At 37.9% G+C, this 72,089-nt stretch overlaps 4 protein-coding genes across 4 annotated transcripts; all 4 read right to left on the bottom strand.

Moving 5' to 3' along the window:
* Window positions 1–8,896: 8,896 nt before the first annotated feature.
* Window positions 8,897–9,835, bottom strand: LOC100622582 (olfactory receptor 8S1-like). Its single transcript, XM_003355649.2, has one exon. The coding sequence runs from the start codon at window positions 9,833–9,835 to the stop codon at window positions 8,897–8,899; it is 939 nt and encodes a 312-aa protein (XP_003355697.2).
* Window positions 9,836–20,596: 10,761 nt separating this feature from the next.
* On the bottom strand, window positions 20,597–28,134 carry LOC100622479 (olfactory receptor 8S1-like). Its single transcript, XM_085024890.1, has 2 exons — window positions 27,202–28,134; window positions 20,597–20,692 (listed from the first exon to the last, which is right to left on the bottom strand). The coding sequence occupies exons 1-2, from the start codon at window positions 28,132–28,134 to the stop codon at window positions 20,597–20,599; spliced, it is 1,029 nt and encodes a 342-aa protein (XP_084881016.1).
* A 23,520-nt stretch (window positions 28,135–51,654) lies between these two features.
* On the bottom strand, window positions 51,655–52,590 carry LOC100622380 (olfactory receptor 8S1-like). Its single transcript, XM_003355647.2, has one exon. The coding sequence runs from the start codon at window positions 52,588–52,590 to the stop codon at window positions 51,655–51,657; it is 936 nt and encodes a 311-aa protein (XP_003355695.2).
* Window positions 52,591–68,673: 16,083 nt separating this feature from the next.
* Window positions 68,674–69,597, bottom strand: LOC100737069 (olfactory receptor 8S1-like). Its single transcript, XM_013997989.2, has one exon. The coding sequence runs from the start codon at window positions 69,595–69,597 to the stop codon at window positions 68,674–68,676; it is 924 nt and encodes a 307-aa protein (XP_013853443.2).
* Between the last annotated feature and the right edge of the window lie 2,492 nt (window positions 69,598–72,089).

Here is a 72,089-nt window from a genome sequence, read left to right as displayed (position 1 = left end):
TATGCTAGTGAATAACTTAGCAGTGGTATTTGTTTGTGTGTGTGTGTGTGTGTGTGTGTGTGTGTGTGTTTTCTTTTTTTGTAGGACAGTACCTGTGGCATATGGAAGTTCCAAGGCTAGCGGTTGAATCAGAGCTGTATCTGCCTGCCACAGCCGCAGCCACAGCAACACAGAATCCTAGGCTCCTCTGTGACCTCCACCACAGCTCATGGCAGTGACTGATCCTTAACTCACAGAGTGAGGCCAGAGATTGAACCCACATCCTTATGGATACTAGTTGGGTTTGTTACCACTGAGCCATGACGAGAACTCCAACTTAGCAGTGATTTTGCTAGAGAGTTGGGTAGTTTTCTTCTCTGGTTGCAGAAGGTTTTCTTGCTTGTACTTCAAGCTCTAACCAATCCACATCTGAATTGCCTCTGTTGGTCTGGGGCTCTAATCATCAAACATTTGCCTATCAGTGGACATCTTGGTGAAGTTCTTTATTGGAAAACCCTGCTGCCAGGTCAGCCCACTTTCTAGACACTGATGTTGGTGGGAGAGGTGAGGAAGGAAGAGGGAGGGGAAAAAAGAAGCTGAGGAAACTCTGGCCAGGAGTGTGGAATATTGAAAATCAGAGGGGGTTGTCCACAATAAATATTTAATACATGTTTCCTTAGGAACTTATATAATAATATTTTAGAGAATTTTGCCAGGTGAAGGATATCAGGGTCATGGTATATATCTGTAGGTATAGTTAGATCAAGTACCTCTGCACTGTAGTGGTTGCACCAGCTTTCACTGTAATCCTCGTGGATATCTCTATCACTAAATATTTGTCAACTAATACTTGGTGGTCCATCAGGTGTGAAGTGCCATCTCTTTGCTATTTGAACTTACATTTGTTTAATTGCTAAAGAGTTGGAACATCTCTCCATACATTCTTTAGTCTTATGAGTTTGTCTTATGGAAGGAATATACTGCTTCATATCCTTTGGTGTCACACTTAGAACAGCAGTGTGTATGTTGGGATTCTGCACATTTGTACTAAAAGGGCTTCATTTTGTACATCACCTATTTAATCCATCTGGATTTCTTTCAAATAATAAAATTCTATTTCAAATATAAACAAAGATAAAATGAACATACCTGCCCTGCTGCTGCCACTGAAAAACACTCTGGGCACTGCCTACACATTCCTGATCACTGTCACTTCCCAGTACCCTGCAAGTAGGAGAAGCATGTGCAGCACCTTCTGCATGGGCTAAGTGGTATAGGGTACTTTTTGCATGGTCTACAAGTGGTGGGGGCAAACCTTCTCACACTGAGGAAAGAGAAAGCAAATATCCAACCTCTCATGCCATAAATAAATAATAAGCCCCCCCCCCAAAAAAAATACAAAGGGGCACTGTTTCATAGAAATATCCCTCTAAGACTATAGTAGTTCATTTCCCTAAACTCACAGAATAAGAAAAATACAATCAAAATGAAAAAGCTCAGGAACCATTCCCAGTTAAAATAACAGGAGATTTCACACTGAGCCGCAAACTAAGAAATATACCCCTCCATTCTAATAGACACTGAGTTCAAGAGGGAGATAGTGGAAAAACTGAAGGAAATAATGGTGCATATGAAGGAATTAAGAGCAGATATAAACAGTAATGCAGATTACTTTAGAAAGGAACTAAAAAATATAAGGAGGAACCAAGAAAAATTAGAAAATTCATTTGCAGAGACATAATCTGAGTTAAAGGCACTAAAGAGCAGAATGAATAATGCAGAGGAACAAATTATTAACTTGGAAGATAGAATAATGGAAATCACCCAGTCAGGACAGCAGACAGAAAACCAAATGAAAAAATATGAAAGCAATATAAGAGATCTGTGGGAAATAAAGCAGGCCAATTTACACATAATAGGGATTCCAGAAGGAGAAGAAAAAGAAAATGGGATTGAAACTATATTTGAAGAAATTATGGCTGAAAACTTTGCAAATCTAAAGGAAACAGATATCAAGATAAAGTAGGCACAGAGGGGCCCAAACAAGTTGAACCCAAACAGGCCCACACCAAGACATATTATAATAAAAGTGACAAAAGTTAAAGAGAGGATTCTAAAGGCAGTAAGAGAAAAACAAAGAGTTAATTGTAAGAGAACCCCCATAAAGCTATCAGCTGATTTCTCTACAGAAACACTACAGGCCAGAGTAGAGTGGCAAGTTATAGCCAAAGTTCTAAAAGGGAAAAATTTTCAGCCTAGAATACTCTACCTAGCAAGAATATCATTTAAAATAGAAGGAGAAATACTTTGTCCAGCAAACAAAAGGTGAAAGAGTACAGCAATACTAAACCCATTCTAAAAGAAATACTGAAAGAGCTTCTTTAAATAAAAAAGAAGGAAGAAATAGGATGGAGGAAATTGGAAAGCAATCACTTAAATAAGCCAGTAGACAGATCTACAAGGAAAAAAAAAACCTATTGTAAAAGTGATGGTAAACACAAGGAACAGCAAAAGGACAAAAATGAAGATGTTAAAAAAGGACTTCAAAATCATAGAATGCGGGGAAGGAAAGTAAGAAAATCTAGACTCTCTCTCTCTTTTTTAAAACGTGTTTTAGCCTAAAAAGGATGGGTTAACATACTTGAAAGGAAGCAGATACAGGAAGGGGTTAACAAACTTGAAAAATAGGGCAAACACAAATAAAAAACAAACATTACTTTCACAAAAACTGAAAAAAGGGACTCAAGCATAAAATGAAAGGAAATCATCCAACCAAAAAATAAAGGAACAGAGGAGAAACATAGTATCAACTGGAAAATAAGATTTAAGATGGCAATAAACACATATTTTTCCACCTTAAATGTTAGTGGAATGAATGCTCCAATCAAAGGACATAGAGTGGCAGATGGGATAAAAAAGCAAGAGCCTACAATATGCTCTCTACAAGAGACTCATCTTAGGGCAAAAAAAAAAAAAAAAAAAAAGGACACATATAGTTTGAAAGTGAGGGGATGGAAAATGAGAGAAAACATATTTCATGCGAATGGAAAAGATAGGAAAGTAGGAGTTACATACTCATATCAGAGAAAAGAGACTTTAAAATGAAGGCCATAAAAAAGACAAAGAAGGGCACCACTTAATGATAAAAGAATACATTCGAGAAGAGGATATTATAATCATCAATATATATGCCCCTAATATAGGAGCACCCAAATACATACAATAAGTACTAACAGACATAAAAGGAGAAATTGATGGGAATGCAGTAATAGTAGGAGGCTAACATCACACTCACATCAATGGACAGATCCTCTAGACAGAAAATCAATAAGGCAGCAGAGATCCTAAATGACACAATAGAAAAGTTAGTCTTCATTGACATTTTCAGGACATTACATTGAAAACAATCAGAATATACATTTTTTTCAAGTACACATGGAATAGTCTCAAGGATCAATCACATACTGGGGCACAAAACTAACATTAACCAATTTAAGAGTACAGAAATTATTTCGAGTATCTTCTCTGACCACAATGGCATGAAACTAGAAATCAACACCAGGAAAAGAACTGAGAAAAAATTGAGTACATGGAGACGAAACAACATGCTACTAAAAAACCCATGGGTCAATGAGTAAATCAAAAGGGAAATTAAAAAATACCTCAAGACAAATTATAATGAAAACAAAACCATTCAAAATATATGGGATGCTGCAAAAGCAGTACTTCAAGGGAAGATCACAGTGATACATGCATTCCTCGGAAAAGAAGAAAAATCTCAAATCACCAACTTAACCTACTACCCAAGAGAACTAGAAAAAAAGAACAAACAAACCCAAAGTCAGCAGAAGGAAGGAAATCATAACGATCAGAGAGGAAACCAATAAAATAGAGATTCAAAGAGCAGTAGGAAAAAATCAATAAAACCAAGAGTTGGTTCTTTGAAAGGGTAAATAAAATTGACAAACCTCTGGCTAGACTCACCAAGAAGAGGAGAGAAAGAACTGAAATAAAATAAGCAATGAATAAGGAGAAATCTCAGTGGATACTGTAGAAATAAAAAAAAAATAAGAGAATACTATGAACAATTACATGCCAACAAATTTGACAACCTGGTAGAAATGGACAACTTTCTAGAGACATACAGCCCCCCAAAACTGAATCAAGAAGAAATAAATCAACTGAACAGACTGATCACTAGAAATGAAGTTGAATATGTCATAAAAATACTTCCTACAAACAAAAGTCCAGGAGCAGGTGGCTTCACAGGTGAATTCTACCAAATACTCAAAGAACTTACACCCATCCTTCTTAAAGTTTTCCAAAAGGTTGAAGAAGAAGTAACACTCCCAAAGATATCCTATGAAGCCACGGTCATGCTAATACCAAAACCAGACAAAGGTACTACCAAAAAAGAAAACTGTAGACTAATATCTTTGATGAATATAGACACATAAATTCTTAACAAAAGTTTAGCCAACTGAATCCAACAACATATAAAAAAGATCATTCACCACATCAAGTGGGATTCATCCCAGTTTCACAAGGATGGTTCAACATATGCAAATCCATCAATGTCATACACCATATTAACAAAAGAAAAGTCAAAAACCACATTATCATCTCAATATATGCAGAAAAAGCATTTGACAAAGTCCAACATCCATTCATGATCAAAACTTTTACCAAAGTGGATGTAGAGGGAACATACCTTAATATAATAAAAGCCATTTATGACAAACTGAAAGCAAATATAATACTCAATGGGGAAAAGCTGAAAGCCTTTGCACTAAAATCTGGAACAAGACAGGGATTTCCACTCTCACCACTTTTATTCACCATAGTACTGGAATTCCTAGCCACAGCAATCAGACAAACACAAGAAATAAAAGGTATCTAAATTGGAAGAAAAGAGGTAAAACTGTCACTCTATATAAGAAAACCCTATGAATTCAACCCCAAAACTACTCAAACTGATCAACAAATTCAGGGAAGTAGCAGGATATAAGATTAATATTCAGAAATCAGTCACATTTCTGTATACTAATAATGAAATATTAGAAAAGGCATACAAAAATACAATACCTTTTAAAATAATACCCAACACTGTGGGATGGAAATCCTGTGAAATCAGATTGTTCTGATCATTATACAACTACAGATGTGATAAATTCATTTGAGTAATAAAAAAAATGAATAAAAGTAATACCCAACAAAATTAAATACCTAGGAATAAACCTGACCCGGGAGGTTTAAAGACTTACATGCTGAGAACTATAAAACATTAATCAAGGAAATTAAAGAAGATTCCAAGAAATGGAAAGATATTCCATGCTCCTGGATTGGAAGCATTAATATCACAAAAATGGCCATACTACCCAAAGCAATCTATAGATTCAATGCAATCCATATCAAATTACCCATGATATTTTTCACAGAACTAGAACAAACAATCCAAAAATTTATGTGGAACCATAAAAGACCCAGAACTGCTAAAGCAATTCTGAGGAACAAAAACCAAGCAGGAGGCATAACTCTCCCAGACGTCAGACAATATTACAAATCTACGGCAATCAAGACAGTGTGGTTACTGATTACAGACATACAGACTAATGTATTAAGATAGACATCCCAGAAAAGAACCCAGATACCTACGGTCAATTAATCTTCAACAAAGGAGGCAAGAATATAAAATGGGAAAAAGACAGTCTTTTCAGCAAGTATTGCTGGAAATCTGGACAGCTGCATGTAAATCAATGAAACTGGAGCACACCCTCATACCATGCACAAAAATAAACTCAGAATGGCTTAAAGACTGAAACATAAGACAAGACACCATCAAACTCCTAGAAGAGGACTTAGGCAAGACATTTTCTGATATCAACCTTACAAATGTTTTTTCAGGTCAGTCTCAGGAAATAAATAAAAGCAAAAATAAACCAATGGGACCCAATTAAACTGACAAGCTTTTGCACAGCAAAGGAAACCATAAATGACAACAAAAGGACAACCTATGGAATGGGAGAAAATAATTTCAAATGATGAAACCGCAAAGGGCTTGATCTCTAAAATATACAAACTGCTTATACAACTCAATAGCAAAAAAATAAAAAACCCAATTGAAAAATGGGCAAAAGACATTTCTCCAAAGAAGATATACAGACAGCGAACAAGCACATGAAAAAATGCTCAACATTGCTAATTATTAGAGAAGTGCAAATCAAAACTACTATGAGTAGTCAGAAAGGCCATCATTAATAAGTCCACAAATAAGAAATGCTGGAGAGGGTGTGGAGAAAAGGGAACGCTCCTACAGTGTTGGTGGAAATGAAAATTGTTATAACCACTATGGAAAACAATATGGAGGTGCCTCAGAAAACTAAATGTAGAACTACCTTATTACCCAGCAATCCCACTCTTGGGCATATATCCGGACAAAACTTTCCTTTAAAAAGACACATGCACCCATGTGTTCATTGCAGTACTATGAAAAATAGCCAAGACATGGAAACAACTCAAATGTCCATCAAGAGATGACTGGATTAAGATGATGTGGTATATATACACAATGGAATACTACTCAGCCATAAAAAGAAGAAAATAATGCCATTTGCAGCAACATGGATGGAACTAGAGACTCTCATACTAAGTGAAGTTAAGTCAGAAAGAGAAAGACAAAACCATATGATATCACTTATATCTGGAATCTAATATATGGCCCAAATGAACATTTCCACAGAAAAAAACTCATGGACTTGGAGAATAGACTTGTGGTTGCTGAGGGGAAGAGGGAAGGAGTGGGATGGACTGGTAGTCTGGGGTTAATAGAAGCAAACTTTTGCATTTTGAGTGGATAAGCAATGAGATCGTACTGTATAGCACAGGGAACTATGTCTAGTCACTCGTGATGGAACATGATGGAGGATAATGTGAGAAAAAGTGTATGTATATATATGTGTGTGTGTATATATGTATGTATGTGTGTGTGTATGTGTATATATATATATGACTGTGTCACTTTTCTGCATAGTAGAAATTGATAGAACACTCTAAATCAACCATAATGGAAAAAACAAAAATCTTAAAAAAAAAACCAAAATCATTCATTTAGCTATTGAGTTATAGGAATTTATTTTGTATTTCATGTATTAACCCCTTATCAGCCTAATGATTTGCAAATATTTTCTCTCACTCTGTAGGTTGCCTTTTCACTTTGTTGATTGTATCCCTGATTTTCAGAAGCGTTTTAGTTTGATGCAAGCCCATTTATTTCTGTTTCTGCTTTTATTGCCTGTGCTTTTGGTGTCATAGAAAAAAATAATTGCCCAGGTCAAAGTCAAGAATTGTATTCCCTGTGCTTTCTTCTAGTCATTTTATGGCTCCAGGCATTACATTTAAGTATTTACTCTTTAAAAGTTTTAAACTTTTTCAACCTTGATTGAGATATAATTGACCTATACCATGAAGTTAAGTAATTTACCACAGTCATAAAGGCTATGCATATAGACAAGTGGGTTCTTCAGACTGCATCTAAGCATTATGCTGTACTGTGGAAAGGGAAATAAAAAATAGATGTAAAAAGTAGAGTAGAAATAAAAAATATATATAAAAATAAAAAATAGATGTGCTATGAAAGGTGTACCAATGAATATTAAATAAATTTAAATTAGAATGAGCCCAAAAAACTACAGAAATTATGATTAAAATCCATAATATAATTGATTAAAATGTCACATAATGTAAAGAGGATAATTTGTAGATGATATCCAGTAAGAAACATTGCAGAATATAGGGGGAAAAAGGAGGAAGGGAGTCAAATGAAATGGCAGAGAAATGAGGGAGAGTGTAAAGCAAAATAAATCATAATCTTTCATAGGAGATGCCAACATATTTTGTTCTATGGTTTACACTCATAAATATATATTTAAGACCCTGTTTAAAATTATAAAGAAGAAATAAAAGAGTTAAATACCACAGAGAAGAGCAAATTGCATAAAATCTTTAACAAAGTCAATCAATATACAAAAAATAATGAGAAGTAAGATAGGTAAATGATTAAACCAGGGGAGATACAACATCTACTTTAGAATTCTAGACAGAAAGTGGTGCTGGTTGTGTGAGAGAGTAGAAGGAAAGATGGTCCATAGGTCTACAGATATAAACTAGACATTTTTTTTTGCATTTTATTTTTCTTTTTTCATATTTTAACTATACTTTTATTTTTTAAATATTTTTAAATTTTTATATATAATGATTATTTTTTTTTCCATTATAGCTGGTTTGCAGTGTTCTGTCAATTTTCTGCTGTACAGCATGGTGACCCAGTTACACATACATGTATACATTCTTTTTTCTCACATTATCATGCTCCATCATAAGTGACCAGATATAGTTCCCAGTGCTACACAGCAGGATCTCATTGCTAATCAAATAGTCTGCATCTATTAACCCCAAGCTCCCAATCCACCCCACTCCCTGCTCCTCTCTGCAACCATTCACAATAGCCAAGACATGGAAACAACCCAAATGTCCATCAACTGATGATTGGATTAGGAAGATGTGGTATATATACACAATGGAATACTACTCAGCCATGAAAAAGAACAAAATAATGCTGTTTGTAGCGACATGGAGGGAACTAGAGACTCTCATACTGAGTGAAGTAAGTCAGAAAGAGAAAAACAAATACCATATGATATCACTTATATCTGGAATATAATATATGGCACAAATGAATCTTTCCACAGAAAAGAAAATCATGGACTTGGAGAATAGGCTTGTGCATTTTATTTTTCATTTTCAATATAGCCAGAGAGAAGATATTATAGAGTTCCCTTAAAGTTAGTGGCCTGGATATCTGCCTTAAGTTCAAGCACTTGGCAACACAAACTCATTTCCTTTTATTCTGCGTTCTTGTTCACAACCTAAAATATTGCAGATATTTCTCCCATGTCCTTTTCACAGCTGCCTTCACCTCCATGTTCTTTAGGCTATAGATGAGGGGATTCAGCATGGGTGTGACTGCACTGTACTGCAAGGAGGAGAGCAAATCTAGGGGGGAACCTGAGGTGGGCATAAGATAGCGAACCAAACCTGAGCCAAAGAACAAGATCACTGCAATGAGGTGGGAGGAGCAGGTGGAAAAGGCCTTGCTTCTACCTGTGGTGGAGCTGATGCTCAGAATGGTGGAGACAATGCGGACATAAGAGAAGAAGACTGGGAGGAAGGTTCCAAGACCATGCAGTAAGATTAAGCAGATCAAGATGTCAATATTGATGGAGATATCGGAGCAAGACAGAGGGAAAAGGGAGGGCAGCTCACAGGTGTAGTGGTGTATAGTTTGGGCATCACAGAAATCTAAGTTAATAGCCAAGAGCACAATGACAGATGCATTGACAGATGCCAGGCCCCACGAAATCAACACCAGCCTCACACAGAGCTGGTTGCTCATCACCTGGCCATAGAGCAGTGGGTGACAGATGGCTGCATAGCGGTCATAGGCCATCACTGAGAGAAGAAAGGCTTCAGTCCCTGCGGTGATAAACACAAAGAAGACCTGTGTCAGGCAGCCCTCAACAGAGATGGTTTTCTCCTCTGATAGGAGGTCTTCCAGTAGTTTGGGCACAGTGACAGAAGAGAAGCAGAGGTCTAGGAATGATAGATTACTCAAGAAGAAGTACATGGGCGTGTGGAGGCTGGAGTCAGCTCGGATCACCAGCAGCATTGTCAGGTTCCCTATGATGGTCAGGAGGTAAATCCCCAAGAAAATCACGAAGAGCAGAGTCTCAACGTGGGGGTCGTCAGACAGCCCAATGAGAATAAACTCGGTGATGGAGCTGTGGTTCCTCAAGGCCATTGTAGAGGGTATTTCCTTGGAATAAAATAGAAAGTGGAATGAGATCTCCTATCTCTTTCAGAGCATCACCCCTCTTATACATTCCTCTCTGCTCTACTCAGACATCACAAAGCTGCCCTACCTGTATCTCAGTAATTGTTTTTATTCTATTTTGTTATCACTGATCTTGAGCCCCCATCAGAGAATCCTGTTATTTTTCCAGAGGGATTTACTGGAAACATGAATCTCTCTGGCTCACCTATCCATTCATAGTATTTGGATTCTGCTCCATCCTTCTTATAGTTTAGAAATCTTAAAATTATACCGCATATCTGCAGTGGTTTCTAAATCTTCTGTTTTCAGTTTCTTTCAATCACAATTTTTTTTGTTCAAAATATTAATAGGATTTACATCCATTAGGCGTAGTGAGTATCATGCCTAGGGCCATTTTTGTGGCTAATGAAGATGCTTTTTTCTTGTTAAATCAGAAGAAGAAGTTAAATGTAATGCAGACTGGATTATATTTGTCTTTATAACTATAATCATAAAGTATAAATTTTAATATTTTTTAATCAAAGAGTGGACCACAGTGGCAAAAAGCCTGGGGCAAATGAAAGTCATAATGTGTCCCTGCTCTTTACTTCATAAATAGTGCATTTAACTTTAATGGACTTTGTTAAATACAGAGAACTTTATTATGCTCTGTCTTAACTGTTTCAAGGCAATTCTGTGAGATTTAACAGGAAATTATTATTCTTGGGATAAGGAATTTTATTCCCATTTTTGCCTGTGGGAAGTCTGATATTAAGGGATCTTTTACAGGGAGAAATCAGGAATAAATCAAATTATTCTTTCTGATTATTAGCTCAATGTCTAGGCTTAGTCTACGGGAATAAGGAACATTTTTTCTACTTTGATCTTCAGAGTTTTTCATCTGCTCTTAACCTTTCTGCCATTTTGGCTGCTTTCAATACAGAAATGTCTATTTATTTCATGTCTTTGCTCACATTCTTCCTCTTTTCAAATGTCCCAACTCCACTGATGCAAATTTGAGTGGGCCTTCCAGTATACCTTTCAAACCTGCTTGTTTCCTTACAGCCTGTCTTGACTGCTCTCTCCTTTAGTCCACAGCTCTCTGTTCAAATCACTGGGCTCCTTGCTCCCAGTGATGTTATAGTCTGAATTCTGTTTCTTTTTTCATATTAAACATGTATCTCAGTTTTTCCTCCTTGATAATGTGGGCTATAACATAACAAGTCACAACAGAGCATTTGTCTGGCTTGGTCCTCACTCATTCTGTCCCCACCCATTAGCTTTTGATTGCTTCTCAAATTCTTCTCAGATTATAGTGGAAGCTTCTACATGCCATCTCATTTCTGCGCCGGACAAGGCCCCTTGACGACTCTCAGCACAGCCTCATCCTTTCACTCCAGTGATCCCAGTTGCACTCATGCCAGATATTGTTGTCCATCAATGGTACCGTGCTGCCTGTTTGTGTTGCACAGGAGCTAGCGCTGTTGAATTTCAAGGATGCTATTATCTACACTCTGTGCAGTCAAGTCACTGCAACATCCTTTGATGTTCTCTCTGTTTTGTATAATACACAAGCACTTTTGCCATAACAAGCCATTTCAGGGAGCTCTTGCATTCATGTTGTGGAAACATTATTCTTATATTTTCCAAGGAGGGTCAAAGTGAAAAGAGTCACGTAATTTTCTTTTAACCTTTTCTTGCACCTTCTTTTTTAATTTAAAGCTTTTTAAATTAAATTTATTTTTATTTTTATTTTTTGCTTTTTAAGGATACACCCGTGGCATATGGAAGTTCCCAGGCTAGGGGTCAAATTGAACGTACAGCTGCCAGCCTACACCACAGCCACAGCAATGCCAGATCTGAGCTGTGTCTGTGACCTACACCGCAGCTCTGTGCAATGCCAGTTCCTTGACCCAGTGAGTGAGTCCAGGGATCAAGCCTGCATCCTCATGGATACTAGTCAGGTTTGCTTACGCTGAGCCACAATGGGAACTACATAAGGAATAAACCATTTTATTATTTATTTATTTATTTTTGGCCACCCTGTAGCATATGGAGCTTCCGGGCCAGGGATCAGATCCGAGTCAAGCTGTGAACTAAGGCATAGCTGCGGCCAGATCCTTAACCCACTGTGGTGGGCTGGGAATTGAATCTGTGTCATCTGTGTCCAAGAGGACCAGATGGTTAGTGGTTTATATTAATGATGATACTAAGAATCATTCTGAACCCTAATTTCTGGGATTAGGTGCTATGTCACTGTCTTATGTGAAGAATCTAGCCTCACTTGGACATTTTGAGGCTAATTTACCAGTATTCTATTTTTTTTCTTGCTATTTTTTAAGGGCTGGCCCTGTGGCCCTAAACCATATGGAGGCTCCCAGGCTAAGGGTACAATCGGAGCTATAGATGCTGGCCTACACCACAGCAACGTCAAATCCCAGCTGTGCCTGTGACCTACACCACAGTTCACAGCGATGCCAGATCCTTCACCCACTGTGTCCTCATAGATGGTAGTCAGATGTGTTTCCACTTAGTTACAACAGGAACCCCCAGTATTCTATTTTTGTCTGTGATTCCATAGTCTGATCCCACAGTAGGCTTCTATGCTCACAAAAATAAATAACCTTGCTCATTCAGAGAGTCCTGTTTCTTACCCTTCCAGCTTGCTAGCAATCTATCACCAGGTGTTAACTTCTATCAGAGAACCTTAACTCTCTTTTCACTAACAAATCCATAAGCCCAAACTGAAGTCCATCTTAAACTCAAGTCTAGGTTACCTGTGTGCCAGGTCAAACAGGATAAGTTTCACCTTTGTGTGTCTTCAGGATGTTAGCTTAGACCCAGTGATGAAGCATAACCAGCTGGAGAAATTACTTTTGAGGATCCTGCATAGATAAAATTGTAAATACTACTGAAAGCACTATCTTGAATCTCTACAAGCAAATTAAAATGAGGAATAGAAGCCAGTCTTTCTAAGAATTTAGATATTTTAAAGTACTCACTGATATGGCTATCTTGAAAATTGATTCCATTCTTCCATTTTCATTCACAAAGGGGGACCTGGCCACTGTGTCCACAGGGACTTGAAGCTCCCAGTGAATCTTTTTCTGTCCTGCCCTTACATCCACATTTTGTATTAAGGAAGGTGACAGCTACTTCTCTCATCTGATTGTCAAGTTATCACTAAGAAAGGAATCTCCCTCTCCCTCACCATCCCTAAATAGCACCTCAAACTTATATCTGAGATTTCTTTAATGACCAGGGTCAACTCTTTTCATTTAAACTCTATAATTAAGCATAAAATAAATAAAACGTGCAGTCATTCTTAGGGAAGATATTGGCTTCATTGAATCCTGTCGTATAAAGGACCGATGGCAGATTTAGAATATTTTGAGCGAGAGCAGGAAAAGACTAAAGAGAAAGTCAGGGAGGTTGGTCTTGGAGAAGTACAGATGTAAAAAGAGGATTTCAGAAGTGTCTTAGATAAGTACCTGAGTCACCATTTTGCCAACACAGACATTTCCTATCCATGACACACTTGGCCATTTGATCAGTTTTTCTGAGAAAGAGATGATGATATGTTTATGATTTTATGGTTCTAGAAGGTTCACTAAAACAAATATCTTCCCTACTTCAGCTGTTAATAGAGAAAATCACAGATTTATTTTACCAATTTAGGGTTAAGCCCAAAGGAGGAACAACTCTGATGGAGATATTATCTTAGTTACCCGATCTTGCCCAAGGATCAGCTATTTGACAGCAGGTTTCTATAAAATGAGAGATTTTCTAGGTGTCTGGCAAAGAGCCTTGCTTGCACTGCCTGCTTAAAGATGTTTCTGAAATGAAGAAATGAGTGAAGGGTGTGTGTGTGTAAGGTCAGGATGGACAAGGTGATTTGAGGGATCCAGTGGGCTGAAGGGAAACATGCAGACCCTAGGTGCCTGGGGGAGGAATCTGAATTGGGGAGAATATCAACCCTAGAAGCAGGGAGGACCAAAGTCAAGCTTCATCCATTTGAAATAATTGTCACAGCTGTCCTCTCCTGTGCTCTGTCATGCTATTCACAGTGTCTCTGTGGTGACTAGATATGAAGGTGACAATGGAGAAAAAAATGACTGCAGCTCTCCTAACTGGAGTACTGAGCAAGTAGATAAGTAAGCCCCTTACAACAGTGCAATATTTACCTCTGATATCCTCATTTCATTCCAAGCTTCAGCTTTCTGCCATCTTTTAGGATCCTGAGGCAGGAGAAGATTTATGCTTATGCTTTAAATTGTCCCTGTCCTCAGTGTTAAGCCGAGAGGGAAGAAGGACCTTTCTGAGGAGGTGTCCAAGGCAGCTGTACAAATGCAGCATTTGTACAGATATCAGAGTCCCAACCAGGGGAGACAATGTGCCCAGGGGTGGGATATTTCCACCTCTATCTTGGGGATGAGGAATGGGTGGAGCCTCTGGCTTTAGGACTAACAGAATAGATCATGAACTGGTAAGAGGTGGAGGTAAGGGAGAGGATGTCAAACATGCACAGAATTTTACAGAAAAATAGGGGGGACACCAGAAAATCAGCGAATATATTACCTTTCTCTTGGATCTTCTTGGAGGAGGCAGCTCCACATAGTCTGTCTTTTCCATCATGGGTAAACAAGGCACAGGTCAAGTCTCGCTCCAAGAGAATCTCTGTTACAAGCGTCTGTTTCTTACACAGCAGATAGCATTTTCTCTTTGCCATCAGCTAGTGAAGGAAAATACCAAAGTTCATGCTCTGGAAGCACTGGGTCTGCCAGAAAATCAGGATTATTCTGATGAATAACTTAAGCTAGAGTGCTATGGTTCTGCAATGCAGGACACAGTGTAGTTAGATAAGGACTCGTAAGTCAATTATAATCCATTTTTTAAAAAGATAAGGACAATTTTTTAACAACAGGTATATATTTCATTAAAACCTTATCACCTGATCTCAGGCGCAGCAATGTGCCTTTTCTTCATTAATTTCCTCTGTGACTCTAAATACTCTTTGAAGAGCATCACTTAAAGAAAGCACTCTGTAACAGAACCAATCAGAAGGCCATGTGTGCTTTTGTGGCCAAGGGCTGGGTTTGGCACCCAGCAGAAGCTAGGCCACTGCCCTGTATTCCCTGAAGTCTCAGCCTGAAGCCAAGATCTGGACTCACTCACTGTACAGTTTCAAGTTAACTAGAAAGTTAAACTTAGTACGAGGCATAGGGAATTCTCTCCAGGACAGTATTTGGAGTTTCTGAATTAAGGCAATTAGTTAAAACCTAGAAGAGAACTCTTATTAGGCTCAGGGGGTGAGGCTAAAAAGAGGGAAAGGGAGAATAATAAAGAGATTTAAAGAAATATTTATCTGCTGAAAAGTTGACATTTTATCCTTAGGCTGAGAATGCACTTTAGGAATTGTCGAGAGGGCCAAGCTATGGCACAGTACTGATCCCAGGTCATTTTTAAGTGTACATTTGAGTTTTCCTTATTTTCACAACAGGATTATCTATTATAATAATTAAATGAGAAGAAGTAACTCCACCCTGAGAAAACTAAGGATTAAGTTTCTATTCTTTGCATGTAATGAATTTTTAAGAGTTTGTTAAAGAGAAATAATTTAAGTATAAAATGAACTATTTTTGGTAAATCATACTATGGGTTTATAAAATGTCTAGAGTCAAAATTTTATTTCTTTTATTTCTTGTTTCTTTTTTAGGGCCACACTCATGACATATGGAAGTTCCCAGGCTAGAGGATGAATGGGAGCTGGAGTTGCAAACTTAAGTCATAGCCACAGTAACACCAGATCTGGGCTGCTAAATTTCCCTGTGCTGTACAGCAGGTCCCCATTGACCATCTGTTCCATGTACAAAAGGGTGCCTTGGCCGTTCCCAGGTCCTTCTATCTTGATCGTCAGTAATTGATGCAGTTTGACAGCATCGATGATCCTTTACTTTTTCTCTTTCTCCAGTAACTCTGGTTTTGGATCCTCTGAATGTCACGCCTGAATCTAAAGACAACTCTACCTCAGTCCATTTGCAGTTTTCACTTCCTTTCTATCCTATAAATGATGCTGCCCCACAGTTCTGTCCCTGGAAAACTCTTTCCAAACACAGTCTTTCCTGGCATTATTCACCATTGTGATTTCAATGACCACTCATGTGGTTATGACTCTCTGGTCTATATCATTAGTCCAAACTAACCTCCTGACCATAGTCCCACCACCTGTTAAACACACATCTCAAATGCAACATATACAAAAAAAGGGTATATTTTCATACCTTTACAAAACAAATATTATTAAACACCTACTATGAACCAAGCATCCCATAAAATCTATTCTCCATTATATAATTCATTACGTATTTTTCTCATTAATAACTGTGAAACTCTCATCGTTCTGTTTGTGGCACCTGACTGGTGGCATAAACTAAATTATAGCACTAAAATTTACTGCATGAAAACCATGCTTTGCCTCATCTTGTACAAGTCACTTTTATTTTCTCATTTAAAGAGCTAAACCAGATCAAATGTTTTCAAACATATTTCAGTCCTGACTGCATTATTTTTTTAATCTTACACAAAAACACAAGCATATAAAATTGATTAAAGTAGAACTTCTCAGGATTAACTGGTGGCTTGAGAAGATCTAGCCTCACTCACTTATGCTCTTCTTTTCCCTGTCTCACAATAAGGCTACACAAAATCGCTACTGCTCAACCTGCAAGATGGGTCCTATCTCTCACTCACTCTGGTCAAGCCCTAAACTGCCAGAAATTTCAAGGGCCCTTACCTTATTGACACTCATATTTCCAGATGCAATGTCAGTCACGGATCAACATTTTACAAAAACCACAAAAATCATACTAAGTTGGTCTTTATTACAATGGGTGACGTTGCTTTCTAGAATTGAAATATTTACTTTTTGACATGCCATCAGCTGTTAAGCAGTCAGTTAAGTTTGGATTTACCTCTCTCAAAGGATGACTTTTAAAGATAATGCCCATTTCCACCTAGGAGGGCTTAAGAGAATGAGCATGAGCACATCTTATTCATTCTGGGATCTCGCAGTGCCTGGCACTCACTTTGTACTGAAGAAATGGTGAATGAATAAATGTTTTATTGGTATTTGCATAACTTGGGTTAATTTGGGTTTTTTTCTTTTGCTTTGTTTTTTTTTTTTGTCTTTTTACCATTTCTAGGGCCACTCCCTAGATGATAAGCTTCATGGTGTACCAACAGATTTTAAAAAAATGATTTCATCTATACATAGAACTTCCATATGACCCCACAATCCCACTCTTGGGCATCCATCCGGACAAAACTCTGCTTAAAAGAGACACATGCACCCTCATGTTCATTGCAGCACTATTCACAATAGCCAAGACATGGAAACAACCCAGATGTCCATCGACAGATGATTGGATTCGGAAGAGGTGGTATATATACACAATGGAATACTACTCAGCCATAAAAAAGAATGACATAATGCCATTTGCAGCAACATGGATGGAACTAGAGAATCTCATACTGAGTGAAATGAGCCAGAAAGACAAAGACAAATACTACCTGATATCACTTATAACTGGAATCTAATATCCAGCACAAATGAACATCTCCACAGAAAAGAAAATCATGGACTTGGAGAAGAGACTGTGGCTGCCTGATGGGAGGGGGAGGGAGTGGGAGGGATCGGGAGCTTGGGCTTATCAGACACAACTTAGAATAGATTTACAAGGAGATCCTGCTGAGTAGCATTGAGAACTATGTCTAGATACTCGTACTGCAACAGAACAAAGGGTGGGGGAAAAATGTATACATGTAAGGATAACTTGATCCCCTTGCTGTACAGTGGGAAAAAATAAATTAAAAAAATGATTTCAGTGACAAAAATCAAGGCTAAGAACTTATTTAGCTGATTCACCTCAAGGAGCATCTGGAGACCATGGGTCTTTCTGGCTTAAGTGGAATCAGGGTTCTGCTCTAGTGTAAGGGAAAGTTGAATACATGACTTTGTGATTTGGGATTAGGCAGCAGTTTTACACTTTAACAAAAACTCATGATTCTCCATGTCCTTTACTGTAGTATTTTTACTTGAATGATTCTGAGAAAGTTGCTAGACTTTTCTATGCCTTGTTTCCTCAACTATAAAATAGGATTGCTAATACTCCCTAACTTATAGGGTTGTTGTATGAATTAAATAATACCCTTATCTATTAAAAAGTTGACTGTTTAATATGTATTAATTGTTAATAACTATTGGCTGTCTTTTTAAACTTTTTTCCAGATGTATTGAGGTATAAGTGACAAATAATTATGTATCTCTTAAATGTAATAGGAGTTCCTGCTGTGGCTCAGCGGGTTAAAAACTTGACAGAGTATCCATGAGGATACGGTTCAATCCCTGGCCTCACTCAGTGGGTTAAGGATCTGGTGTTGCTGCCAGCATTCCATTCCACTCTATCCCCTGTGAAAGCTTCATTTTATTGCTTTTTGTTTTGAACCCATGCTACATCATTTTAGCAACCATCAGGTCTGTGCCTTCAATGTCTTTGCCCACTTGACTTTTGCTGCATTCACAAGCCACACCTACTTTTTCCATTTCTATATCTAGGACAATAACCTCCATGGAATTTTGTTTATACTTCAAACATACCTTGACCTTCAAAAATTTTTTTTCTTTCTTTTTTTGACTGCCCCGTAGCCTATGGAAGTTCCAGCCAGGAATTAGATCTGAGCTGCAGTTGCAACCGACATTGCAGCTGCAGCAATAATGGATCCTTAACACATGGTTCTGGGCCAGGGAGATCCTCAAAATTAATCACCCCTTTCCTTCTTTAACCTAACACGAGATTGCAATAGATGATCTTCCTTTACACTTAACAATCACTTAATCATTTCACCACGCTTAAAATTCTATTCATATCTGCTCATAACTTGGACACTTCTTTCAATGCTAGTGAAAATAATCTGTAACCATAATTTCTAATGTATGTGAGCATGTTTTTGGATTGTGTGAAATTTTTACCACCTTCTCCTGGACCTTGCTTCATCATTGTTTACCATTTTATCCTACATTTTTAATTTCCTAGGCTCTATACATATAAAGATTTTTCCGTAGGTAGTAACATGCTATTTTATCCCATCTTTAAAAATAGAATAAACAACTATCCTTTCTCACCTCTCTTGCCCTCAGCCTTATCTCTCTCCTATCTTTAAAGCTACCCATTCATAAGATAAAGATTCACCAACTAGGACTGTCAAGGTACACAGGAGAATAAAGATACAGTTTCTGCCTGCGGGTGGACTACCTAGTGAGAATAACAGATATGTAAACAAGTAACTATATCAGGATCATGTGATTTTTATTTCAGACAGTGTAAAAGTACTCCTAGAGCTCAGAAGATGGATACTTAACACAACTGGAGTGTGGAAGAGCATCAAAGATTTGCATAAAACAATGGACTTACTGCTAAGGAATAATCCATGAAGTGGTATCTCTGGGTCCTTCAGGGGCTTTTATTGAATTTTATTAAAGTACAGTTGAGGAAGTTCCTATTGTGGCTCATTGGTAATGAGACAGACTATTTAGTATCCATGAGGATGCAGGTTCAATCCCTGGCCTCGCTCAGTGGGTTAAGGATCCAGCATTGCTGTGAGCTGTGGTGTAAGTTGCAGATGCAGTTGGGATCCTCCATATGCCGTGGATGTGGCCCTAAAAAGCAAAAAATAAAAAAATAAAGTACACTTGATTTACAATCTTGTGTTAATTTCTGCTGTGCAGAAAAGTGATTCAGCCATACATATACACATATCCATTCCCATGTATGTTATCACAGAACACTGAGTAAATTTCTCAATGCTACTCAGCAGGATCTCCTTGTAAATCTATTCTAAGTTGTGTCTGATAAGCCCAAGCTCCCGATCCCTCCCACTCCCTCCCCCTCCCATCAGGCAGCCACAGTCTCTTCTCCAAGTCCATGATTTTCTTTTCTGTGGAGATGTTCATTTGTGCTGGATATTAGATTCCAGTTATAAGTGATATCAGGTAGTATTTGTCTTTGTCTTTCTGGCTCATTTCACTCAGTATGAGATTCTCTAGTTCCATCCATGTTGCTGCAAATGGCATTATGTCATTCTTTTTTATGGCTGAGTAGTATTCCATTGTGTATATATACCACCTCTTCCGAATCCAATCATCTGTCGATGGACATCTGGGTTGTTTCCATGTCTTGGCTATTGTGAATAGTGCTGCAATGAACATGAGGGTGCATGTGTCTCTTTTAAGCAGAGTTTTGTCCGGATGGATGCCCAAGAGTGGGATTGTGGGGTCATATGGAAGTTCTATGTATAGATGAAATCATTTTTTTAAAATCTGTTGGTATACCATTAAGCTTATCATCTTTGTCTCTTGGCCATAAATGCAGGATACCCCAGCATAATATTACTATCTTACCTTTGTTTGATAGGTTGTGTGTATTAATTAGTTTTGAATCTACTATCTCAGGACTGTCAAATCATAACTTAATTTTTTTATGGCTGATAATTTCTTTCAAGCTGCCATTTAAGTCTGATCCAGAAACTTATTCTAGTCACTTAATTATGAACTCAATGATGTTCAAGAATTTCTCAGTCATACCGAGTTTAAAACCCATTCACATTCATGCTTTTCATCTTCATATTATCTTTCATCATGTTCTACCTTAGGAGATTGGGTCTAGTTCTCTGTGCTACATACAGAGTAGGACCTCACTGCTTATGCATTATCAATGTAATAGTTTGCCTGGGATGGACTGGGAGTTTGGGGTTACTAGATAAATTATTTCTTATATCTTTGTTTCTCCTCTCCTTTAATTTTTTCATTTCTCAACACTTTTCTGCTTTCTCCACATTATACATTGTTCATGACTTTAATATTTACCCTCAGTTTTATACCTATAATTGTGCATGTTTATGGATTGATTGTGGAAAACTGAAAATCAAAAGCAATGGAATAACTTATGAAATGTTATTCCCTAAAAAAATGGTAGTGTGATTTAATCTGTGATTGGCACTATATTTGTGCTGCTTATGGGGCAATAGTCTAAACATCACATTTAGGAGTTCCCGTTTTGGTGCAGCAGAAACGAATCTGATTAGGAACGATGAGATTGCAGGTTCGATTCCTGGCCTCAATCAGTGGGTTAAAGATCCAGCCTTGCTGTGAGCTCTGGTGTAGGTCGCAAAAGCGGCTCAGTTGCTGTGGCTCTGGTGCAGGCTGGTGGCTACAGCTCCGATTAGTCCCCTAGCCTGGGAACCTCTGTATACCGTGGGTGCAGCTCTTAAAAGACAAAAGACAAAAATAAAATAAAATAAACATCACATTTAAATTTAAAAAAATTAAAAAAAACCTTTTCATTCTACCAATTTCTCATGATCATGCTACATTTAATGTGCTTCATAGATTTATTTTTTCTTGCTTAGATTCATTTTTCCCAATGCATTCTAATTATTTTTTAAATTGTTGATAGAGGAAACCCATGCCTTCCTACATTTATACACTTTCTTCATCATATTAATTGTTGAATATGAATATCGGACCTAATCCTCTCTGGAACTCCCATTAGTTTATTATACAGATTTCTTTACACCGTGTTGATTACTATCCATATGCCCTCACCATTACCACTTCAATGCATACTGGCCCAGCTTCCAAATGTTAGTCTTGAAATTTTTTTTCCCCTGAAGCCTTTCTGTTGCTATTGCATCCCCCCATTGCTGTTAGCATCACAACTACTTGTATCTTAGTTGTGGTGGGTTGGGAAGGGAAATAAGTTGAAGAGAATGCATTGGCATATGCAATATCTTTAGCCATTGAGAGATATGAACACAATGTCAGGAAAAGTGTGCAGTTTGTTTGTTGTTGTGGAATGTAATCGGTGTACCAAAGAAATAAAAGGACAGGCTTGGTTTAGCCACACATCAATCTAAGGCCAAATATCAGAGCCAGGAGACTTTTATGCCATTGTTCAATGACACACTTTAATAAGTAAACTCTGCTGAAACCCTGCTGAGAACCATGCCTGGAATCTGAGTATGAGAGCAGCTGAATTACCAAGAAGGCTGAATTTACACTTAACAAATCTCTTAGGTTAAATTCACGTTCCTAATAGGGAAGAACTAGGACTCATGAGACTGGGGAAGGTGACCTCTGGACAGAAATGCTTGTGAACCTGACTACCTGATGGGTCAGAATTGGTCTACTAACCCTTGCTAGATAATAACCGTTTCTCTTTGCTTGCAGTCTGTGATGGTTAATTTTATGTGTCAGCTTAGCTAGGCTATGGAACCCATTATTTAATCAAATATCAGTCTGGGTATTGCTGTCAAAGTGTTTTTTAGATGTAACATTTAAACTTGCTGATTTTGAGTAAAGCAGATTACCCTCCATAATGTGGGCAGACCTCATTCAGTCAATTAAAGTCTATAAGAGCAAAGACTGAGGTTCCCTAAAGAGGAAGGAATTCTCCTCAAGACTGCAACATTAGAGATCTGGTGTGAAATGCCAGTTTTCTGGCCTACCCTGTGGATCCTGGACTCAAGGCTACAGCACAAAATCTTAAATCTGAATCCAGCATGCCAGCCTCCTCTACAAATTTCAGACTCCTCAGCCCACATGAATGTGAGTCAGTTCCTTAAAATTCACCATGTCTATGTCTCTCTCTATTTATATCCTACTGGTTTTGTTTCTTTGGAGAACCACTAGTGTACAGAGACCAAGCAAAGCTTTCTCTGGGGTAAATGCCTTGTAAGATGTTACTTGCCCTCTGCTATCTCCCCCATGGCTTTAAGCCAGTAGCTGGGGTCAATTCCCAGCATGGTCTGAGTTGGAGAAACACTGCCTTGATAAGAGAGGAAGGGATTATTTACTAAAGCATCTGTCAGACATGAATACTATGTACCTGAAAGAAGTGCGAGAACATTCATGAAATAGATTTTTTTAGTTGTTTAGTTTTCCTTTTTATTGACGTTTAAAATGTACAACTAAAGTGAATAAGTGTAGCTATCTTAAAGAGACAGTTTTGTGAATTTTGATATATATATACACTTTATAACCACTACAGAGACCAAGTCCAAAACTTTTCATTAGCTTAGACAGTTTCTTCTTCACACTTCCTAGTCAACCCATTCTCCACAGGTAATTGCTGTTCTGACTTCACGCAATGATTATTACTTTTCCTGTGTATTTTAATTTTAAAATGTAGGTTTTATTATTAGGTATGATGAAACCAACAGGTCAGGAGACAGTTTTATTGAAAAGATTATTTGTTACTTATGGATCACATGGGGAAGCATTTGGTTGGTCAGGAGGCAGGGAGAGAGGGGTGGGAGAGAGGAAAATGTAGGCAAGAGGCTTTATTGTGGTTTTTGCAGGAAGAGCTGAGTGAGCAGTGTAAGCAGATTTAAGATCCCTGGGGTGATTAGAGCAGGGGGATAACAGCTTAGAATATGACTGCTAAGTAAAGGAGGCAGTTGAGATGGTGGGTTCTTGATTAATTAGTTTGCATCTGAAAAATGTGTAATAAGGTGAGCTGTTAGCTATCTCTAGGAATTGGCTAGCCATGGAGAGGCAGTCTCTCCAGGGTCAGCAAGTTCTGAAGATGTCAAAGCATCAAGAAATATGAAAAATAACTTTTTTTACTTATTTATTTAATTTATTTTTTTGGCCACAATGTACAATGGCTTGATGTGGGATCTCAGTTCCTAGACCAGGGATTGAATCTGGGCAGTAGTGGTGTAAGGGCTGAGTCCTAGCCACCAGACCATCAGGGAACTCCGCCAATAATTTCCAGTTACAGGATGAATAAGTTTTGGGAATCTAATATACAGTATGGTGATTATAGTTATTAATAGCGTATTTTACACTTGGTTTCTAAGAAAGTATATCTTAAATGTTCTGACCACACACACAAAAAATGGTAATGATGTGACGTGATGGAGATGGCAATCATTTTAGGTGTATCAAATTAACACATTGTATGCTTTAAATTTACACAACGTTCTTTTTTAAATTTTTTAATTTTACTTTATTTTTAAATCTTTTTGCCTTTTCTAGGGCCGCACCTGTGGCATATGGAGATTCCCAGGCTAGGGGTGAAACTACAGCTGCTGGCCTAGCCACAGCAGCAGCAACATCCAATTCAAGCCGCATCTGCAACCTACACCATAGCTCATGGAAACACTGGATCCTTAACCCACTGAGCAAGGCCAGGGATCGAACCCACAACCTCATGGTTCCTACTTGGATTTGTTTCCACTGTGCCACAACAGGAACTCCAAGAATTTCTTTAACTGTGGCCTACAGTTTGCCCTTTGATCTAAGAGGCTTGCCTCTGGTCTTAGGTGGTGTCTCTCTCTCTCTCTCTCTTTTTTTTTTTTAGGGCCACACCAGCAGCATATGGAAGTTCCCAGGTTAGGGGTCGAATTGGAGCTACAGCTGCTGGCCTACACCACAGCCACAGCAATGCCAGATCTGAGCTGTCTCTGTGAACTATACCACAGCTCATGGCAATGCCAGATCCTTAACCCACTGAGCGAGGCCAGGGATTGAACCCTCAGCCTCATGGTCCCTAGTTGGATTTGTTTCCCCTGAGCCACGATGGGAACTCCGACACAATGTTCTTTTTTTAAAAAAAAAATTTATTGGAGGATAGTTGATTTACAATGTTGTATTTGTTTTAGGTGTTTAGCAAAATGAATTGGTTATATATCTATCAGTCAATCAACATCTATCTCCATTCTTTTCCTCATATAGATTACTACTGTTGAGTAGATTTTCCTGAGCTTTACAGTAGATTCTTGTTAATCATCTATTTTATACAGTAGTGAAACATACACAATGTTCTATGTCAATTATATCTCAGTAAAGCTGAGAAAAAGAAATTTACAGTAGAAACATGATTAATATATTGTCTTTAACCTCATATAAATAAAATCATAAGTACCCATTGTTTTATAATTTCTATTATACAATATCTATGAGATTTATCCATATGTTGTCTGCAGTTTTAGGTAAGTTGCTACATATTTCATTATAAATACACTACATATATGAATTTACTTATCCATTCTCCAGGCAATGGACATTTGGGTTTATTATAGTTTTGATTGCAATAATAAAACTGTCATTAACATTGTGTAATGTCTTTGCTGGGTAAGTTGACTCATTTTTCTTCATGTATACCTAGGAATGTAATTATTGAGACTTATAATAGATACATTGTGTGCATTTAGTAGATACTGCCTAATACTTTCTGAAGTGGTTGAAGCAGTTTACAATCTGACTACCATTGTATGTGAGTCTAATGCTCCACTGCCTCATCAAAACTTGAATATATGCTGCACTTTTAATTTAGCATTAGGATGATTCCATTTGTATAAACTAATAGTTCTACATAAAAAAAGTTTGCTTATGGAGTTCCCGTCGTGGCTCAGTGGTTAATGAATCCGACTAGGAACCATGAGGTTGCGGTTTCGATCCCTGGCTTTGCTCAGTGGGTTAAAGATCCGCCTTTGCCGTGAGCTGTGGTGTAGGTTGCAGACGTGGCTCGGATCTGGTGTTGCTGTGGCCCTGGTGTAGGCCAGCAGCTACAGCTCCAATTAGACCCCTAGCCTGGGAACCTTCACATGCCATGGGAGCAGCCCTCGAAATGGCAAAAAGACAAAAAAAAAAAAAAAAAAGATTGCTTATGTATCATAAAGACCATAATGCCTGGAGTCACAGCAGCAGGGACAAACCTGAGGATTAAACCCAATATATGAGGGTGGCATATTAGATAGATGTGAAAAGCCCAAATGACTGTGATTATTGAATCAAATCTAGGACCATCAATCTCTAGATCACTTGAAAATTCAATGATACTCTTATGGGTTATATAGTGTTGATCATTGTTTCTAATACTGGAAGATGAGAGCATGTCTAAAAATATATCCTATATATTTTTTTTGCCTTTTTTGCTATTTCTTGGGCCACTCCCGTGGCATATGGAGGTTCCCAGGCTAGGGGTCGAATCGGAGCTGTAGCCGCCAGCCTACGCCAGAGCCACAGCAACTCGGGATCCGAGCTGCGTCTGCAACCTACACCACAGCTCACGGCAACGCCGGATCCTTAACCCTCTGAGCAAGGCCAGGGACCGAACCCGCAACCTCATGGTTCCTAGTAGGATTCGTTAACCACGGAGCCACAACGGGAACTCCTATATCCTATATTAATGTGAATGTAGTTTATATCTTTTAGTTAAGTTTGTTTCTTTGTTCATGTCAGCTCTAAGCATTCATTAATTTAATCCTGAGAACCTTTTCTTTTCTCTTCTCTTCTCTTCTTTCTTTCTTTCTTTTTTTGTCTTTTCTTTTTCTTTCCTTTCCTTTCTCTTCTTTTCTTTTCTTTCCTTTTATCTCTCTCTCTTTCTTCCTCCCTCCCTTCCATTGTGTCTATGGCATGTGGAAGTTCCTGGGGCCAGGAATTTAACCCACACCACAGCCCCAACCCAAGCCACTGCAGTGATAATGTTGGATTCCTTAACCTACTTTACTGCAAGGGAACTCTGGAAGGATGCTTTCTACATGATATGTGTTTTTGGTTTGCTTAACAGTTGTTAGCATATATTAGTAGTACAATCTACTGATTGTAGTATTGTTAGTAGTACAATCTACTGATTGTAATATTATCAATTTTTTTAACCTATTAAATTATTTTGGAGTGCCAATAATTTTTTATTTCTAACAGAATTTTCTTTGATATTTCATATAATCATATCATCTTCAAATACTCATAGATTTTTTCTTCTTCCTACCAAAATTTAAATATCAAATATTATCTTCATATAACTGCATTGGGGATAAATTACATAATTCAGTTAAGCAATATGAGCAATATTAACTCTTCTTTTCTGATTATTTTTTTCATCTGTAGTTCTTCTAATCTGATAATCTATTTTGAAGGAGGAATCATTTGAATCTTTTATTATGAAACACTTCAGGTAGAAATTGTTGAGAATTTTATTTTATACCTTTTGAGAAATCAAATAATTTCTATTTTATTTTTCACCCAGCTTATTTTATTGTCTTATTGATGTACTTTGTGTATGTTTTCACATTTTTTTTTCCCAATCAATAGAGCATGGGATTTCCAAAGGGGGTTCAAGATCAAGGGCTCCTTTGTAATCATTACCTGGAATGTTTAGGGAGGCTCTGGGATCTCTCCTGAGTCCTACTAAAATCTGTGTAGTAGGAGGGGTTGGGAACAAACTAAGAGGCAATGTTAGAGGAAATTTAATTTTTGCAATTACATTGAATAAATATGACTTAGTTCACACCATGAAATATTGTCGATATTTCCTCAGTGTCCTTTTCACAGCTGTCTTTACTTCATTGTTTTTGAGGCTGTAGATGAGAGGATTCAGCATGGGTGTAATCACACTATATTGGATAGAGAAGAGTAAACCAAGGGAGGAACCAGAGGGAGGCATGAGATAACGAAGCATACCTGAGCCAAAGAACAGGATCACAGCAATGAGGTGGGAGGAGCAGGTGGAGAAGGCCTTGCTTCTGCCTATGGTGGAGCTGATGCCCAGGATGGTAGAGACAATGCGGGTGTAGGAGGAGAAGATTGGGAGGAAGGTTCCAAGACCATGTAGTAAAATTGAGCAGATCAAGATATCAATATAGATGGAGACGTCAGAGCAAGAGAGAGGGAGGAGGGAGGGCAGCTCACAGGTATAGTGGTATATGGTTTGGGCCTCACAAAAGCCTAGATTGATAGCCAAAAGCACAATGATGACCGCATCAAGAGAGGCCAGGCCCCACGAGATCAACACCAGCCTCACACAGAGCTGGTTGCTCATCACCTGGCCATAGAGCAGCAGACGGCAGATGGCGGCATAGTGATCATAGGCCATTACTGAGAGCAAACAGGCTTCAGTCCCTGGAGCTATAAACACAAAGAAGACCTGGGCCAGACAACCCTCTACTGAGATGGTTTTTTCCTCAGACAGGAGGTCCTCCAGTAGTTTGGGCAGAGTGACACAAGAGAAGTAGAGGTCCACAAATGATAGATTCTTCAAGAAGAAGTACATGGGTGTGTGGAGGTGGGAGTCAGCCCTGATAATCAGCAGTATCATCAGGTTCTCTATCATGGTCAGGAGGTAAATCCCCAGGAAGAGCACAAAGAGTAGAGCCTTGATGTGGGGGTCGTCAGACAGCCCAATGAGAATAAACTCAGTGATGGTGCTGTGGTTCCTCAAAGCCATTTGTGGAGGGTATTTCCTTGGAGTAAAATGGAAAGAAGAATGAGATCACCTAGATAATTGTTCTTATCTCCTTCAGTTCATTGTCACTTCTTCTTCTTTTTTTTTTTTTTTTTTTGGTCTTTTTTTTGCTATTTCTAGTGCCGCTCCCATGGCATATGGAGGTTCCCAAGCCAGGGGTCCATTCGGAGCTGTAGGTGCCAGCCTATACCAGAGCCATTGCAATGCGGGATCTGAGCCACGTCTGTGTCCTACACCAGAGCTCATGGCAATGCCGGATCTTTAACCCACTGAGCAAGGCCAGGGATCGAACCCGCAACCTCATGGTTCCTAGTCGGATTCATTAACCACTGAGCCACTACGGGAACTCCTCATTGTCACTTATCATCCCTCTCTACTTTTCCTGGTTGCTGTGTTGTAACATTTCAAATTTGTCCTCACTGTGTGTCAGTAAGAATGTTTATCCCATTTTTGTTGTTGTTATTGATCTTCAGAGAATCCTATTCCTCTTCCCTAGGGAGTTAACTGAACAAATGAATAAATCTGATTCATCTACACTTATATGGTATTTAGTTTCAGTTGGATTCTTGCTGTAGTTTAGAAATTCTTACAATTATTTGGTTTGAAAAACATGATAGCATGTATTTGCAGGAGCTGATCTAAATCTACTCTCAGCTCTTTGTTTCCCAAACATTATTTCTTTGTTTATGATCAGGTAATAGCTTTCAGGTTTGATAGCATAGTAAGTTTTAATGTGATTTTTATGTGCAGAGTCTGTTCTCAGTCACTCTTTAAATTTGTTTTCACTGTGATTTTGTGGTTTATTTTGACAAGCACTAATGTCCATTTTACTCAGGAATAATATGAGTAAACTTATTTTCATGGGGATTTTGTAATGCTATGTTGAGAAACAGTAAGAGAGCCAGGAAATAAATTTCACTGTTTTTTTTTTTTTTCCTCTATCATGTTCCTGGCTTGGTGTACAGCATTGTAGACTTTTTTCTTTCAGCCATTTACGTTGCCTTTGATACCAGATAGGTTCATATTTTCCTGTGTCTGTGCTCACACACTGTTGTTTCCATCAAATGTTCTCCTTCTTAATTCATCTGTTTCATGGGCCTTACAGCCCCAGCTTTTCTCCTATATGCTTTGTTGAGAGCTCTCTGTTCAAACTCTGGGTTCCTTGCCTTTTGTCGTAGCCTGAAATTTGCCTCTTTTCTTACTTAATTTTTTGTTTGTTTGTTTGTTTTTTGTTTTCTGTTTTTTGTTTTTTTGCTATTTAGGGCTGCACCCACGGCCAAGCTAGGGGTCAAACTGGAGCTGTAGCTGCCAGCCTATGCCACAGCAACACAGTATCTGAGCTGCAACTATTACCTACACTGCAGCTCACCAGCAACGCTGGATCCTTAACCCACTGAGCAAGGCCAGGGATCGAACCTGCAACCTCATGGTTCCTAGTCGGATTTGTTTCCTCTGTGCCACAATAGGAACTCCATTTTATTACTTAATGTTAAACATGCATCTCAGTTTCCTTCCAGACTGTGAAGTCCTTGTGATCATGGACTCTGTCATAACAATAACAATCATAAATCACCAGTTCTTTGATTTCATTTCTACCCATTCTGTGTTAGTTTCAGATTATGCCTTTCAGGAAATTTGATTATGATTATGATCATGAAAATTTCTTTTTTTTTTCCATTTTGGATGCCCTGCAGCACATGGAATTCCCAGGCCAGTGATCAGATCTGAGCCACAGGATCCTTAACTCATTGTGCTAGGCTGGGGATCAAACCTGTGTCCTAACACTTCAGAGATGCCACCGATCCCACTGCACCACAGTGGAAACTCCTGGAAATTTCCATATGGCATCTCATGTGTGCCTCAGATGAGACTTATTAATGACTCCCAGAACAGTTTCCTTCTTTCATGGCAGTGCTCCTATTAGCACTAATGTCTGGCAAAAGTATTGCTGATATTACTGTCCATTAAATTTGCCATGCTGCCTACCCAGAATGCACGGGGCTGCTGCTGCTGAATTTCAAGGATGCTATTATCTGCATGGATCATGTTATCTTATATCACTGCCATATCTCTGATGATGTATCATTTTTTTAGAGGCTACAGGCCTTTTTCCATCATGTAAGAAGCTCTTTACAGTTTTGCTGCAGATGCATTTTTATTGGTCTATGAGTGTTGAGTAAAATATTTCTGAAATTTTCTCTTAAACATAACTTTTATCCTCTTCTCCTCAGTCTCATTTAATGTGTCCTAGAGGCACAGGATGGTGAGCAATATATATGAGAGTGAATACTGTAGTCTGAATAAACTTGAATCCTAATTTTTGTTCCGGGTAGTAGGTCATGTCCTATATATGAAGACTCCTGCATGAGTTGGACATTTTAGTCTAATTGACCAGTCTTCTGCTTTTGTCTGGCATGCTATTAACCGACTCCAGGTAGCCTTCTCACTCACAAATGTTTTAAAACCACTTTTTTTTCACAAAGCATCTGTTTCTGGACTTCTAACCTTGTCAGCAATCTATGACCCCACACTAAATAATTAAGAGAAGCTTAAATTCTGATCATATTAACAAACCCATCAGCTTAAGCTTAAGCCCATCTTAAACAAATCCAGGTTACCTGTGGACCTGGACAAACAGGGCAGTGTTCACTTTTGTGTGCCTTCAGGATTGGGGTCCAGTGATGCTGAAACATTAGTAGCTGGAGAATCTACTTTTGAAGATTCTGCATGGATAAATTTGTAAATATTATTGAAAACAAAACTTTTTAATGAAACCTATTAAAGCAAATTAAAGTAATAAATTAGACTTTTTTTTGCAAAGATTAGCTATTTTCATGTATTTCAAGTATTTGGATATTTTCAAACTATCTTGAAAATTGCATCCATTCTTCCACTTTCACTGACAAGGAGGCCTCACCATAGTGTCCAGGACAGGCTGTGGGGACTCACATTAAGTGAGAGTATTTCTGGAATCTCTTCTAGTTCTTCAGTGAGGTATTTCTGGGGAATCTTTCTCTCCCTTGTCCATCCACACTTGGTGTGCATGAAGATGTCGACTACAGTGCCGTGTGATTAGTGTGTATCACAGAGAAATGAGCTGACCCACCCTCCTCATCCTAAACACCTTCACAAATGTGCTAGATTTATTTAAACATTAATATAAAGTTTTGCAATTCAGTTCTAGATCAACATTCAGGTAAGAATCCGAGTTTTCATTTACTTACAGAATGGAAGGTGTTGGTTTCACTTCATACTATCTTGTGAGAGGCTATGTCATATTTACACAAGGGTGTGAACATGAGAAAACTATGGAAAGTGAAGGGCATGGCAGCTGATCATGTTGAAGGATAAAATGGCAAAAAAATGATTTTAGAGGTGTACTAGACAAGCCTTGCCCACAGTGGTGGTTTAAAGATGCTTTTGGAATTAACAAATGAATTAATGGTGTATGTGTGGGGGATCAGCCTGGACAGGCTGGCCAAAGGGACCTCAGAGCTGAGGGGCAACATTCAGGCTTTAGGTGCACAAGGGAGCACTTTGATCATCAGAGAAAGACAGCAGTGCTGGAACTATGAAGAGACTAAAGACAAACTTCATCCAGTCGAAATTGTTCTCAGAGCTGTCCCCTCCTGTGCTCGCTCACACTATTCACACTGTCTTGGTGGGAGCCAGATCTGTTTAGCTAACAGAAAATATTTGCTGCTGTCACCCTAATGGAATTCTGGCCATTTAGGGGAATTAGTAGCTCCAGAAATCTAGTGCCTATCTGAGAAACCCTTATTTCATTCCAGGTGTCAGCTTGCAACGAGAGGATTTATGCCCAGGCTGTAAGAAGAACCAGTCCCCCAGTGTTTTACAGGGAGGGAAGAGAGACCTTTCTGATAACTGTGCAAGGCAGCTGGGAAAAATGCATGGTTTGGAGAGAAGAGATATCTGGGTCCCCTCAAGGAGAGGATAGAGTATTCTGAGGAGTAGGCAGTTACCATCTCCAGCTCACTGGGGAGGGATGAGTACAGCAGGAGCCTCAGACTCTTAGTGAGTGGAATATGTCATAAAGTGGCTGTGGGTTGGGGTGGAGGAGAGAATAATCAGCAGATTAAGACATGCACAAAATTGTCCAGGAAGAAAGATATGGGAACCATCAGGAAATAAAGGAAGATATTACCATGTTTTTGATATTTCTGGAGGGAGCAGTTCCTGAGTTTTCTGTCTTTCCTGACACAGGCTGACACATCAATGGTAACGTCTTCCCATAAGAGAACCCCTGTCACAGGAGTTTGACACTTGACCTACCAGATAGCCTTTTCTCTTTGTTGCCAGTAAGTGCTGGGCTTTAGAGTAGTTCAAGCTTTAGAAGCACTGGTAATGTCACCGATTCAGGATTATACTTCTGTATACCTTTGCGTAATGTAGGCTACTGCAATGTAAGCTACTCTATGGAAAGACAAAAATAATCTCCCCAGTGAAGTCCAAGTTCTGCACAACTATCTTATATTTCTTTAAAAATCTTCTCCCATGACATCAAGTGCAGTCATGTGCCTTCTTTTAATTTATTTCCTCTGTGATTCTGAACACTCTTCTAAGGGTACCACTTAAAGAATACACTCTTAGACAGAACCAATCAGAAGTCCGCCTGTGCTCATATAGGCATTGGTTGGGTCAAGCTCCCTGGGGAAGATGGGGCACTGTGCTGTGTTCCCTGATGTCCCAGTCTGAGACCGAGCTGTGGACTCACTAGTATAGTTTCTAGTTAACTAGGAAGTCAGTCTTATTCGGACGGAGCTGCTTGGGATCCTCTTCAGGGCAGTATTTGAAATTTCTCTTGTGGGGCAATTATTGAAGCCTGGAGGATGCTATTATTAGGTTAGTTGAAACTGAAAAGGGGAGAATAAGAAAGGATTAAAATAATTTACTGGAAAAGGGACATTTTCCTTATGACCACATGGGGCTGAGAATACCCTTTGTGAATTCTCAGGGACTCTGAGCTGTGACACATCACTGAGTTCCAGGTCATTTTCTAGTGTGGATAAGAGTTTATGTAACAAGACTGTTCTTTACACTGATTAAATGAAAGGAGATAACTCCTCCCTGGAAAAATCTGGGAGCTTTGATTTTGTAGAATTTCTATATTCCAAGCATACAATGAATTTTCTCCTAGTGTGTTGGAGTTAATAATTCAAAAATACAATGAATTAGTATTAATAATTTCTGCCATGTGCTATTAGAATGTCTAAAGTCAATGCTTTTGATTTCTTATCTGAGATATGTTAGTTGACATTATTGACATTTTAATGGCATTTACATACAACTAAAAACATGGAGGACATGTCTTCATTAATTTAATCAAAGGCATATATGGTCAACAGAAATTTATTCATTGAATACTTCCCTGTTTTTGTATGCTTGGTACTGACAGATGATGGGACTTCATAATAAATAATACATGTTTCTTGTCATCCACTTAAGCCCTCCTAGGTGGAAATAGTCATTATTTTTGCAATTTCATCCATCAAGAGATGTTAAATCCAATTTTTTAAAAATTTCTTTATATATGTATATTTTCTACTGTATAGCATGGTGACTCAGTTACACATACATGCATACATTCTTTTTATCACATTATGTATTCCATCATAATTGACTAGACAGAGTTCCCAGTGATACATAGCAGGATCCCATTGCTAATTCATTCTGAAGGCAACATTCTGCATCTATTTACCCCAAGCTCCCAGTTCCTCCTCCTCCCTCCCCTTCCCCCTTGGCAACCACAAGTCTGTTCTCCAAGTCCATGATTTTCTTTTATGTGGAAAGGTTCCTTTGTGCCATATATTAGATTCCAGATATAAGTGATATCATATGGTATTTATCTTTCTCTTTCTGACTAACTTCATTCAGGATGAGAGTTTCTAGTTCCATCCATGTTGCTGCAAATGGCATTATTTTGTTCTTTTTTATGGCTTAGTAGTATTCCATTGTGTATATATACCACATCTTCCTGCTCCAATCATCTATTAGTGGACATTTGGGTTGATTCCATGTCTTGGCTATTGTGAATAGTGCTGCAATGAACATGCATGTGCATGTGTCTTTTTTAAGTAGAGTTTTGTCCTGACCAAGGAGGTAAAGGACTTATATGCCAAGAACTATAAAACATTAATCAAGGAAATTAAATAAGATGTAAAGAAATGGAAAGATATTCCATATTTTGGGTTGGAAAAATTAATATCGTAAAAATGGCCATAGTACCCAAAGCAATCTACAGATTCAATGCAATCTCTATCAAATTACCCATGACATTTTTCATAGAAATAGAAAAAACAATCCAAAAATTTATATGGAACCACAAAAGACCCAGAATTGCCAAAGCAATACTTAAGGAAAAAAACCAAAGAGGAGGCATAACTCTTCCAGACTTCAAGCAATATTACAAAGCCACAGTAATCAAGACAGTATGGTACTGGTACCAAAACAGACATAGAGACCAATGGAACAGAATAGAGATCCCATAAATAAACCCAGACACCTTTGGTCAATTAATCTTTGACAAGGGAGGCAAGAACATAAAATGGGAATAAGATAATCTTTTCAGCAAGTATTGCTAGGAAATCTGGACAGCTGCATGCAAATCAGTGAAACCAGAACACACCCTCACACCATGCCCAAAATAAACTCAAAATGGCTGAAAAACTTAAATATAAGACAAGACACCCTCAAACTCTTGGAAGAGAACATAGGCAAAACATTTTCTGACATCAACCTTACAAATGTTTTTTTAGGTCAATCTCCCGACGAAACAGAAATAAAAGCAAAAATAAACCAATGGGACCTCATCAAACTGACAAGATTTTGCACAGCAAAGGAAACCAAAAAGAAAACAACAAGACAACTTACCAAATGGGAGTAAATCCAATCTTAACTAGGGTTTTTTGTTTGTTTGTTTTTTGTCTTTTGTCTCTTTAGGGTCACACTCATGGCATATGGAGGTTCCCAGGCTAGGGGTCCAGTTGGAGCTGTTGCTGCCGGCCTATCCCAGAGCCACTGCGATGCCATATCTGAGCTGCATTTGCTACCTGCACCACAGCTCATGGTAGTGCCAGATCCTTAACCCACTGAGCGAGGCCAGGGATTGGACCTGTAACCTCATGTTTCCTAATTGGATTTGTTTCCACTGCACCATGATGGGGACTCCAATCTTAACTAGTTTTTAATATTTGATTTCATGTTAGCAAATAGATGCCTCAGTGTTAGGAAGCAGACATCTCTCCTTGTAATAGAGGCCAATTTGGCTTAATTTTTGTGGCATTTGTAAAATGTTTCTCATGGATTGTATTGCATCTTAAAATATGAAGTATAAATAAGAAAAGAGCCTTTAACCTTTCTGTCATTTTTAGACTTGGTGCTATTTGGTAAGAGATAGAAGAAATCTTTCTATATGGTTGCCAAGGAAACAGGTGATTGATAGAAGTTTCATGTAGCCTTATTGGGAGGATGGAGTGAATGAGGTTACTTCTCAATCCTCCAGTTAATTCAGAGAAGTTCTACTTTAATCACTCTTTTTGTCCTTATTTAAGTTTTTATTAATTTTTTTAAATTAAAGTGTCATTGATTTACAATGTTGTGTTAATTTCTGCTGTACAGCAAAGTGATTCAGTTATACATATACACATATCCATTTCTTTTCAGATTCTTTCCCCCTATAGGTTATCACAGAACATTGAATAGATTTCTCTGTACTATACAGCAGGTCTCTGTTGACCATCTATTGTATATGCAGTAGTGAAAAAAATCTGCATATAGTGAACACACACATTTCAAACCCATATTGTTCAAAGGTCAAGTATAATGCCAGGAAAGAATGTAAGGGTATTAAAGGAAGATTCCCAAGGACAGAACTGTGGGGAATAACACCCCTTAAAGAGGTATTCGAAGGGGTGGGAACTGCGAATAGACTGAGGTGGAGTCTCCAGGGGAGATAGCCAGGAGAATCAAAAAGCGAAATTTCAAGAGAAAGAAAGACAGCATCCAGAGTGCCAAACTGTATCAACACAGATTAGGATGGAAGAATTTGAAGGCACTAGCTGAAGAATCATCCCTTAAGAGTAAGTCCATTGTTTTAGATAAAACTTTCTTCTGATGTTCCTCACCCAGATTATCTTAGTATCTATAATTTGAACTCCAGTAGTTCTCTGTTTACTGAGTCTGCTTGAAATTGCACCACTGTGATCTGGTTACCTGTTTCTATATCTGCCATTCTCACTTAAAGGTGGAGAATGTATCTTTATTCATTTCTGTGTCTTGACAGTACCTAGGTGGTAAATTACCTTTACCATGTATGAGGATCATGTTAAAGATAAGAGAGTGATAGGGCTGAAGGCAACAGAGATGAGAGGAGATAACTATTTATTTTATTTTGAAATGTTATTAAAATGAGTCACATGTATATTTATAGAAGTGGAATCAGTAGAACATGGGAGATTAAAAATATGGACAAAATTGAAAACACTTATGATGGAAATTCCAGGATGTAAAGAATTACATAACACCCCCTCCCCCACAGACATGGTATAAACATTATCCTTATAGAAATTTTCTTTGACACTGAAAGAAAGTGTTAACTTTATTTGCATATATAGACAGAATTTTGGGCATGGAGAAAACTATTAAGAGGTTCTCAGTCAAGTGTATAAAGGAAGATCATTTTCTGGACTCATGGTTAAATTTATGGAGAAAGAAGAGTAATATTTCATAGGGTCAAGCTATGTTTGAAGCAAACCCAAAATTCCATCAATATTAATGTTCTGGATATGGAGATGGAGACAATAGGTAGGACTTGTGAATTCAATGAAAGAACAAGTTATGGAAGAGACATTGCAGGCACAGTCCTAAGAGTTACTAAAATGATTTACAGTGGGTCTAGGACAGAAAGAAATTAAATGAAGCTCTGATGGATGATAGTGATGCAAAGGGTGAGCTGAAATACCGAAATATTTAGAGACCCATAATGCATGTGAAAATAAGAAGCTGGAGGATAGATGATTATAGCCAGAGACTGAAGATTACAGTGATGCGACCACTCAGATAAGATCAGTGATCATATTTTGAAGTTACCATATCAGCCTAATTTTGAAATCAAGTTGAAGGACAGTGAATGGAGTTAGACATAGAAATTTGAGATCAGGTTATTGGAAGATTCATTCATAGAAATGCTGATGTTCCCTATAACGTCAGGAACTGAGATTGAGAGGGAGACTGTGAGCCTTGGACCAAAGTACAAAATGAATGAATAAAAATTTGAAAAATTCTACAAATATATAATTGTCATGAAAACAGACTCTAAGTCATGGAAATAGACAATTGTAAGCAGCAAATCTGGAGATGAGTTCATCTAGAGAACATTCCTTTGTAACTAGATAAAAATTATAGCACTTATTTTTTCTTTTGCTTGGTGCGTGGGTGTAAAAAGCAAAAGGCTGATGTGAAAAGAGATCGACGTTTACCTTAAAGTCCTCATTCTCATATCCAAAGGCAACATATGTGAGCATTTTCTTGTCAGTCAGTTTGGTCAAGGGATAACCCTCAGTCAAGTAATGGCAAGTTTTTTGAAACAATACATGTGAACAGAATCCCAGGAAAAGCCAAACAACTGAATTTCATGAAGAGCAAAAGTATTACAAAGCCAGAGCACAGGAAGAACAGAACCTATAGTAGAGCTGGACCAGATCATCTTCATTTAGGCATTTCTCCATGGCATTGGCTCATTGCCTGAGCATTTTCCAGTGGAACATTGTCCTAGGACTTCCAGTTTAAACTCTAGAGAAAGTAAATATGTTTGACTCTAACTCTAATATAATTACTTAATGTAAACATGGTCTCATCATAGGCTACTGAGTAACCTATGAGTCAGGCTCTTTCTAAACATTGGCTCACTTGACTTTTGTACTTTCTGAAACTTGTTTCCATTTAGCACCTAAGAATATATTAATGTAAACAACCCTTTAATGTAACATTAACAAAATTGCACTAGTCATATTACACACCACTTGGAAGTTCATTTTTTATGGATTATAAATTATGATGTGGGGAGTATCAAGATAGACAAGTTAGTTCACAGTGACTGCTTTTATGCAAGATGAGATTTGGACTTTATTTTTTAGGAAGGGAAAGTGACATACTCAGATTTGTGTGTAAACTGATCACTTTTTACAGTGTGTAGAGGTATAATGAAGGAGGAAAATAACTGGGGTGAAAACATCGAGTTAAGAGGATTTTTTCTTTCTAGCATTTTTAAAAATTAAAGTATAGCAGTTTACTGTGTTGTGCCAATTTCTGCTGTACAGCAAAGTGACCCAGTCATGCATATTTATATACATTTCTTTTCTTATGTTATCTGCCCTCATGGTCTATCCCAAGAGAATGGATATACTTCCCTGTGCTATACAGTAGGACCTCATTGCTTACCCATTCTACATGTAATAGTTTGCATCCACCATTCCCAAACTCCCAGTCCATCCCACTCCCTGCCCCTCCCCCTTGGCAACCACAAGTCTGTTCTCTATGTCTGTGAGTCTGTTTCTGTTTTGTAGATAGGTTCGTTTGTGCCATATTTTAGATTCCACATATAAGTGTATCATTTGGAATTTCTCTTTCTCTTTCTGACTTAACTTCATTTAGTATGAGACTCTCTAGGTCCGTTCATGTTGCTGCAAATTGCATTATTTCATTCTTTTTAATGGTCATTGCATATATGCACCATATCTTCTTAATCCATTTATCTTTTGATGGACATTTAGGTTGGCCCCATGTCTTGGTTTTTGTGAGTAGTGCTGCTATGAACATGTGGGTGCATGTATGGTTTTGAATTGTAGTTTTGTCCAGATATATACCCAGGCGTGGGATTGCTGGATCATATGGTAGTTCTATATTGAGTTTTCTGAGGAACTTCCATGCTATTTTCCATAGAGGTTGTACCAATATACATTCTCACCAACAGTGTAGGAGGGTTCCCTTTTTTCCACACCCTCTCCAGCATTTCTTATTTGGAGACTTGTTAATGATGGCTCTTCTGACTGGTGTGAGGTGGTACCTTGTTGTAGTTTTGATGTGAATTTCTTTAATAAGTAGTAATGTTGAACATTTTTTCATGTGCCTGCCATCTGTATGCATTTGTTCAGATATGTCCGTTTAGGTCTTCTGTCCATTTTTCAGTTGGGTCACATTTTTGTTGTTGTTGTTGAGTTGTGCAAGTTGTTGGTATATTTTAGAGATTAAGCCCTTGTTGGTTGCATTATTGCAACTATTTTCTCCTTCTATAGGTTGTCATTTTGTTTTGTTTATGGTTTCCTTTGCTATGCAAAATCTTTTAAGTTTGATTAGGTCCTATTGGTTTATTTTTGTTTTTATTTCTATTAGTTTGGGAGACTGACCTAAGAAAACATTTGTATGGTTGATGTCAGGATGTTTTGCCTATGTTCTCTTCTAGAAGTTTTAGGGTGTTATGTCTTCTGTTTAAATCTTTAAGCCATTTTGAGTCTATTTTTGTGCATGGTGTGAGTGTATGTTCTAGTTTCATGGAATTATATGCAGCTGTGCAATTTTCCCAGCACCACTTGCTGAAGAGAGTTTTCCCCATTTTATGTTCTTGCCTCCTTTGTCAAAGATTAAGTAATTAAACCTCCTTTGTCTAGGTTTATTTCTGGGCTCTTTATTCTGTTCCATTGACCTATATGTCTGTTTTTGTACCAGTACCACATTGTCTTGATTATTATAGCTTTGTCTTATTGTCTGAAGTCTGGGAGAGTTATGCTTCCTGCTTTATTTTTTTTCTCTCAAGATTTCTGTGGCAATTCTGCATCTTTTATGGTTCTGTATAAAATTTTGGATTGTTTGTTCTAGTTCTGTGAAAAATGTCATGGTTAATTTAATATGTATCATATTAAATATATAGATTGCTTTGGGCAGTACAGCCATTTTAACAATATTGATTCTTCCAAGCCAGGAGCATGGGATGTTTTTCCATTTCTTTGAATCAGGAGGACTTTTTCTTGATTAGAGTATGGATAGTGAGAATTGGAGAGTTTCAAGAGCTATTTAGCAGGTACAGTTGGAAGGACTTGGTGATTTTTGATGTGGGAGATTAGAGAGAAAGAAGAGGAGGGTAACTACTAGGTTCCCATCTTGGGTGCTGGATGGATGGTGTCACTGATGGCTGAGATACCAAATAATGCAAGAAATTAACTTAATGGAGAATAATATACTTTGGCTTGTTGGTATCCTTGATGGGATGTAAAGAGTGAGATATCTGGTATCCAGATGGATAAAGAGAGAAATTCTAGGAAGGGTTTTGATCTGGGATGAAGGCCTTGGCAATAGGCTTGAAATTAAGCCACAAGAATGGATATGAGCTCCTACTGAGAGTGAATAGAATGAGGTAAAGCATGAACAATGAAGAGAATCTTAGAGAATACCAACATTAAAGGAGGGACACAGAGCAGCTCTAATTACCACAGTCAAATATAACTGAGAGCTTTGGAATAATTAATGTTGCAAAAGACTATAGAATTTTGCACTAAGATATTTTGAAGTTAGAACAGTGTTAGGGCTTGGGATCAGGTGGGGAGAATATATTAGGTTTATCAGATTTCACAGTGGCAGCAAATAACCCCAAGCCCTCATTGGATTAACACAATAGGCATCTATTTCTTGCTCATGGATATGATATCGATCTTGGCTTGGCTCTGGTTTGGCTGAGCTTATCTGGGATCAGATTCAGTTCTGCTCTAAATGTCTTTCATTCTGGTACCCAGGATGAAGCATCAGTAATTAGTAGGCTATATTTGTGGCAGGGGGTAAGCATTCAGGAAGCAAATGGAAAAGCACAATGCCTTGGAGTTCCTGTCATGGCTCAGTGATTAATGAATCCGACTATGAACCAGGAGGCTGTGGGTTCGATTCCTGGCCTCGCTCAGTGGGTTAAGGATCCAGCATTGCCGTGAGCTGTGGTGTAGCTCACAGACATGGCTTGGATCTGGCATGGCTGTGGCTGTGGCTGGCAGCTACAGCTCTGATTAGACCCCTAGCCTGGGAACCTCCATATGCTGCAGGTGTGGCCCGAGAAAAGACAAAAAAAAAAAAAAAACTCACAAAAAACCCACAATGCCTTAAATTTTCTACTAAAACTGTCACTTCCACTCACATTTCATTGGTCAAAGCAGTCCGTATGGCCAAATCCAATTTAGTGTTAGTTGGGAAAGCATATCTCAATCCTAAAAGTAGAGGGAGGGGTATGTTAATATTTGATGAACAGTAAACCTATCTAAACATAGTTGGCAAAATGGGTAAATGAGAAGGTCCACTATTCTTTAGAAAGTTTGAAAAATAGCCAAACATTATTAACAGTTAATATGGGTCAAACACTGTTTAAAGTTTTTAACCTATAAGGCTATAATTTAATCAGCATAAGCATCCTGCAAGTAGGAAATATTACCAATTCATTTTATAGATTAGGAAACCAAAGCACAGGATGGTTCAGCATTATGAGGAAAGACATGTAAGTAAAATACCAGAGCAAGGCCCACACCAAGACATATGATAATAAAAATGGCAAAAGTTAAAGATAAAGGGAGGATTATAAAGGCAGCAAGAGAAAAACAAAGAATTAATTATAAGGGAACCCCCCCCATAAGGCTATCAGCTGATTTCTCTACAGAAACACTACAGGTCAGAAGAGAGTGGCAAGATATATTCAAAGTTCTGAAAGGAAAAAATTTGCAGCCTAGCTTACTCTATCCAGCAAGAATATCATTTAAAATAGAAGGGGAAATAAAGAGTTTCTTCAACAAACAAAAGCTAAAAGAGTACAGCAATACCAAACCCCTTCTAAAATAAATACTGAAAGGGCTTCTCTAGATAAAAAAAGAAGCAAGAAGAAATAGGATGGAGGAAATCACAATTGGAAAGCAATTACTTAAATAAGCCAGCATACAGATCTAAAAGTGGGAAAAAAAAACCCTACACTAAAAGCAATTATAAACACAAGGAACAGTAAAAGGACAAACATAAAAATGTTAAAAAAGGACTTTAAAATCATAGAAAGTGGGGAAGGAACGTAAGAAAATCTAGACTTTTAAAAAATAATGTGTTTGAAGTTTGGAGATACCTTAGAAATCTATACATAGAACTTCCATATGACCCCGCAATCCCACTCTTGGGCATCTATCTGGACAAAACTCTACTTAAAAGAGACACATGCACCCGCATGTTCATTGCAGCACTATTCACAATAGCCAGGACATGGAAACAACCCAAATGTCCATCGACAGATGATTGGATTCGGAAGAGGTGGTATATATACAAAATGGAATACTACTCAGCCATAAAAAAGAATGACATCATGCCATTTGCAGCAGCATGGATGGAACTAGAGAATCTCATCCTGAGTGAAATGAGCCAGAAAGACAAAGACAAATATCATATGATATCACTTATAACTGGAATCTAATATCCAGCACAAATGAACATCTCCTCAGAAAAGAAAATCATGGACTTGGAGAAAAGACTTGTGGCTGCCTGATGGGAGGGGGAGGGAGTGGGAGGGATCGGGAGCTTGGGCTTATCAGACACAACTTAGAATAGATTTACAAGGAGATCCTGCTGAATAGCATTGAGAACTATGTCTAGATACTCATGTTGCAACAGAAGAAAGGGTGGGGGAAAAATGTAATTGTAATGTATACATGTAAGGATAACCTGACCCCCTTGCTGTACAGTGGGAAAAAAAAATCCTTAAAAAAAATAATGTGTTTGAGCCTATATGACTATCAGACTAAAGCAAGCAGATACAGGAAGGGGTTAACATACTTAACAGGGTAACCACAAATCAAAACCAAACATTACATTTACAAAAAGTAAATAGAAAAGTACACAAGCATAAAATGAATGGAAAGCATCCAACCAAAAAAAGAAAGAAACAAAGGAGAAATATAGAATCAACTAGAAGACAAGGTTTAAATAGGAATAAATACATATTTATCAATAATCACCACTGTTAGAGTTCATCAATGAATTTGGCAAAGTCACAGGATACAAAATTAATACACAGAAATTGACTGCATTTCTATATACTAACAACAAGACATCAGAAATAGAAATTAGGGAAATGATCCCATTTATTGTCACATCATAAAGGATAAAATTCTTAGTAATAAACCTACCTAAAGAGACAAAAGACCTGTACTCTGAAAACTAAGATGCTGATGAAAGAAATCAAAGATGACACAAACAGATGGAAAGACATACCATGAACTTGGATTGGAAGAATTAATATTATCCAAATGACTATACTGCCCAAGGCAATCTACAGATTCAATGCAATCCCTATCAAATTACCAAGGACATTTTTTTGTAGAATGAGAATAAAATATTTTAAAGTTTGTTTGGAAGTGCAAAAGACCCAGAATAATCAAAGCCATCCTGAGAAAGAAAAATGGAGCTGGATAAATCAGGCTTCCTGACTTCAGACTATACTACAAAGCTACAGTCATCAAAACCATAAGGTACTGGCACAAAGACAGAAATATAGATCAGTGTAACAGGATAGAAAGCCCAGAATTAAACCCATGCACCTACAGCCAACTAATCTATGACAAAGGAGGCAAGAATATACAGTGGAGAAAAGACAGCCCCTTGGATAAGTGGTGCTGGGAAAACTGGACAGCCACATGGAAAAGAATGAAATTGGAACACTCTCTAACACCATGCACAATAATAAACTCAAAATGGATTAAAAAGAAAGGCCTCATGGTGCAACGGTAGCACATCTGACTCCAAAATGGATTAAAGACCTAAATACAAGACCAGATACTATAAAACTCTTAGAGGAAAACATAGGCCAAACACTCTCTGACACAAACGACAGCAACATCTTCTCAAATCCACCTCCTAGAGTAATGACAGTAAAAACAAAAATAAACAAATGGGACTTAATTAAACTTAAAATTTTCTGCACAGCAAAGGAAACCCTAAAAAAAAAAAAAGAAAAATGAAAAGACAACCCACAGAATGGGAGAAAATATTGGCAAATGAAATGATTGACATGGAATTAATCTCCAAAATTTATAAACACTTTCTGAAGCTCAATACCAAAAAAGCAAATAACCCCGTCAAAAATGGGCAGAAGATATAAATAGACAATTCTCCAAAGAAGACACACAGATGGCCAAAAAAACACATGAAAAGGGGTTCAACATCACTATTAGAGAAAAGCAAATCAAAACCACTATGAGGTACCACTTTACACTGCCCAGAATGGCCATCATCCAAAAGTCTGCACACAATAAGTGCTAGAGAGGGTGTAGAGGAAAGCGAACCCTATTACACTGTTGGTTGCACAGTGGTGCAACCACTGTGGAAAACAGTATGGAGATTCCTCAGAAAACTAAAAATAGAATTACCATTTGATCTAGCAATCCCACTGCTGGGCATCTATCCAGAGAAAACCATGACTCAAAAAGACACATGTTCTCCAATGTTCATTGCAGCACTGTATACAATAGCTAAGACATGGAAACAACCTAAAGGTTCATGACAGAGGAGTTGATGCAGAAGATGGAATATTACATATACAAAATGGAATATTACTCATCCATTAAAAGGAAAGAACTAACTGCATTTTTAGCAGCATGGATGGACCTAGAAATTATCATGCTAAGTGAAGTCAGTCAGAGAGTGAGACACCAACATCAAATGCTATCACTTACATGTGGAATCTAAAAAAAGGACACACTGAACTTGATTGCAGAACAGATACTTCTTTGCAGAGCAAAGACTCACAGACTGAAAAACTTATGGTTTCCAAATGAGACAGGTTGGGGGTGGGGAGATGGGATGGGTGTTTGGGATGGAGTGCTATAAAATTTGGTTGTGATGATCATTGTACAACTATAAATGTAATAAATTTCACTGAGTAATAAAAAAATAACTACCTTAAATGTCAATGGACCGAATGCTCCAATCAGAAGACACAAAGTGGCAGATTGGTTAAAAAAGCAAATACTTCCAATCTGCTGTCCTCAAGAGACTTGCCTTAGGACAAAGGATACATATAGATTGAAAGTGAGGGGATGGGAAAATATATTTCATGCCAATGACAAGACAGGAAAGCAGGAGTTGCAATACTCATATCAGACAAAATAGACTTTAAAATGAAGGCCATAAAGAAAAACAAGGACACTATTTAATGGTAAAAGGATCCATCCAAGAAGAGGATATTACAATTGTCAATATATATGCCGCTAATATAGGAGCACCCAGATACCTCCAACAAATACTAACAGACAGCAAAGGAGAAATTGATGGGAATACAATCATAGCAGGAGCCTTTAACACCCCACTCACATCAATGGACAGATCCTCTAGACAGAAAATCAGGCAACAGAGATCCTAATTGACACAATAGAAAAATTAGACTTAATTGACATTTTCAGGACATTACATCCAAAAAAAATCAGAATATACATTCTTCTCAAGTGCACATGGAGCATTCTCAAGGATCTATCATATACTGAGTCACAAAGCTGACTTCATTCAATTTAGGAGTATAGAGATTATTTCAAGTATCTTCTCCAACCGCAATGGCATGAAACTAGAAATCAACCACAGGAAAAGAAATGAGAAAAACCTAGTTACTTGGAGACCAAACAACATGCTACTAAAAAGCCTGCAGCATATAAAAAAGATCACATACCACGACCAGGTGTGATTTATCCCAGGTGCACAAGGATGGTTCAGCATATGCAAATCAATCAACGTCATACACCATGTTAACGACAGAAAAGTAAAAAACCACATGATCATCTCAATAGATGCAGAAAAAGCATTTGATAAAGTCCAACATCCACTCATGATATAAACTCTGGAGTTCCCGTAGTGGCGCAGTAGTTAATGAATCCAACTAGGAACCATGAGGTTGTGGGTTCGGTCCCTGTCCTTGCTCAGTGGGTTAACGATCCGGCGTTGCCGTGAGCTGTGGTGGAGGTTGCAGATGTGGCTCGGATCCCGCGTTGCTGTGGCTCTGGCGTAGGCCGGTGGCTACAGCTCTGATTCGACCCCTAGCCTGGGAACATCCATATGCCGTAGGAGAGGCCCAAGAAATAGCAAAAAGACAAATAAATAAATAAATAAAAATGATAAAAACTCTTACCAAAGTGGATATAGAGGGAACATACCTTAACATAATAAAAACCATTTACAATAAACCCACTGTGAATATAATACTCAATGAAGAAAAGCTGAAATCTTTCCCACTAAAATCTTGAACAAAATAAGGATGCCCACTCTCACTACTTTTATTCAACATAGTGCTGGAAGTCCTAGCCACAGCAGTCAGACAAACAAAAGCAATACAAGGAATCCAAATTGGAAGAGAAGAGGTAAAACTGTCACTGTATGCAGATGACATGATACTATATATAGAAAACCCTAAAGACTAAACCCAAAAACTACTCAAACTGATCAACGAATTCAGCAAAGAAGCAGGATATATGACTAACATTCAGAAATCGGTTGAATTTCTGTATACTAACAATGAAATATTAGAAAAGGAATACAAAAATACAATACCTATTTTTAAATTTAATGATTTTTATTTTTTTCCATCATAGCTGGTTCACAATGTTCTGTCAATTTTCTACTGTAGAGCAAGGTGGCCCAGTCACACATGCCCATATATATTCCTTTTTCTCACATTATCATGCTCCATCATAAGTGACTAGGTATAGTTCCCAGTGTTATACAGCAGGATCTCATTGCTTATCCATTCCAAAGACAATAGTTTGCATCTATTAACCTCAAATTCCCAGTCCATCCCACTTCCTTCCCCCTTCCTCTTGGCAACCACAAGTCTGTTCTCCATGTCCATGATTTTCTTTTCTGTGGAAAGTTTCACTTGTGCCGTATAGTAGATTGCAGATAAAGTGATATATGGTATTTGTCTTTCTCTTTCTGACTTACTTCACTTAGTATGAGAGGCTCTAGTTCCATCCATGTTGCTGCAAATGACTTTATTTTGTTCTTTTTTATGGCTGAGTAGTATTCCATTGTGTATGTGTACCACATCTTTTTAATCCACTCCTCTGTTGATGGAAATTCAGGTCTTTTGCCCATTTTTGATACAATGCCTTTGATTTTTTGGGTGCAATTTTAAAAGGTACTGTATTTTTGATACAATGCCTTTGATTTTTTGGGGTGCAATTGTAAAAGTCATACCTTTCAAAATTGCACTCAAAAAAACAAATACCTGGGAATACACTTGACCAAGAAGGTGAAAGACATATGCTAAGAACTATAAAACATTAATCAAGGAATTAAAGCGTTCTCAAAGAAATGGAAAGATATCTCTTGCTCCTGGGGTGGAAAAGTTAATATTGTAAAAAATAGCCATACTACCCAAAGCAATCTACAGATTCAATGCAATCCCTATCAAATTACCCATGACATTTTTCACAGAACTAGAACAAACCATCCAAAAATTTATATGGAACCACAAAAGACCCAGAATTGCCAAAGCAATTCTGAGGAACAAAAACCAATCAGGAGGCATCACTCTCCCAGACTTCAGGCAACCTTACAAAGCCACAGTCGTGAAGACAGTGTGGTACTGGTATCAAAACAGACAGACAGACCAATGGAACAGAATAGAGATCCCATAAATAAAGCCAGACACTTATGGTCAATTAATCTTTGATAAAGGAGGCAAGAACATAAAATGGGAACAAGACAGTCTTTTCAGCAAGCATGCTGGGAAACCTGGACAACTGCATGCAGATCAGTGAAACTAGAACACACTCTCACACCATGCACAAAAATAAACTCAGTACGGCTGAAAGATTTAAATATAAGACAAGACAACCTCAAACTCTTGGAAGAGAACATAGGCAAAACATCAACCTTACAAGTGTTTCTCTGACATCAACCTTACAAATGTTTTCTTTGTCAGGTCAGTCTCCCAAGGCAACAGAAACAAAAGCAAAAATAAACCAATGGGACCTCATCAAACTGACAAGCTTTTGCACACTAAAGGTAACTATAAATGAAAACAAAAAGACATCTTACAGAATGGGGGAAAACAGTTTCAAATGATGTAACTGACAAGGGCTTAATCTCTAAAATATACAAACAACTTATACAACTCAACAGCAAAAAAGCCAACAACCCAATTGAAAAATGGGCAAAAGACCTGAATAGACATATGGCCTTTTATTTTTGCACTAGTGGACCAGGAAATAAACTTTTAATCTATTTTAAATGTCTTCAAGCATAAATTAAAGGGCAACCCAAAATGATTATTGAGAGGCACTATTCTCTATTTTATGACCAAAATTTAAGAGTTTGATTTCTAAGGCATTAATAGAGGAGGTGTCAATGCTACTATGAGCCTGTTAATTTATTGGCACCTGCCCTGGGTTGTGAGGAAAGAATACTTTCTCATTGACTCCAGAGATGGTTCTTTAGGTCTTTCACATGTTCAATTCTGGACTTCTTTCAGATCTCGGGGAAGAAAGTGTTTATGCTTTATATCCTGTCAAATATTCACAAGAAATCTCCTCTGAGTCTCCTAGACAAATGCACATGGGCGAGACATCCACTGATACAGCAGTATAGGCTCAGTTCAGAATCTGTAAAATGCAGAGGTGAGCCCTCACAAGCAGTGAGAGGAGCAGTCGGGAAACAGGGAAGAAAAGGGTTCAATAGATAGGGCTGTCTTCCCAAAATATGATACTTGTAGTTGTGATATAGATGGGCATGGGCCTGGTTGTGGTCTGCCAGTCCCAATTTGTTTCTTAGTTCTTCATTAATTTTGTTAAGGGGTCATAAAACCTAACATTTGCTTTCTTCAAAAACACATCTGCCTACCAGTATCTGAGAGGCAATAATGATATGCCTCCACAGGTAGTAGAGAACATGCCTGGGTATATATGTTTTTGGTTTAGTTTAGTCATCTTATTTATTGAGGTTTAAAACACATAAATAAGGTGTAGTTAACAATACTGTATTAAGCACTTAAAATTTGTTGTTCAGTAGAGCTCATGTTGAATGTTCTTGTCATAGTATGAGAAGTGATTAAGTGTACTCATCTTAAAGATACAGCTTGGTGATTTTTGATATATGTTACTCCTGTGTAACCATCACAGATCAAGATACATAATCTTCAGTCAATTTAGGAAGTTCCCTCACGCTGCTTCCCAGTTAATCCATTTCCCACAGATAGTCATTTTCTTGATTCCACTAATAAATTTATTACTTTTCTAGTCTTTAACTTTATATAAATGAAATTATAAAATATGTACTCTTTTCGTCTGTCTTCTGTTACACAATATCTGTGAGACTCATCTATTTGTTGTCTCCATGTTTTTAAACAGTTGCTATATAATATTCCATTGTATAGATATACCACATATATGAATTTATGTACCCATTCTCCAGGTGATAGATATTTGGGTTTATTACATTTTTTGGTTACAATGAATAAAACTGTCACAAATTCTAGTAATGTCTTTTCTGGATAATTACACTCATTTCTTTTCATTTTTATGTAGGAAAGTAATTAATATATCTTAGAGTGATATATGGTTTTGACTTAGTAGATACCACCACACGTTTCCCTAAAGTGGTTGAACCAGTTTACATTCTCACTCCTAATGTTTGTGAATTCATTTGTGCCATTTCCTCATCAGGACTTAAATATTTTAATATTTTAAATGTTTATACAACAGAAATTGAAGAAACACTGTAAATCTACTATAATAAAGATTAAAATGTTCAATTTTTTTTCGTATTTAGAGTGGTTTCAATTATATAAAGCTCAAGAACAGGCTAAACTAATAGTTCCCCCTCTTTTAGTTTAGTTTCGTGTTGTATAGGCTGAGGGAGGATGAAACCTAATACGTGAGGATGGCAGAGCAGACGGACGGAAATAACCTGAATCACTGATGATTCTGTTGAGCTATTTAACCAACCCCAGAACCGTCTATGTCCAGACCTGTTGATAGTTCATTGATAAATCTTCTTATAGTATAGGTTAATGTTTATCACATATTTGCTATTTGAAGATGAAAGCATGCTTAATAAATCTATCTTATTTTAACTTAAGTGTTTTTGATGGCAGTTTTCAGTTTTGCTGTTTTGTTCACATGTGTTTTAAGTATTCCTTGTTAGGTTTAACCCTGGGATTTTACATTGATGTTGCAACAGCAAATACATACTTTTCTGTTATGCATATTTTTATTTGTTCAATATATTTTTTGGTATGTAGAAATGACTTATTATATCAATATGTTAAGATTTTCACATCATTTAAATCCTTTGAAGTCCTATTAATTTTTTATTCTTTTTAAATCATTTACTTATATATTTCTTTCTATGCACAGCATGGTGACCCAGTTACACTTACATGTATACATTCTTTTTTCTCACATTGTGTGTTCCATCATAAGTGACTAGACAGAGTTCCTAGTACTACACAGCAAGATCCTATTGCCCTTCCATCCCGAAGGCAACATTTTGCATCTATTTACCCCAAGCTCCCAGTCCCTCCCACTCCCTCCCACTCCCTCGCCTTCCCCCTTGGCAACCACAAGTCTATTCTTCTCCTTTTCTTTTCTTTTTTTTTTGCTTTTTAGGGCCACTTGCACAGCATATAAAATTTCCCAGGTTAGGGGTCAAATCAGAGCTGCAGCTGTGACTTATGCCACAGCCACAGCAACATGGGATCCAAGCCATGTCTGCAACCTACACCACAGCTCATGGCAACACTGGATCCTTAACCATCTGGGCGGGTTCAGGGATCAAACCCACATCCTCATGGATACTAGTCCGGTTCATAACCTGCTGCGTCACAATGGGAACACCAACAATTTTTCATTTCTAATGGCATTCTTAGATTTTCCAGGTAGACAATTGTATCCTCGCCAAGATTTTTCTTTCCCCAAGCAAAGTTTAAATCTTATATCTATCCTCATCTAATTCCACTGTGAAGAAATTACATGATCCTTTTAATTAATATGGTAACTATTCTTTTCTTTTAATGACTTTAACTGTAATTCCTCCTATCTGTCATGAAGCATGGGGTGGACTATTGATTAAATATTTTTAGTGAAATATAGAAGGACTTTTGAATTTTTTATTATAAAACATTTCAGATAGAATTTTTCGTGAATTATATTCTATGCTTTTGAGAAATAAGATCATCTCTGTGTGTTAACTTTTCACCTTAATTAGTTGTCTTATTAATGTGCTTGTGTGAGAATGTTTTCACAATCTTTTACAATCAACAGAGCATAGACTGTCCAAATGGAATCCTGAAACCTATGCCTCTACTTTGCAATAAAAAGACCAGTGTTCAGGGGAACTCTGGGATCTTTTGTACATCCTGTTTGACTCTGTGTAGAGGGAAGGAGAAGGAACATAAGAGAAAATTTAATCTTTGCAGTTTTTCTGAGTAAATGTAACTTACCTAAAATATTGCAAACATTTCCCCAGTGTTCTTTTCACAGCTGTCTTTACTTCCTTGTTTTTTAGGCTGTAGATGAGGGGGTTCAGCATAGGTGTGATCACACTGTATTGTAAGGAAGAGAGCAAGTCCAGGAAGGAACCAGAGGGAGGCATCAGATAGCGAACCATACCTGAGCCAAAGTATAGGATCACTGCAATGAGGTGGGAGGAGCAGGTGGAGAAAGCCTTGCTTCTGCCTGTGGTGGAGCTGATGCTCAGGATGTTGAATATAATACGGACATAGGAGAAGAAGATTGGGAGGAAGTTTCCAAGACCAAGGAATATAGTTGAGAAGGACAAGATACTGATATTGATGGACGTATTGGAGCAAGACAGAGGGAAGAGGGAGGGCAGTTCACAGGTGTAGTGGTGTATGGTTTGAGCATCACAGAAATCCAGGTTAAGAGCCAGAAACACAATGATGACTGCATTGAGAGAGGCCAGGCCCCAGGAGCCCCACACCAGCCCCTTACAGAGCTGGCTGCTCATTACTTGACCATAGAGCAGTGGGTGGCAGATGGCAGCATAGCGGTCATAGGCCATCACTGAGAGCAGACAGGCTTCATTTCCTGCAGTAAGGAACACAAAGAAGACCTGGGCCAGACATCCCTCAACTGAGATGGTTTTTTTCTCAGACAGGAGGTCCCCCAGTAGCTTGGGCACAGTCACAGAAGAGAAGCAGAAGTCTAGGAATGATAAATTACTCAGGAAGAAATACATGGGAGTGTGGAGGTGGGAATCAGCCCTGATCACCAGCATCATTGTCAGGTTCCCCATCAGAGTCAGGAGATAAATTCCCAGGAATAACAGAAAGAGCAGAGCTTGGATATGGGGGTCGTCAGACAGCCCACTGAGGATAAACTTGGTGATGGTGCTGTGGTTCCTCAAGGCCATTTGTCTAGGATATTTTCCTGTAATAAAATAAAGCCAAATAAAGCAAGCAATAAGGTGCTGCTATGATTGTTCTTATTTTCTTCAAGGCATCACCCCTTCTTATACATTTCCTCCTGTTCTGTCTGGGAGCTGTGCTGAGACACACAACACTGTCCCTCCCTGTCCCTCAGTAAGAGGTTTTTTTCTATTTTGCCTTGGATTGCAGTCTTCACATACTGCCAGAGAATTCTGCTCCTTTTCTGTAGGGATTTAACTGGAAAAATAAACACATCTGGACCACCTATAGTTCATGCTAGTTAGTTTTCACCTGAATTTTTCCTATTGTTTAGTGATCCTTATAATCATTTTGTTTTAAGAAATATTATAGCATGTTTTTGCAGTGGTTGTTTTATTTATTTGTTTATTTATTTATTTATTAGGGCCACACGTGCAGCATATGGAGGTTCCCAGGGTGGGGTTTGAATTGGAGCTATAGCTGATGGCCTATACCACAGCCACAACAATGGGACCCAAGCTGTGTCTGTGACCTACACCCCAGCTCACAGCAAGGTCAGATGGTTAACCCACTGAACAAGGCCAGGGATCAAATCTACATCCTCATGGCATTAGCCTATTTCATTTTTTTTTTTTGTCTTTTTGCTATTTCTTTGGGCCGCTCCCGCGGCATATGGAGGTTCCCAGACTAGGGGTCGAATCGGAGCTGTGGCCACCGGCCTACGCCAGAGCCATAGCAACGCTGGATCCAAGCCACGTATGCAACCTACACCACAGCTCACGGCAACGCCGGATCGTTAACCCACTGAGCAAGCGCAGGGACCAAACCCACAACCTCATGGTTACTAGTTGGATTTGTTAACCACTGCGCCACGACAGGAACTCCAGAATTTTTTTTTTTTTGTGCGTGCACAGAGTATCTCGATCACTATCTCACTTTTTTCTCACAGTGATTTTTAAAATTATAGTTGATTTACAATGTTATTCCAATTTCTGCTGTACAGCAAAGTGACTGATACATATATATATATGTATATACATATTTAAAATATTATTTTTCATCATGGTTTATCTCAGGAGATTGGATATAGTTCCTTGTGCTATACCATAGGATCACATTACTTATTCATTCTAAATGTAATAGTTGCATCTATCAACCACAGACTACCAGTCTGTCCCACTCTTCTGCCTTTGCCCTTGGCAACCACAAGTCCGTTCTCTATGTCTTTCTCACAGTGATTTTCACAGTTGTGATTTTGGTGTGCTTGTGAGGGGAGGTGAGCTCAGGGTCTTCCTACTCTACCATCTTGGCTGCTCCTTTCTCACAGTGACGTTTTTGATTTACTTATGGCAGGCAATCATATCCACTTTATTTTGGAGAAATCTGGTAGTCAGGGAGATTTTGTAATGGCATGCTGACAACAGATAGAAAAATCAAGATGTGAATTCCACTGCTCTTTCTAAATCTAGTGGATAGGCTGTTCTGATAGAGTTCTTTATCTGTCTTTAACGTATCTTTTAACCAAATTTGTTACTTTTGATACCAGAAAGTTCTCTTTGTTTCTGTATCTGTGCTCCTGTTATTCTCCATACAAATGTTCTCCACTTTAATCTATGGATCTAAACTGTTATGAACCTTCCAATGGACTTTAAATTCTGCATTTTTCTTATAGTCTGTCCTGACCACTCCCTCTTGTAAACTTATAACCTTCTGTTTAATCCACTGGGCTCCTTGTTCTCAGTTGCCTTATGTCACAGTCTGAATTCGTATTTTTTCTCGTTAATATTAAAGACATATCTCAGATTTCCCCTCCAGACTGTGAGGTCATGGAGAACATGGACTGCATCTTACTAATAACAACCACAGATTATTATTTCTGGCTGTATCTGATACATATTCTGTGTTAACTTCCTATTATATCTCTCACATTATTTGAAAACCTCCATATGGCATCTCGTGAATGCTTCATATATGACCTCTTGAGCATTCCAGGCACAATCCCATCCTTTCACACTAAAATGTCCCCAATGCCACCAATCTCCCAATAGCACTAATGCCTGGCAGAAGTATTGCTAATTTTGTCTATCAAAGTTGCCATGCTACCCACACGAAGTCTGCTTTTATCTGCATGGACCATGTCACTTCACATCACTGCAGCATCCTTTCATGATCTCTCATTTTTATAGAAGCAATAGGCACTTCTGCCATTGCTGCAAGAAGGTTCTTGCATTTGCATTGTGGATGGTTTATTATTTTATTGACCCATGAGATAAGAATAGAGAATTTGTATGGTTTTCTCTTAGCCGCTTCTTAAACTCACTGTGCTAAGTCTAAGGGTGCATCCAAGAAGACCAGAATGTGGTAGTTTATGTGGATGATAATGCTCACCTGAATCTAATTAAGTTTTTAAACCTGAATTTATAGGGATATGTAGTAAAGCAATGTTCTATATGAAGTTTCCTTAGGGGCCTCTGGTTTTAAAAAATAACTTTGCAGGGTTCTGCTTTTGTTTAGCAGTTCACAATATAACCCTGGGTATCTTGCTGAACTAAAAAAATTTGAATTACTTTTTTCACAGAACACCCTGCCAACAGTCTATGACCCCATGTTAACTCATCAAGAGATGCTTATGATCCTGTTAATAAACCCATCAACCAAAGCTTAGGCCCATCCTGGAACCGAGTGTAGGTTACCTGCATGCCGGACAGGAGGGCAGTGCTTACCTTTGTCTGCCTGTGGATATTGGCTTAGTTCTAGTGACAGTGAGGGATAAATAGCCAGAGAAATTATGTTTGAAGATCCTGCATGGATAAATTTGTAAACACTGTTGAAAGAAAATATTTTATTAGAATATACACAAGCAAAGTAAAGTAACAAATTGGACTAATACTTTACTTAGATATTTTCCTATATATCTCAGTAAATTTAGATATTTTTAAGCTATCCTCCAAACTGCTTCCATTCTCCACTTTCATTCATAAGGAGACCTGGCCACAGTGTCTATGACAGGCTCAGGGGCTCACATTAAGAGAGACTATTTCTGGAATCACTTATATTTCCTAAGTGTCATATTTCCAAAGAATCATTTTCCTTCTCATCCTATATCCACATGTAATGTACATGAAGACATCAAGTACTGTATCATGTGATTTGAAGGGTACTACAGAGAAATACTTGCTAAATAACACCTTCAGCTGATAAGGTAGATTTTTTAAAATAACTCATTCTAGGTTAGCTTATCCTGAAATAAACTAATCTTTAACTACTACTTGGACCAAGACATTGGCTTCATTTCATCCTGCCACAGAGAGAAACTGATGTGAAACCTAACACATGGGTGAGAACAGGAAAGACTAAAGTGAATGAATTGGTGGTTGATTTCAGAAAAGGGTAGAAGATATGAGAGGAGAATTCCCTAAGTGTCCTGGAAGAGTCTTGCGCACAATTTAAAGACATTTTTGGGATGAAGAAACAAGTGAAGGGTGTGTGTGGTAGGTCAGCCTCCAAGGTGGCTTGAGGGATCCCAGGGCAACATTCAGGCCCTAGATTTGTAGGTGAGGATCTGAAATGAAGAGAAAAATATTAGTGCATCGAAGGAGAGAATCAAAGTTTGAGACAATCGACTGAATTATTCTCAGAGCTGTTCTCTCCTTGGGAATAGTACTCCCTTGCACTATTTACCTATTCAGTGGTGACCAGATCTGAGACCCTGCTGTGTAGCACTGGGAACTATGTCTAGTCACTTATGATGGAGCATGATAATGTTAGAAAATAGATTGCATACATGTATGTGTAACTGGGTCACTATGCTGTACACTAGGAAAAAAAATGAGGAAACAGAAATCCTCACTGCAGTTTATCAAACTGGAGTTTGGAAAAAGCAGGGAAATAGGTAGCTTCAATGGCACAGAATCTGTATCTGATATTCTTATTTCTTTCCCGGTGTCAGCTCTCTATAGTGTTTTGTGATTATGAAGTATGAGAAGATTTATGCCAGGCTGTGTGTTCCTGTACCCGGTGTTATGTAGGGGGAGGGGAAGTCGATATTCTGTTCCTCTGCACAGGTTTGATGGACTAATGCAACATTTGGAGAAATAAGAGATTTCTAAACCCTTCCAGGACAGGAGATCATATGCCATGGTGGATTCATTTTCATCTCCAGTCAGGGAAGAGGGATGTCTGAATAGGATCTTTGGCTATAAAACAAATGGAATAGGTCATGAAGTGTGAAGAGGTGGAAATGTGTGAGGGAACAGATAGGAAATTTAAAACTTACAAACAGATATTCCTGGAAAAAACAAAGGAATCATCAGAGAATCAGGGAAGAATTACCATATTTCTGTTTTTCTGGAGAGGGCTTTTCTGAGTTTTTCATCTTTCCCTTCATGGTTGACACATCGTAGGTAACGTCTCAAAACTGACCACGTCATAGAAGTTTGGTATTTGGCATATCAGATAGCTTTTTTCTTTGCTGTCAGTGAATGCTGGACATTAGACTAGTTCATGCTCTAGAAGCAGTACAAAGATCACGTAAGCAGGATTAGTCTCCTGAATAACTTGGAGTGGTGTCATTCTGCGAAGTCTCTATGAGGAAAGACAAAGACAGTTTCTTTAAAGATGTTCAAATTCGAATAACAGGCATATATTTCATTAAATATTCTCACATGATCTCAGGTGCAGCAATGTGCCTTCTCGTCATTTCCTCTGTGATTCTGATACTCTTTTGAGAACATCACTTAAAGAAAGCACTGTCTAACAGAACCAATCAGAAGGCCATCTTGCTTAGGCAGCCATGGGCTGCGGTGGGCACCCACGGGATGCTGGGCCCCCGCCCTGTGTTCCGTGGAGTCCCAGCCTGATGTCCCACTCTGGACTCAGTAACCACACAGTTTCCAGTTAACTGGAAAGTTAAACTTAGTAGGAAGCACAGGGGATTCTCTCCAGGGCAGTACTTGAAGTTTCTGAATTAAGGTAATTATTTAAAGCCTAAAAGAGTATTTTATTAGACTCATGAGGGCTGAAAAAGCAGAGTATAGAATGGAACTTTTAAACAAATTTTAATCTGCTGGAAAAGGAACATTTTCCTAATGGCCACACATGGCTGAATATGTGCAGCTGAGCTGTGACACATTACTACGTTCTGGGTTTTATTTTTTTTATTTTTTACTTTTTTTTTGTCTTTTTGTCTTTTGTTGTTGTTGTTGTTGCTATTTCTTGGGCTGCTCCCGCGGCATATGGAGATTCCCAGGCTAGGGGTCGAATCAGAGCTGTAGCCACCGGCCTACACCAGAGCCACAGCAACGCGGGATCCGAGCTATGGTGTAGGCTGGCGGCTGCAGCTCTGATTTGACCCCTAACCTGGGAACTTGCATATGCTGCGGGAGTGGCCCTAGAAAAAGGCAAAAAGACAAAAAATTCTGTTTAATACGGTTTATTTCAAAATTTATTTTTTAAATAGATTTACTGAAATATAAGACAAAATTATATAAATTTAAGGTATATGTCTTGAGTATTTTTAGGTCCTTATTTAATCCTTCCTCCACCCCCAGATCTATTAAGGTATAATTGGCAAATAAAAATTTCATACATTTAAGTCATACAAAGTGAAAATTACTGGATCTTGAGTTTATAGAATTCAATATTCAAGGTATATAATGAATTATATAGATATTGTTAAATTTGTAATTCAAGCATATAATGAATTTTCTTGCATATGGCTATCCAGTTTTCTCAACATCCTTTATTGAAGAGACTATCCTTTCTTTATTATTTGTTCTTTGCTCCTTTGTCATAGATTAATTGACCACATGTGTGTGGGCTTATTTCTGGGGTCTCAGTTCTGTTCCATTGATCTATATGCTTTCCTGCCAATACCATGCTGTTTTGATTACTAGAGCTTATAATATTGCTTAAAATCAGGGAGTGTGAAACCACCAGCTTTCTTCTTCTTTTTCCCTTAGGATTGCTTTGGCTATTGGGAACCTTTTGGCATTCTATATCAATTTTAGATTTTTTTGTTCTATTTCCATGAAAAATGTCCTTGGGTTTTTGATAGAGATTGCAGTGAATCTGTAGGTTGTGCTAGGCAATATAGACATCCACTAGTACAGCATATCTCTATTTCTTTGTGTCTGCTTCAGTTTCTTTCTACACTTTCTCATAGTTTTCAGGTACAGGTCCTTGACCTCCTTGGTTAAATTTATTCCTAGGTATTTTATACTTTTTTGTTTTAGACAATAAAGTGTTTAAAAACCTATTCTCATGTAGAGTTGAAATTTTGTAATTTTCCTATTTATCATCTTACTCATTGTTCGTGTACTTTTGCCTTTTTGTTTCTGGTAGAATACCTCTGGTCAACATTTTTTAGTAAGGCAGGTCTAGTGTCGATGAACTCCTTCAGCTTTTGTTTGTTGGGAATGGATTTATTTCTCCTTCATATCTGACTTATACCTGAATAGAATATTCTTGGCTGACAGTTTTTATCTTTCAGTATGTTGAGAATGTCATTTCACTCCTCCCTGTCCTATACAGTTTCTGCTGGGAAATCTGCTATAGCCTATTGAGGATTCCTTTGCAGGTTACATCCTTTTTACACCAGCTGCCTTTAAAGTTCTTTCTTTGTCACTGATTTTTTAAATTGAGGTATAGTTGATTTACAATATTATATTATTTTAAGGTATATAACATAGTGATTTGGTATTTTTATAGATTATACTCCATTTAAAGTTATTATAAAATATTCGCTGTATTCCCTGTGCTGTACAATACATTGTTTCTTATTTGTTTTGTGCCTCTTAATTCCCTTCTCTGTCTTAACCTTCCTCCAGCCTCTCTCCCCAGTGGTAACGACTAGTTTATTCTCCATATCTGTGTATCCATTTCTATTTCATTATATTCATTTGTTTATTTTTTTAGATTCTACATATGATGGAGCATGATAATATGAGAAAAAAGAATGTACACATGTATGTGTAACTGGGTCACCATGCTGTACAGTAGAAAATTGACAGAACACTAAACCAACTATAATGAAAAAAATCACTATAAAAATAGCTTCTACATGTAAATGAAAACATACAGTATTTGTCTTTTTCAGTCTGACTTACTTCACTCTGCACAATGTCCTCAAGGTCCATCCATTTTGTTGCAAAATTCATTCTTTTTTATGGCTGAGTAATATTCCATTGTTATGTATGCCACATCTTCTTTCTTTTTGGCAGTGCTTGTGATTTGTGGAAGCTCTCAGGCCAAAGATCAAACCTGAGCCACAGTAGTGACAACTCCAAGTCCTTAACCACTAGGCCACCAGGGAATTTCAGCTATACCATATCTTCTTTACCCATTCATGTGTAGGACCCTTAGGTTGCCTCTGTATCTCAGTTATTATAATTAATGCTTCAATAAACATTGGGGTGTATATATCTTTTTGAATTAGTGTTTTTTTTGTTTTCTTTGGGTATATACCCAAAAATAGAACTGCTGGATCATAGGGTAGTTCTATTTTTAGTTTTTTCAGAAACTTTTATATTGTTTTCCATAGTGGCTATCCTAATTTATATTCTTACTAACAGTGTATAACAGTATACCTTTTCTCCACATCCTTGCTAACATTTATTATTTGTTGTCTTATCAACTGAAGCCATTCTGAAAAGTGTGAGGTGATATCTTATTGTGGTTTTGATTTGCATTTCCCTGATGATTAAGCTAATGAGTATCTTTTCATGTGCCTGTTGGCCATGTATATATCTTAGGAAAAAATGTCGATTCACGTCTTCTCCTCATTTTAAAATTGGGTTATTTCTTATTGTGATATTGAGTTGTATGAGTTCTTCATACGTTTTGGATGTTAAGCATTTATCAGACATCTCAATTGCAAATACCTTTTCCTATTCAGTAGGTTGTCTTTTCATTTTGTTGATGGTTTCTTTTGTGTGCAAAACCTTTTAGGTTTAATTAGGTCCCATTTATATATTTTTTTTCTTAAAATTTTTTTTATTGTTATTTCCCCAATACATTTTTTTCTAGTGTACTACATGGTGACCCAGTTACACATACATGTGTACATTCTTTTTTCTCACATTATCATGCTCCATCATAAGTGACTAGACATAGTTCCCAGTGCTACACAGCAGGATCTCATTGCTAATGGGGAGGGGGAAGGAGTGGGATAGATTGGGAGCTCAGGGTTAATAGATGCAAACTATTGTTTTTGGAATATATATTTTTTCTTTTGTTTCCCTTGCCTGGGAAGACAAGACAGATTAAAAAAAATAGTGCTAAGCCTTAGGTCAGTTAGTGTACTGCCTGTTTTCTTCTAGGAGTTTTTTGGTTTCTGATTTTATGCTTAGGTCTTTAATCCATTTTGAGTTTATTTTTTATGTGGTGAGGAAATGTTCTAATTTCATTTTTTTTTGCATATAGCTGTCTAGTTTTCCCGACACCACTTATTGTTGAGGCTGTCATTCCCCCCATCATGTATTTTTGCCTCCTTTGTTTTGGATTAATTGACTGTATGTATGTGGGTTTATTGCTGGGCTTTCTATTGTGTTTCATTGGTTTATGTGTCTGGTTTTGTGCAAGTACCATACTGTTTTGATTAGTGTAGCTTTGTAGTATGATGTAAAGTCTCAGAGTGCAATACTTTTTTCTTCTTCTTAAGATTGCTTTGGCTCTTTGTGGTCTTTTGTGATTTCTTACAAATTTTAAGATTGTTTATACTAGGTAGGTGAAAAAATGTCATAAGTATTTTGATAGGAATTGCATTATATCTGTTTTTGTATGTTTTTATCTTGTTCTTTTGTCTGAAACACATTTTTTTCATCTCATACTGTCTAACTCTCTATGTTTGTGGTCTCTTTGACAGAAATTATGTAGATTTGACGGCTGGTGCCCAGTCCTGGAGTTCTTGGGGGTGGTAGTGGCTCATGTGTACCCAAAACACATGATGGGAGCAGTGGTATCATGCTTCCTCTCCTGGAGCAAGGTAGCTACTACGGATGGGGTCCATGAGGCAGTTGGCAGTGGTTCATGGTTCATGGACTGCTCCTGGGGCAGGGGTGGGTGGCAGTGGCTTCTGCAACCCCTCTTGTTACCAGGAAGCTCTTGGGACTGCTTCCTATCACTGGCAATATCAGCAGCTGCCTCTGTGACCCCTTCCTTTGACAGGTGGCTTGAGGGACCTATCTCTGCAGCTGCAAGGGAAGGTAACATCTTTGAATTCAACTAATTCTCATCTGAGTCAGAGTACCCATTTGTAGGCCACTAGCTCTCTCACTGTATCATGTTTACTATCATCATTCTGAATGCTTTTTCAGGTAGATTTCCTGTTTTCTTTAAGTTGTTTTTGTGTGTTTTTACCTTATTCCTTTGTCTGAAACATAATATCATCCTAGTAGACACAAATGTCCTTCTCTGCCACTCTAGGACCAAGAGAAACTCAAGAGATTGTCTCCTACCTCCTTATATCTACTCAAGCCACACTGCTTCTTCAGGTCCCTGGTGGTTGCACTATGTTTTGTGTGGACTTTTCAATGGGCTTATCAAGTTCCTGAGCCTCACATAGGAAACAAGATGCATTTTTTTTTTTTTACTCTCATACCTAAAAACTTAAATAGAGGGTCATTCTTTAGTATCCATATATATACATCAAATGTGGCCCAAGGATTGGATGGTAATATGTCAAAATCCTCCATGCTCACAATCCTCTTGAGTATTTTTCCAGTTCTCTCCCCAGTTTGATTCCGGTCTAGTTGCATATTCCTCCAAATATTTGCATTCCTTTTAAAAGTAGAATCCAAGGCTTTTGGAATGTTTGTTCTCTGATTCCACAGTGAATGGGAAAACTTTGGGTAACAAGTAAATAAAGCATAGAGTGGAAAGAAATCTCATAGTTCTGTTAGTATTTTGTTTTTATATTATGCTATATTTATTCTTAAAACCTTGCCTTTTCTATAGATGAGTATTCTTAAGTTGTTGTGGGAAACATTTATCTCTTCATACTGTTCTTCATATCCAAAGTGATTAGACCTAACTCATGGGAGCCTGGAATCTGAGGTCAGTTTTGGTTGCTAGTTTTGGAAAACAAATCCTGTCAAAAACAACTAATCTTAGAATGGTGGGAGAGAGAATAGATTTGAACGTGTGTCTTCATGTTGCGCACCTTCCTTTGCCCAAGTCTACCTATCCTTTCTCCTCTCACATATTCTAGGGACCAGACTGAGTAGGGCCAGAGGCCAGGTGAAGGCTCAGCAATGGTTGGAGGAAGAGAAATTTCACCATTTATAGCCATGCTATCTTAGCCTTTCTGCTGTTCCTCTTCCTTTTGGGGGCTGATTGATATTTTCTGGGTGGAAGGAAAAGATATCAAGTTTAGTAAAATAGAAATATTGATTATTTCATCACTCCAGGTCTGGTTATAATCCAGTACATTAGAGTTAAGGTAAAAAATCCTGATGGTCCACTGGAAAAAAGCCTAAGTTCCACTGAATCTTTTCCCATAACCACTGGTATTATATACAGGGTGATATCATGGATCAGATATAGGACAGTGGTCCCCTACACCATTTCACTTCCTTCCTTCCTACACTCATCACTTCCTCTGAACACTTGAAATCTTTCTTAAAATGAGACTCAATTTTTTTTTTTTTTTGTCGGATAACCCCTGTGGATCTCACATTTAGAAAAAGTCATCTAAAAACAGTGAGGGTGACCATAGGTGGCCTGAAGACTTTATCCTTCCATCTCTCATAAATTTCATTCTTTAATAGAAAATTTGTTGTTTTCTTAATGTCTCATGAAATTCTGCACAGATTCTCTCAACCAGTTTGTCACTTCAAATGCCCTCTACATATAAATTTCAGATTCTCCTCTATCAGAGAAAATTTTGGGGAGGCCAGAAAGAGGAAGAGTTCTAACATCTATGAGGTCTCATAATCATGCTAGCTGGGGGCTGAAGTTAGTTTTTTATTTTTCCAGTGGTGGACCAGGGAATAAAATTTTAACTTGTTTTAAAGGTCTTGCAGTAAATACAAAAGAGCAACCAAAGATGATTTTAAGTTAAGAGGCAGTAGTCTACAATTTGTGGCAAAAATGTAAGAATTTATTGTCTAAGTGATTGGAAGAGGTACCAACATTATTATGAGCCTCTTAATTTGTTAGCATCTGCACTAGCTTGTGAGAAATGTCTACTTTCTCGTTGACCCTAGAAATGGTGTTTTAAGCCATTTACGTATTCAGTTCTAGGTTCCCTTTTGGTCTCAGAGAAGGAAAAGATTAAGTTTTAATGCCCTGAAAAATACCTCTTTTAATAAGCGTCACCTTGGTCTCTCAAGTACATTGAGAAAGAAGAACACAGTTCAGATTCTGCAAAATGCAGAGGCAAGGTTCACAGGCAGTGAGAGCAGGAGTCAGGAAACCAGGGAATAAGCACTGAGTCAATAGGACCTGTCTCCAAAATATATGGTGGATGTAGTCTACCAAGCCAAATTTGTATCTAAGTCCTCCATCACTTTATTCAGTAGCTATAAAGCCTAAAAATTTGTCTTTTTGCCATATTTTTGCCACATATATAAATGCCTTCTTTACTATTGGGAAACCTGTGCCTTCTTTACCATTTCGAAACCTGTGCCTTCTTTACCATTTCGCTATGCTTATCCACTTTATTAATTATATTATTTGTTTAATGTTCAGTATTGGGCTGAATGATATCTGGAATTTTCATACATTTATCACTCTCCCATTTCATTTTATATTACAGCAGATGCTGATAGTACCAGACTAACAAATGTTCTTACCTTTAACCTTTGGAATGAGATACAGGTAGAAGGGAATGCATTGGCATATGCAGTATCTTTAGCAATTGAAAGAGACAGGCACAATAACAGTGATAGGAAGTGTGCCTTTGGTTTGTTGTGAAATGTAATTGGTGTGCTAAAGAAATAAAATGACAGCATTAGGTTAACCAAATACCAACATAGGGTATGGTATGAAACCCAAAAGACTTTTATGAGAGTTTTTTTTTTTAAAGACACCTTGTCTCCTATAACCAGAGAGTAGACTGGTGAAAATAGGCCCAGGACCTGACTATTAGAGCAGCTGAATTCAAAAGAGGGCTTAATTCACAGCTCAGCAAATATCCTATGCCATATTCAAGGCTTCAACAGAAAAAGAATAGGGCCATGAGACTTAGGATGGGGACATCTGGATGGATATGCTTCAGCTTTCTGAATCCTCTGAATCATTGGAGCCTATAAAGTTGGCTCACAACTCTTGCAAGATTATAGTGGTTTTTCTGTTGCTTGAAGATCATGCAGAAATCTCACCTGAGGCAGATGTCTGGTAAGGTGTTATTTATCCTCTTTTACTTCCCCTACTGGCTTCTAGACCAGTGGCTGGGGTCAAGTCTCAGCATGGTTGGACTTGGGAAGTACAGCCTTACATTGGGAGGAAAGGGATTATTTACCAAACCAGTTTTAGGACACGGACAATGTGTATGCATGAGAACTGAGAAAACATGCCTGAGAATGGATCTTTTAGTTTAGTTTTCCTGTTTATTAAAGTATAAAGTACACAAGTAAAGTGAGTGAAGTGCACTCATCTTAAAGATGGCACTTGAAGTTCTCTTGTGGTGCAGTGAGTTAAGGATATGGTGTTGTCACTGCAGTGGCTTGGGTTGCTGCTGCAGTGTGGGTTCTGTCCCTGGCCTGGGAACTTTTTCATGCCATGAGTGTAACCAAAAAAATTTAAAGGTAGTCCTTGATGAGTTTTTACATGTATACGTATATATGTAACCAGTACACAGATCAGGATACAGAAATTTTCATTAGCTTAGAAAGTTCCCTCAGGCCTCTTTTTAGTAAATCCATTCCCCATAGGCAAGCAGTGTCCCAACATAACTTGTTAATTATTTTCTTTGTTTTAAACTTTATATAAGTGAAATCATATTATATGTGTCTGGTTTCTATTATCCATGTGTTGTCAAAAGCCTGCTTTTTACAGCTGTAAAGTATTATATGAATTGTATGAATATACTAGGCTTTATTGATCCATTCTCCAATTGATGAACATTTTAGTTATTTGCAATTTTTTTGGCAACAATGAGTAGAGCTGTCATAATCACTCTAGTAATGTCTTTCCTGGATATATATATTCATAGTCCTTGGTATATATCTAGGAATGTAATTCTTGGGCCTTAGAGTAGTTGTGTGGGGTTTTTTTCTTTTTTTCTTTTTAGGGATGCACCTGCAGCATATGGAAGTTTCCAGGCTAGGGATTGAATCCAAGCTGCATCTGCAGGCCTACACCACAGCCACAGCAATGCTGGATCCTTAACTCACTGAGCAAGGCCAGGGATTGAACCTGAATCCTCACAGAGACTATGTCAGGTTCCCACTGAGCCACAGTGGGAACTTCGACTATTGACTTTTTTGGTAACAAAGTATTTTCTTACACAGAAGTTTTACTTAAGCCACAGCAATCAGATAAACAAAAGAAATTAAAGGTATCCAAACTGGAATAGAAGAGGTAAAATTGTTACTATATGCAGATGACATGATACTGCATATAGAAAACCCTAAGGACTCCACACAAAAACTACTCAAACTGATCAAAATTCAGCAAAGTAGCAAGGTACAAGATTAACATCCAGTAATTTGTTGCATTTATGTATACTGGCAATGAAATATTAGAAAAGGACTATAAAAATACCTTTTAAAATTGCACCCCCTAAATTAAATACCTAGAACTAAAGCTGACCAATGAGGTGAAAGACTTATACTCTGAGAACTATAAAACATTAATCAGGGAAATTAAAGAGGATTCAAAGAAATCCCATGCTCCTAGATTGGAAGAATTAATATTTTTAAGATCTCCATACTACCCAAAGCAATCTACACACTTAATGTGATCTCTATCAAATTACCTGTGACAGTTTCACAAACCTAGGGCAAATGATCCAAAAATTTATATGGAACCTTAAAAGACCCAATAGCGCCAAAGAAATACTGAGGAAAAAAAAAGCGAGCAGGAGGCATAACTCTCCCAGACCTTAGACAATATTACAAAGCTACAGTAATCAAGACAGTATGGCACTGGTACCAAAACAGAAATACAGACTAATGGAACAGAATAGAAAACCCATAAATAAAGCCAGACACCTATGGTCAATTAATCTTCAACAAAGGAGGCAAGAACATAAAATGGGAACAAGACAGTCTTTTCAGCAAGTATTGCTGGGAAACCTGGACAGCTGCATGTAAATCAATGAAACTGGAACACACCCTACACCATGCACAAAAATAAACTCACAATGGCTTAAAGACTTAAACATAAGACAAGACACCATGAAAGTCCTAGAAGAGAACATAGGCAAAACATTCTCTAACACAAAGCATACAAATGTTTTCTTAGGTCGGTCTCCCAAAGCAATAGAAATATATAAAACAATAAAATAAAAACAAAAAATAAACAAACAGGACCTGATCAAACTGGCAAGCTTTTGCACAGCAAAGAAAACCATAAAAAAAGACGAACCTGCAGAATGGGAGAAAATAATTGCAAACGATGCCACCAGCAAGGGCTTAATCTCTAAAATAAAAAAAACAACTCATACAATTCGACAGCAAAAAAACAAACAACCCTACAGAAAAATGCACAAAAAACCTAAATAGACATTTGTCCAAGGAAGACATACAGATAGTCAGCAGGCACATGAAAAAATGCTCTACATCACTAATCATTAGAGAAATGCAAACCAAAACCACAATGAGGTACCACCTCACACTGGTCAGAATGGCTGTTATTAATAAGTCTCCAAATAACAAATGCTGGAGAGTGTGTGGAGAAAAAGGAACCCTCCTGCATTGTTGATAGGAATGTAAATTGGTACAACTACTATGGAAAACACTATGGAGTTACCTCAGAAAACTAAGTATAGAACTACCATATGACACAGAAATCCCACTTCTAGGTATATATCCGGACAAAGCTTTCATTCAAAAAGATACATGTACCCCTACGTTCATAGCAGCACTATTCATGATAGCCAAAACACAGAAACAACCTAAATGTCCATTGACAGATGAATGGCTTAAGAAGATTGATGTGATGTGATGTGATGTGATGTGATGTGATGTGATGTGATGTGATGTGATGTGGTGTGTGTGTGTGTGTGTGTGTGTGTGTGTGTGTGTGTGTGTAGTGGAATAGTATGCAGCCATAAACAAGGACAAAATAATGCCATTTGCAGCAACATGGATGCAATTAGAGATTCTCATACTAAGTGAAATAGGTCAGAAAGAGAAAGACAAATATCATATGATGTCACATATCTGGGATCTAAAATATGGCAAAAATAAACCTATGTGCAGAATAGAAATAGATTCACAGACATGGAGAGCAGACTTGTGGTCACCAAGGGAGAGGGGCAGGGAGTGGATGGACTGGGAGTTTGGGGTTGGTAGATGAAAACCATTGCATTTAGAATGGATAAGCAATGAGGTCCTGTTGTATAGCACAGAGAACTATATCCAATAATTTGTTATGGAATGTGATAGAAGATAATATGAGAAAAAGAATGTGTCTCTATATATGTATATAGATATAGGTAGATGACTGGGCCACTTTGCTGTACAGCAGAAATTGACAGAACATTGTAAATAAAATATAATAAAAATTAAAAGTTTTACTTAAAAATTACAAGTAGTTGATATTTGAAAAGTTTAACCTCTGTTTAATAAATACTTCCCTTGTTTTTAGTTCTTTTTGCAGCTCCTCATAGTCAAATGCTAAATCTCCTGAAATGATCATTATATGTTTTCACCTCATTTTTATTATGTCATCTTATCAATCTTCTTCGTAGAAGGTTGTTTTCATATTCCCTTCTGATCAACAGCATATATCTTCCAAATAGTGAGCCAAAATCAAGAGCCAAGAGCCACTTCCTTAGAATAACAGGATTGGGTATTCAGGTAAGCTCTGGAATCTTTCTTTGGAATTATCTGAAACTGGCGGGGAGGAGATGGAGACAAAAGAGGGAATGCAAAGGAAGTCAATCTTTGTGATTTTGCCTAGTTTGTTCACAACCTAAAATATTATAGATATTTCCCCAATGTCCTTTTCACAGCTGCCTTCACTTCCTTGTTTTTTAAGCTGTATATGAGGGGATTCAACATGGGTGTGACTGCACTGTACTGTACGGAGAGGATCAAATCCAAAGAGGAGCCAGAGGGAGGCATGAGATAACAAAGAAAACCTGAGCCAAAGAACAGAATCACTGCAATGAGGTGGGAGGAGCAAGTAGAGAATGCTTTCTTTCTGCCTGTGCTGGAGCTGATGTTCAGGATGGTGGAGATAATACGGGCATAGGAGAAGAAGATTGGGAGGAAAGTTCCAAGCCCATGCAGTAAGCTGGAGCAGAGAAGGACAATGGTAGTGATGGAGATATCAGAGCAAGACAGGGGGAAAAGAGCAGGCAGTTCACAGGTGTAGTGGCGTATAGTTTGGGCATCACAGAAATCTAAGTTAATAGCCAAGAGCACAATGACAGATGCATTGAGAGAGGCCAGGCCCCATGAGATCAACACCAGCCTCATACAGAGCTGGTTGCTCATAACCTGGCCATAGAGCAGTGGGTGGCAGATGGCAGCATAGCGGTCATAGGCCATCACTGAGAGCAAACAGGCTTCAGTTCCTGAAGAGAAAAACACAAAGAAGACCTGAGCCAGACATCCCTCAACAGAGATTGTTTTCTTCTCAGACAAGAGGTCTTTCAGCAGCTTGGGCAGGGTGACGCAAGAGAAGCAGAGGTCCACAAATGATAGATTACTCAAGAAGAAATACATGGGTGTGTGGAGGTGGGAATCAGCCCTGATCACCAGCAGCATTGTCAGGTTCCCCATCATGGTCAGGAGGTAAATCACCAGGAAGAGCACAAAGAGCAGAGCCTCGATGTGGGGGTCGTCAGACAGCCCAATGAGAATAAACTCGGTGATGGAGCTGTGGTTCCTCAAGCCCATTGTGGGGGGTGTTTCCTTGGAATAAAATAGAAAACAGGGTGATACTGCCTATGATTGTTCCCATTCTTTAGGGCATCATCTTGTCTTAAACATCCCTCTCTGTTTTGCCTATGTTGCACTTAGTTATGTCAAAGCTGACCTTACTGTATCTCAGTAATAGTTGTTATCCTTTCCTGTTAGTCATCCATTTAGGTCACCATCTTCACATACTTTAGGTGAATTCTATTTGTGTTCTAAAGAGATTTACCGGGTAAATAATATCTCTGGCTCACTTACACATTAATGTTATTCAGTTTTCACTGCATGCTCTAAATTTTAGTTCTTAAAATCATGTTTTAAAACTCACTATGTAACATATCTGCAGTGATTGTTCTAAACATTTTATCCTCTCTCCATTTTTATTATTCAGAATAACCCAAGGCTTCTTACTTTCTCAACAGCACATTAGATTTTAATAAGTTTATTTTTTAATACGGAGTACTTCCTAACTTCCTATTACTTTTTGTTCTTAAAGAAATTGTATGAAGTATTCCAGACTTATCTTCATTTTTACCTTGAGAAATATGAAAAATAGAGACTTACTGACAACTAGTATAAGAATCAGGAAATAACTTCCATAATTTCCCCCTAATTCTCATCCCAATGTTCAGGCCTGGTCCACAGGCATAGAATTCACTTTTCCTATCTTGACATTCAGAATATTTCTCCCTCTACCCTTAACCTATATTTTATTCTTTTTGGCCCCTTTTGATACTATAAAGCTCTTTTTATTTCTGTGTCTTTGATTACATTGTTCTCCTTTTGGATGTTTTACTTTATTCCATTGGACTCTCATGTACCTTCCAGCCTTACCTTAGATCCTGCTATTTCTTTGTCAAGTATAGTTCAAAATCTGATCCTATTGATGAGTTTAATCAGCACAAGCTCAAGTTCATCTTAAACTTGTGTCTGGCTTACCTGTGTGCCTAGACAAACAGGGCAGTGTTCACCTTTGTGTGGCTTCAGCTACCGGTGGTGATGCACAAACAGCTGGAGAATTTATTTTCGAAGAACCTGCTTGGATAAAATTGCAAATATTGTTAAAACAAAAATGTTACTTGGAATCTACTCAAACAAGGTGAAATGATACATTTGTTCTATTCTTTTTAGGGATTTGAATATTTCAAGTATTTGTACACAGGGATATCCTGAAAATTGCTCCTACTTTAGCTAACAAGATGGACCTTGACACAGTATCTTGAGGAGTTTAGGGTCTCAGCTAAGAGTAGTATAGCATTTCTGAAGAATATTTTTTTCTCATATGCTAACACCCATATTTTGTGCGGATGAAGGCAGCAGTTATTTGTATCATGTTATCTTGAGGGTATCACACAAAAGGAGCTCATCCTTTCTTATTCTAAATGGCATCTCATACCAAATCCAGGGACTTCTTTAATGACCAAGGATAAAGTCTTCCATTCAATTCTATATTATATTCTGAGCATGAAAATGAATTAATTTTAAGCAGGAAAATACATTTCATCTTTCTTTTTTTTGTCTTTTTCTGTCTTTTGAGGGCTGCACCCATGGCATATGGAGGTTCCCAGGCTAGGGGCGAATCAGAGCTATAGCTTCCGGCCTACACCACAACCACAGCAATGTGGGATCCAAGCCATGTCTGTAACCTACACCACAGCTCACAGCAATGTCAGATTCTTAAGCCACTGAGCAAGGCCAGGGATCGAACCCACAACCTCATGGTTACTAATCAGGTTCATTAACCACTGAGCCATGATGGGAACTCCCCAAATTTCATCTTTCACTCACTATTTTTTTTTTTGACTGCCTCATGGCATATGGAGTTCCTGGGCTAGGTATCAGATATGAGCCACAGTTGTGACCTAAGCTGAAGCTGCAGCAACACCAGATCCTTAACTCACTTTGCCAGAGGGATTGAACCCATTTCCCAGCACTCCCAAGACACTGCTAATCTCATTGCATCACATTTGAAACTCCTTTCATTCACTATTTAGAATGAAAGATATTGACTTTATTTCATATTTACACATGAGAGGCTGATGTCAGATTTACACATGGGTAAGAACAAAAGACTGAAATGAAAGAAGAGGTGGTTAAAGGGCAAAATGTGTGAAAAAAAAGATGATTTAAAAAGTGTTCTAAGCAACTACCATTTGATCCAGCCATCCCACTCCTGGGCATCTATCCAGAGAAAACCACGACTTGCAAAGACACATGTACTCCAATGTTCATTGCAGCACTATTTACAATAGCCAAGACATGGAAACAACCTAAATGTCCATCGACAGAGGAGTGGATCCAGAAGATGTGGTACATATACACGATGGAATATTACTCAGCCATCAGAAAGAACGAAATACCAGCGTTTTTAGCAATATGGCTGGACTTAGAAACTATCATGCTAAGTGAAGTCAGCCATACAATGAGACACCAACATCAAATGCTCTCACTGACATGTGGAATCTGAAAAAAGC

This window comes from Sus scrofa, chromosome 5 (assembly GCF_054392235.1).
Source record: "Sus scrofa isolate SSC_HxYL_T2T_F1_AM1 chromosome 5, Sscrofa_HxYL_maternal_Yorkshire_Landrace_v2.0, whole genome shotgun sequence".
In the NCBI taxonomy this organism is placed as follows: domain Eukaryota; kingdom Metazoa; phylum Chordata; class Mammalia; order Artiodactyla; family Suidae; genus Sus; species Sus scrofa.
The sequence above is the reverse complement of the archived record's forward strand: the minus strand, read 5'-3'. Positions and strand labels throughout refer to the sequence as shown.

Excerpts from the sequence above, each read along its gene's own strand:
- LOC100737069 (XM_013997989.2), bottom strand. The coding sequence starts at position 69,597 with ATGGGCTTGAGGAACCACAGCTCCATCACCGAGTTTATTCTCATTGGG.
- LOC100622479 (XM_085024890.1), bottom strand. The coding sequence starts at position 28,134 with ATGGCTTTGAGGAACCACAGCACCATCACTGAGTTTATTCTCATTGGG. Across the intron at positions 20,693-27,201 it reads AATATCGACAATATTTCATG|AGGAGAAACAAAGATATAAG; the intron begins GTGTGAACTAAG and ends AAATTAAAGGAG.
- LOC100622380 (XM_003355647.2), bottom strand. The coding sequence starts at position 52,590 with ATGGCCTTGAGGAACCACAGCACCATCACCAAGTTTATCCTCAGTGGG.
- LOC100622582 (XM_003355649.2), bottom strand. The coding sequence starts at position 9,835 with ATGGCCTTGAGGAACCACAGCTCCATCACCGAGTTTATTCTCATTGGG.